This window comes from Molossus molossus, unplaced genomic scaffold (assembly GCF_014108415.1).
Source record: "Molossus molossus isolate mMolMol1 unplaced genomic scaffold, mMolMol1.p scaffold_m16_p_12, whole genome shotgun sequence".
In the NCBI taxonomy this organism is placed as follows: Eukaryota; Metazoa; Chordata; class Mammalia; order Chiroptera; family Molossidae; genus Molossus; species Molossus molossus.
This window is the reverse complement of record NW_023425347.1, coordinates 76063696-76133703: the sequence shown is the minus strand read 5'-3', so window position 1 is coordinate 76133703 and position 70008 is coordinate 76063696. Positions and strand designations below refer to the sequence as shown.

The window sequence follows — 70008 nt, the reverse complement described above, 5'->3', positions numbered from 1 at the left end:
TGTGACATCTGTGCAGGGAAATAGCTCCTGGTCCCTGGTTAAAGATAGCCTCCTGGAGGCCCAAGCGGCTCAGAAGAGTGAGGCATCAGGGAGAGGCCAGGTGTCTGGCAGGAGACAGCATGAAGGAGAAGAGGAAAGTGAATATACTGTTGGCTGATAAGCCTGCCAGCAGAGCTGAGGCTGAGGAGCCCTCTCAGGCAGTGGGGCCTGTCGCCTGTTTTCTTCCAGGTACAGTAGGAACACACACCCTGTCAGAGGGCCAAGGCTATGCCTACCACCCGAGCTGCCCCTTGACAGAGACACATGGAGGGAACACTTTTTGTCAGTACTAGTGGTTGGGTCTCCTAACCTCACCCCAGCTCCTGGAATTCTGGCCATTTCCCAGACCCCACTCTCTGCTCAAGCTGGACTAGATACTTATCCTTCTCCCTGCTGGTCCAGAGAGGGGCAGAGGCTGCCCATGGTCACACAGGATCAGAACTCCTGCTGACCTGGAGGATTCCTAGAAGGGAGTAGCTTTCTGGGCTGTAAGGATGGTTTCCATGGAAACAGAAGGCTGAGCGATGGTGATGAGTAAAAATATCCTTAACATGGTAGGGCAGGGGGTGGGAGAGTAGAATAAATGGGCAATAAGTGGCGTAGGCAGGGCCTTGTTCTGAGTTTATATGACATGTCATACGAATGAAGAAAGGTACTTCCCTTCCAGTTATCATGTCAACCTCTACCACCTGCTCAGAGCTTTAGGGTCAGGCCTCCCACCTCTGGGACCCCTTTGCCAGACTCCCCATATTCTCCCTCCCCAGTTTGACTTACCTTCATCAATGGCTTCTTGAACTTTTTCTGCATCAGCCGACAAGTAGAGGTTGGTGTGATAGGCCTTGAGGTAGCAGATAGGGCTATTCCCACCTGTCATGCAGAACCTCTCGATGAACAGGTCTGGGAGGAGGTAGAGAATACCCAGATGATGCTTGGATCAACCCTTAAGGTCTCACAGTGGTCCCTCTGTGTTTAACAGACACCATCTTGGTTCTGAGTGGTGGTGGGGGAGGCAGCAGAGCGATTCTCTGAGTGATTTTAGGCCAGCGGTGCCCCTCTCTGAGCCATTCCATCCTTTATCCGTGAAATGAGGATGATCACATCTCTGGAGTGACTGCCTGGCTCGCAGTAACATCCTCTTGTCGGAATCACAGTACTACACAAGGTGGGTCCCTGGCCATGAGTGGCCCTCTTGGCCATATCTGATTGGATAGGGACAGACACCTGACCCAAGCTGGGCCAATCAGATTCTCTTGCAGCCTGGGCTGATAGTCCCATAGTACCCATGCTGGCACAGGTTGTAAAATATTTGCTGGTTGGTAAACCGCTGCGGCTCTGAGCCCATTAAGTTAGCTCAACACTACCCTACCACTCACGCAGGGCAATCTGCGATGGAAGGGGTAATGCCAGGCACAGCAGGGGACCTTCTGGACGGGCTCCAGTACTATAGGTGCCATCTGTCCTGATTACTAAGTGCCTACATCACAGGTGGTTCAATATTTTGAATATCATTCTTACTCTCAGCAACTTAAAATTAAGATTAATAAAATGCCAACTGGCCCAGCCAGTGTGGCTCAGTGGTTGAGCGTCAACCCCCGCAGCCACTGGTTCTATGCAGGAGGTGGCCAATCAGTGTTCTCTCTCATCGATGTTTCTATCTCTCTCTCTCTCTCTCCTTTTCTCTCTCTCTAAAATCAATAAAGAAAAAAAAAGCCAACTGGACTCTCTTAGTGGCTTAATACAAGAACTTGTAAACCTATAAATTTGGTCATGTTCAGGAAGGAGGGAGAAAGAAAGAACAAATTAAAGAAACAGACTTGCTGAGAGAAGCAGATAAGGTCTCATGGGGCACAGATTGAGAAAGAGCCCAGGAGAGATTTCCAGTTCTTAGATGTAGGCTTTTATAGGCCCAATTTTGCTTCTTGTCCTGTGGTTCTAAGAGACACTCCTGTAACCTAATCAAAGATTCTTTTGAGGGTTGGGCGGGAACTGGGTGGAGAGAGACAATGGGGCGGGGGTCGGCAGGACATCTGTAATACTCTCAACAATAAAGATTAAAAATACAGCCCGGCCAGTGCGGCTCACTGGTTGAGCATCGCTCCATGCACCAAGAGGTCACTGGTTCGATTAGCAGTCAGGGCACATGCCCAGGTTGTGGGCCCAATCCCCAGTCGGGGGCATGCAGGAGGCGGCCAATCGATGTTCTCTCTCATCGATGTTTCTCTCTCTTTCTCCCTCTCCCTTCCTCTCTCTCGAAAATCAATCAATAAATAAAATGTAAAAGCAGCTTTTATTTTATTTTTTTTGGTACATGCCCCTAGCGGAAATCGAACCCGGGACTCTCTGGTCTATAGGCCAACACTCCAACCGCTGAGCCAAACCAGTCAGGGCTAAAAGCAGCTTTTTTTTTTTTTTTTTTATCCTCACCCGAGGACATTTTTTGTTCAGATAGAGTAGGAGGGAGAGAGAGAGAGAGAAACATCGATGTGAAAGGGACACATCGAGTGGCTGCCACCCGCACGACCAACCAGGGCCGGGGACAAACTGCAACCAAGGTACATGCCCTTAGCGGGAACCGAACCCGGGTCTCTCGGGACCGCAGGCTGATGCTCTAACCGCTGAGCCAAACCAGTCAGGGCTAAAAGCAGCTTTTTAAAGAACATAATTTAGCCCTGGCTGGTATGGTTCAGCTGTAAGAGCATCGCACGGACCAAAGGGTTCGATTCCAGCCAAGGGCATGTACCTCGGTTGCGGTCCGTCCCCAGGCCCTGGTCGGGGTCATGCGGGAGGCAACCAGTCGATGTACCTTTCTCACATTGATATTTCTCTCTCTCCTTCTCTCTCCCTCCCTCCTTCCCACTCTATCCGATGATACATGTAAAAATATCCTTGGGCCCTGGCCGGTTTGGCTCAGCGTTTAGAGAGTCAGCCTGCGGTCCAGAGAGACCCGGGTTCAGTTCCCGCTAAGGGCACGTACCTCGGTTGCAGTTTGTCCCCGGCCCTGGTTGGGTCGTGTGGGTGGCAACCACTCGATGTGTCCCTTTCACGTCGATGTCTCTCTCTCTCTCTCTCTCTCTTTCTCCCCCTCCCACTCTATCTGAACAAAATATCAAAAAATGTCCTCGGGTGAGGATAAAAAAAAAATCCTTGGGTGAGGATTAAAAAAATATATATATATTAAAAAACAATCACCAACAAGAAGTACAAAGATACCAATCCAAGAGAAAAGTGAATCTTCCTCATCAGAGTTTTCAACATAATATATTTTGCCTCCTTCCTCAGCTCATACCAAGTTAAGTTTTACCCCATTTTCCCAAATGCTCACCAATAATAGCAACTAAATCAGAAGGTTTTGAAAAAATTTTTTTCCCTTTATTGATTTTAGAGAAAGGAAGGGAGAAGGAGAGAGATAGAAACATCAATGAGAGAGAACATCGATTGGCCGCCTCCTGCATGCCCCCCACTGGGGATTGGGCCCACAACCTGGGCATGTGTCCTGACCGGGAATCAAACCAGTGACCTCTTGGTTCATGGGTTGACGCTCAACCACTGAGCCACACCGGCCGGACTAAATCAGAAGTTTTTTTTTTGTTTTTTTTTAATCCTCGCCCGAGGACATTTTTCCATTTTTTGTTCAGATAGAGTGGGAAGGAGAGAGAGGGAGAGAGAGAGAGAAACATCGACGTGAAAGGGACACATCGAGTGGCTGCCACCCGCACAACCCAACCAGGGATGGGGACAAACTGCAAGCGAGGTACATGCCCTTAGTGGGAACCGAACCCAGGACTCTCTGGACCGCAGGCCGACACTCTAACCGCTGAGCCAGACCAGCCAGGGCTAAATCAGAAGTTTTTAAGATAAATTTTAACCCAATACAAAAATATATATTCTTTTCAACTTCAAGGAGCTCTTTAGGGTCTATTATTTTCAATTAAGAATTTGAATTAAGCCACAAAGCCCCATTCACTCTGATGACTGCACTGCAGATAGGGAAACTGAGGCATGGAGGCAGCAAGTGCCCTGCCAGACCACACAGGGAGCAGGGCCTGTGCGGTGCTGTGCTGGAGCTGGCTTATACTGGCTTGCAAGAACTGAATGTTAAACATCCTGGGATTTTTTTCTTGAGTCACTTAGATTATTCAACTGCTGGCAGCTTGAAATCAGTCATGATGGGAATGTGTGCACCTGAAAATGACAATACTACCATTGTTTTTATTTTGTTTTTAAGGGCCAGTTTACCAGCACACCACTGGGTTTGGGGTCGTAGTTGGTACACCCTTACCCTGCAGAGGTGTGGCCCCATCTCCAGGTATCTGGTAGGGGTGTCCCATGGCCAAACTCCTCATGCTCACCATAGTGATTGATGCTGTTGATGAGACGGACACCCACTTGAGCGTGGTTGTTGGTTACAAGGACGATGTCAAAGATGTCCTCACTGTCAGGGTACAGTTCCCGAAGCCGCCTGTTCACAGCCTCCAGAGCCTGGATGGGAGAGGGGGCCCTCTAGCTCAGACCCCCAGGATGAATACCTGGAGTTGGTAGCCAGGAATGGGGAGGACAGGTGAGCTGGAATCCAATGGGAGAGGAAAGGGGAGGTCAGGGGCCAGAATTCCGGCGAGATCAGTGGACACGGACTTTCTCCTCCTAATCCCTGCCATCGCTGACTATTGCTAGGGCTGCCTCACGGAAAGCATGAGCAGAGCCTGAAATCCAGCCCGTGTTCCACTCACCAAGCTGGTTGGTCACCTGGTGCGGGGCTGCATTAGTCCAGGGGTGGCCGCTTCTTCCCACAATGGCTCTGTCCCTAGCCAAGCCATAGCTCTGTGGTATAGCATCTTCTCAGAGAGTCCTATTTCCTCATTCAAACACCCATGGAAAGTGCTTTTTTCTAACCCTCACAAAGGCACTATATGGCTAGTGGCAGACTGCTCCTCACCTTCACGAAGGGGAAGGCCGGCCCCGGGCTGAACGGTTCATTCTCATGCTCCAGTTGGTAGCGCACGTACTCCTCCACGCCCTGCTCCATGTAGATCCGCTGCTCCTCGTCCATGCGGAACAAAGCCCGGGAGGACACAGCGATGGTGACCGCATTCTCGGGCTTGGGCTGCAGAGGTGCAGGAGAAGGGCCATCACTCACACTCCCCTGAGGTGGGTCTCAGATGCCAGCCCCTCTGGGTGTGAGGGCAGGGGGAAGACCCAGGCCCAGCCTCTGCCCTAGGAAGCTTAGTCTTGGGCAGGGACTGAGGGAGATGATGCTGCCCACCAAGAAGCAGGGACATGCCCTCGGGGAGTTTGCACTCTGGCCAGCCATCTTGACACAGCAGAAAAATGAATACACTATGTGGAACCAGAGTATGGCCAATGTTCAAGATGGTCTCCAGACGGTTTCCACTATAAAATGAGAGCTACATGCTCATCTAGGAGGAAATGGTTCTTAGAAACATGACAATTATATAAGAAAATTGATCTCCAGTCCAGATCTTTCTCCAGCTTCAGACTCATGTATCTAACTATCCCAGTTGACTAACAGACGCTCAAACTCAGCCTGCCCAAGGCTAAATTCCCTCCACTCTCTCCACCCCTAAACCTGGGCTCCCTCCTTCCTCATCTCACTGCTCAGCACCACCATGCACTCGTCATCTAAACCAGAATTCAGAAAGTCAATACAAGGCTTCCCTCTTCCCCAACTCCCCTCCCCCACCAATCAGTCACCAACACCTGTCAGCTCCACTAGACTCCATCCACTTCTTCTGTCTTCCCTCCCACAGTCCAGTCCACCAACATCTCTCATCTCCTCCAGTCTGTCATCCATGTTGTCATGGGATTTTCTCAAGTTCAGATCTGATCATGTCCCCCTCCCCTTCAGTGGTTCCCACTCTTCTCAGGCTCCAGTTGGTAGTCTTTAGTATGCAGTAGGAAGCTCTTCACAACAGACCCCCTACCTTGCATTCCACTCTCACCTTCCCGTGGTGATCCCCGTTTGCCCAAGCTGACTTTTCTCATGTGTGAGTACACCTTCCATTCTTTCTCTGAGCCTTTGCACATGCTGTTCCTCTTCCTGATCTACTCTTTCCCTGACTCTTTATCCAGCGAACTTCCACACAACTGTTGGGTCTCAAACTACATGTCACCTCTAGGAAGCCTTCCTTTGCTCCTAGTCACGGGTTTGCTATTTCTTTCCTATTTCCTTTAGTAAAATTTAACACTAAACTACAATTGCTTAGTTAATTATTTATATTTCTAGACAGAGTTCCAGAGAGAAAGCAGGGACCAGGCCTAAGTTCTGAGAGAGCTGGAACTATGTCTATCTTGTTCATTGATTGTATCTCGAGTGCTTAGAAGTGTATCTAGCCCTGGCCGGTTTGGTTCAGCGGTTAGAGCGTCAGCCTGCGGTCCTGAGAGAGCCGGGTTCGGTTCCCGCTAAGGGCACGTACCTCGGTTGCAGTTTGTCCCCAGCCCTGGTCGGTTGTGCAGGTGGCAGCCACTCGATGTGTTCCTTTCACATCGATGTTTCTCTCTCTCTCTCTGTTCCTCTCTCTCCCTCCCACTCTACCTGAACAAAAAATGGAAAAATGTCCTCGGGTGAGGAAAAAAAAAAAAAGAAGTGTATCTAGCACATAGTAGGTGTTCAGTACATTTTTAATGCCGCTGAACTTTTAACTAACATAGTTCAATGAGAAACAGTATTTGCCCTGACAAATTTAACATGAATGAGAAACTTTAGTGCAGTGCCCTAATCTGTTCAGATTGCTTGATACGTAGTAGGTACTCAAAGAGTATTCTTTTTAGTTGATGCAAATTTGGCAAACATTTACTAGTTCTTCGTGCCAGGCCCTGGGCTCTGCCTGGGGGTAGTCCTGGTAGAGACTTGGCTGCTGTCCTCAGAGCTCACAGGCTGGTAGGGGAGAAAGTCAGGTAAACGAGATGCAAACAGGACTGAAATGAGAGACAGAACACAGGTGAAAGCAAACTCTTGATGACAGGCTCAGAAGTCATGGGAGAGGAGGAGCAGGATGGAGGAAGGCATGAGGAGATATGCACATACACAGTCATCCACAAAGGTGAGCGGAGCCCAGGGCCTGGGGGTGTGAGTCCAGAAGAGGAGGAAGGTGCTAGATTGCAGAGGGCCCTCTCAGGCCCCAGGAGAACTGAGACAGGGGTGCGCCATCACAGCAGCAGGTGGGCCCTTGATAATCCCTTGGGAGGGTCAGGATGTGGGTTCCTTTACAGATGAGGGGCTCAAGTTAGGGACTCAAAGGGATCCCGCCTTTGGGCCTGCTCCTGATAGCCCTGTGGGCCACGCACTGGCCCCGCTGCTTCTCTCTGGAGTCAAGCCTGGTTCCAATCAGTTGACAACATTGAGTGATTACCATGTGACAGGCACTGTGCTGGGGACATGGCAGGAAACAAGACAGGTGTGATCCCTGACCCATAGAGTTTATGATCTGTCCCCAAGGCAGAGATGCGTGCCGTCGTTTAGAAGAACACTGTCCAATAGAACGTTCTGTAATAATAGAAATGTCCAGAGCTGTCTGTGTGGCTACGGAGTAACTGGAAATGTGGCTAGGGAGACTGAGAAACGGAATTTTTAATTGTATTTAATTTGTTGTTGTTGTTGTTATTAATCCTCACCCGAGGATATTTTTTCCACTGATTTTTAGAGAGGGTGGGAGGGAGGAAGGGGGAAGAGAGAGAGAGACATCGATTGGTTGCCTCCTGCATGTTCCCCAGCTGGGGCTGGGGATGGAACCTGCAACCCAGGTACATGCCCTTGACTGGGAATCGCACCCGAGACCCTTCGGTGCACAAGCTGACATTCTAACCACTGAGAAACACTGGCCAGGGCAATTGTATTTCATTTTAATCAATTTGAATTTAAGTAGCTGTGACTAGCAAGTGGCTAGTGAGGCTTTAAAACTTCAGAACACGAATGGAAGACCAAAGAGTTCCTTAAGCTCGTGAGGCCAGTCTCAGTTTGCACTTGACTTTTACTCCAACCAAGGCGCTGTGTGTGGCCAGCGGGCCAGCCTAGGGCAGCGGCAGGACACGCGCCCTTTCCTCTGTGGCCAGTTGCTGGCCACCACCATGTACCTGTGTGTCCACAGACTGGGTATGCCCAACGCCCCCAGAAGCTGTGAGCCTTCATGGAAAGAAGGTAAAGTTAAAAGACCTAGAGAAAAAGAATGATAGAGGGATGGCCAGGGATGGTAAGGTGGGGTTGAGGAAGTAGGGAAACCCACTCTCATAAACCCAGGAAGCCTCCTGGCCTTCAGGACAGGGACTGAGCTTGTCCCGCCCCTGGGCTTACTGCCCTAGGGACGGGGCCCATCCTCCCTTCAAGGACAGAGAATCAGCTGCCCTCCAAGCCCCTTCAGGCAGGTTCCCAAGCCACCACTCCAGCCCAGGCAGCCAGCCAAGGTCTCACTCTTCACTTTCTGTCCCACAGTCCCTGCCAGACTGCCATGTTCTGGATCCCCTCTGGCTGACCTGTCCAGACCCCATCCCAGCCCACCTTGAGCCACTGCAAGAAAACTATCCAGCTGCCTTGACCCTAGGGGTCTCATTTCCTTCTTTTAAAGATGGGGATAGAGGCTCAGAGGGACAGAAAATGACTCGAGGTCACATGGCAAACAAGACAGAGCCAGGATAAGATCCCAGGTCTCTGGCCTCTAGCCTGGCCTCTGTCCACACAGCCCCCCCCCCCCAATATGCCCCTCCTCAATGATTCCCAGAAGACCTGACCCCTGCTACTTCACACACTTCCCTGGGATACTCCCCAACACAGTGCTTCCTTTCCGGATTTGGAAGAAATGGTGAGGCACAGTGCCCTCACGCCGGGGAGTCTAAGGGCAGGGCTCTCTTTACCCTCACAGTGGAGGTCCCACGGGCAGGGCCGTGCCTCTGCTCAGCCTGCTGACACTGTACAAGTGAGGTGGAGTCGAAGGGTCTAGAGGGCCAGCGTTCCTGTGGGAAATGCGGACCCCGGCTGGAGGAGATGAGCGGCCCAGCCGGGCTCCAGGTGGAGCTGAAGGAACAGGTGAAAGGGACTGGCCTGAGTTGGGGAGGAGCAAGCGCTTAGAGACCCTCCTGAACCTAGCTGCAGGAGGCGGCCACCCTGCCATGTGTTGTCAGGTGAACCTGGGGACAGTTCCTCTAGAAATCAGAAAGAAGTCCAGATTTCAGAGTGGGAACTAGGTCAAAAAGACCCTTACCCTAGGCCAGGAACTCAGCCTGAGAACACTGGCCTCCAGGGAGCCAGGGTCCTGCCATCTCTCTCTACCTTCCACCCGGGCTTGGGGCCAGGCTGGTGTCCCTCTCTGGCTTGGGGGCTGGGCATGGGGTGGGGAGACAATGGAGGGTAGCCCAGCCTGTCTGAGGAGCTCTCATTTAGGCTGATATGATTCTGCCTGTTGGGACCAAGATAGGAACATGGCCAAAAGCAGTTATTTCTAGAAGGACTTAGAGGGAGCAGGGCTGCTGGAGGAGAGAGAGAGAGAGAGGTCTGCACTCAAGAAGTCCTGTCACCCATGAGGTGAGGACCTCCTGTGGATCTCAGGGCTTACATATTCCACTCAGGGTCCTGGGAATGAGAATAAGCTCTGGCCAGGCCCTGATGGGGCCCATGAGGCCTAAAGCCCCCAAAATAGCCTGTGGGAGGAGGGGCCAGGAAGCCACCAAGCGCCTTGTGTCTCAGAGAACTGTGAGGGTCAGGGGCTGACAGAGAGGTCATGACTGACAGCTGGGCCTGAGTTCATGGGCTACTTGGTGCTTGGGGAGGAAATGAATCGGTGAGCTCCACTCACCATCCTAGTCCACAACGTCCTTCCCCAGGCCATGACAGCTTGCTCCTCAGACAGGGACCCGCCTCCTCACTAGTCTGCCGGCTGCCAGATGCACCCTCTGCAATCTATCCACCACTCTGCCCTGGGTTACCTTTCTAAAATGAAAATGGAACCAAGTCAATTCCTTGCTGAAAAATCCCTCATAGCTCCATAATGGTTTTCATGTTTTCTGAAAAAATAAGTTGATCTTTTAGTCAAATAAACTCTTGGGGGAAACCCCAATATGTAAACCAGATATTACCATATTGTATTGATATAAATTTATTTTACAAATTCAAATGCATTACACAAACAAAGTACTTATTATGACCTCAACCAATGAAAACAACACAGTTATTTGGGTGATAAGAAATTTGAAACTGGGAGTTAGGATGCCAGTAAAGACTTAAGCGTCATCATCTAGTCACTTTGTTTCTGCAGTGGTTGGTTTTGCACAGTATTGAGAAAGCCCTGATTCACACCAGTAAGTGGTTGCAAATGTCTGATTTTGTTTTAAACTACAAGCCTCAAGAGACTCAGCAATAATTGTCAGCAATCTCAAGACACTCTTCTATTACACAGATCACAGGAAAAGCTTTATTCTGAAGTTTGATAATCATCATCATCATCATTATCATCATCAACCTGCAGCATAAATCAATATGTTGGTGGTCTCCAAGGTGCTAAAACATCCACACAGCACATTTGAGTGAGTTGAGTTTTATTATACCTTTTTTTAAATCCTCACCTGAGGACATTTTTGCATTTATCTTCAGATAGAGCGGAAGGGAGAGAGGGAAGAAGAGAAAGAGAAACATCGATGTGAAAGACATCAAATGGTCGCCATCCACACGACCCCAATCGGGCTGGGGAGGAACTGCAACCAAGGTATGTGCCCTTAGTGGGAACTGAACCCAGGACTCGGGTTCACCGGCTGACGCTCTAACCACTGAGCCAAACCGGCCAGGGCTATACTTTTTTTTTAGCGAGAAAGTCACTATCTTTACTTTTTTTTCTTTATTGGCTTTAGAGAGAGAGAGAGATAGAAACATCAATGAGAGAGAACATTGACTGGCCACATCCCCCCACTGAGGATTGGGCCCACCACCTGGGCATGTGCCCTGACCAGAAATCAATCCGGCAACCTCTTGGTGTATTGGTCAATGCTCACCAATGAGCCACACAGGGCCATTTTTTTTCTCTCTCTTTTTTTTTATCCTCACCAGAGGACATTTTTCCATTTTTTGTTCAGATAAAGTGGGAGGGAGAGAGAGAGAGAGAGGTACACATCTAGTGGCTGCCACCCGCACAACCCAACCAGGGCCAGGGACAAACTGCAACGGAGGTTCATGCCCTTAGTGGGAACCGAACCCGGGTCTCTCTGTACAGCAGGCTGACGCTCTAACCGCTGAGCCAAACCAGCCAAGGCACTGGGCCATTTATAATTGTTTAAAACATACTTTGAAGAAAAAAGAAAATTAATTGGATTCACAAGTGCGCAGACTCCCTGAAACATGGGGGTCCATGGAACCTAGTTGGTTTTTTAAAAATATGTTTTTATTGATTTTTTTTTAGAGAGAGAGCTAGAAACAGCAATTTGAGAGAGAAACATTGATCTGTGCACAGCCACAACCCAGGCATGTACCCTGACCAGGAATCAAACCAGGACCTCTTAGTCCATGGGACGGCACTCAAACCACTGAGCCACTCTGGCTGGGCCATGGAACCTAGTTTGGTGAAAACACCTAATCTCACTGAATAAGGTCCAGGCTCCTTAACATGGCACTCAAGGCCTTCGGTGGGTCTCTGGCCCTCCAGCTCTTCTCCCAAAGATCCTGCATTCTCCCACTCAGTTGCCATCTCCGTGCCTTTTACCCATCCTGTTTCTCTCTCTGCATGAGAAAAACCACCTACTCAGGCTTTAAGATCAGCTCAAAGGCCACCTCTACAAAGTCTAAGTTAGTGGACAGTCTCTGCTTCCACTTGTGGGGTCTTTCACCTGAGCACTCACCACCTGCGGGGTCTCCTTCAGTGCAGTGTGAGCTCCTGAGGCAGGGACTTGGTCTAACTCATCTCTCAGTCCCCGTCGCTGAAGGGGCCCAGCGGTTCTGCAGGAAATGACTGTTGACAGGTGGACCTCCTGGGGTAGGGTCTTTGGAGGGAAGCAGCAGGACACTTTAAGGCCATGCAGGAGCTCTTTGAAGGATATTCTGAGCCAGCCTCTATTCTCAGTCCCCTCCGAAAGCCCTGAGATCTGGGAAGTGGGAGTGAGCAAGGCCAAGGGGCCAACCTGGGCATCAAGAACTTATCGGGTGGGAAGAGGACCTTTCTCCTCTGCGTGAGTCCTGGAGGGCTGAGACCACCACGGGAGTAGCAGGGATGTTAATGCCCACTGCGAGGAGAGCACAGCCCGGAGCTGGGGCGCAGAGTCTAGCGTTGGGAGCCCAGAACCAGGGACTCAGAACCCTGAGCGCAGCCTTAGGACTCGGGGAGCACAGCGCCCCAGCCCAGGGCTCAGGGCCCTGAGCCAGACCCCAAACGCAAACGCATAGTTTCGAGTGGGAAGCTCTGTACCCAGATGGCAGAAACCGCAGAGCACAGCAAGGAGCCGTGTTCCGAGTCCGGTTACTGGGGCCCGCGTCGCTTCCGCAGGCGCCACTGACCCGCTTTGCCAACAAGTGCTGCCGGTGCGCCCCGGGCAGCCTGCACCGAGAGGTGCTGAGCCCCGGGACCTCGAGCTGGGCCCCGATGGCAGCATGGGGGAGGGGGATCCTGGCGTGGAACCCGAGCCCCGGGCAAAAACAGAGCAGGGCTCCCAAAATAAACCCGAGCCCGCGCCAACGGCCTAGTGCTTTCTGGTGCTGAGGAGCTGCGTCCTCGCCCGGAGGGGCGCCACGGGTCCCTCTCCAGGGGGCTTACGACCCCTCCCCCGGTGACCTTTCCCCTTCCCTCCCTCCACACCCGTGCCCTGTGTTTACCGATTTGGGTTTCTTCTTGGGCGTGAGGTTGTCGTAGAAAGTCTTGGCTTCCTCCCAGCGCGGGGCCGCGGCGGTCTCTGCCCCCGGGCCGGGCTCGCGGGGCTCCCGGGGCTCTCCAGCGTCCATGCTCCGGCTGTGAGCCGGCCGGGCCGGAGCCGGCGACGGCGGAGACGCGGAGCTCGCAGGCCTGGGCTGCGGGAGCGAGGCGCGTCCCGGGCGCGAGAGGGGGGCGGGCAGCGGCCGGGAGTGTGGGAGAGTGGCCGTGCGAGCCCGCGGGAGGGCGGGGTGGGGCGGGGGTGCCAAAGCCGCCCGAGTGTTTCTGCTGTACGTGTGGCGGAGGACAGCTGAGCTCTCCTTCCCCGCCCGCCCCATCCGTAGTGAATGGGCTGGGGGTGGGGGCTGGCCTCTCTGGCTCTCAGGTGGAGGGCGCCTGAAGCGGGGCTTGCGGTCTGCTGCAGATTCGGGATTGGGAGGAGAGGGCAGGTCTAACAACTTTTCTTCCAGGATGGTGAATCTCAAAGAGAAAATGAAAAACTAGCTGCGCCCCGCCCCCAGCTAACCCTGGGGCCCTGAGCGGCGTCCCCTTCCCTCAAACCCTAGTCCATTCCGCGGAGAGGAAGGAGGAGGTGGATGGACAGCTCCGTCTACCAGCAGGAGCCCACTTCTAGCCGGGCCCAGGCTGGCAGCTCTCCTACAAAGGCAGAAGGGCTCTCCAAGTCCGTGTGGAGACTAGGCTCTCCTGTGCTTAGCAGGGGACCGAGACCTGAGAGACTCCCAGGAATTCTCTCTCCAGACCCGAGTTCTTGCTGGGCCCTCGATAGCCAGCAGGGGGGGCGCACTCCTAGGTCCCACCAGCCAACCTTGGGATGATTAGTTACAGGCTGCGAAGTGGCTGGAGGGAGGGAGGGTAGAAGAGGAGACTCAAAATCAAAGACTTTTGGACCATCATCCTAAAGTTTCAGGGCATTGCCCCCCCCAACCCTTGGAGGAAGAGCTCGTAATGCAGACACTAATGCCACCCACCCCAAGGCATGGGCCAGGAAACAGAGAAGGGGCATCTCTGTGTGAGCCTAGAAGTGTGCACAGGTGGGTGGGAGCAGCAGAAGAAAATATTGGCTTAGCCTGGTGTCAGCCTTGTTGGGGGTACAAATGAAGGAATCTGGACAGACAATAAAAAGTTTTAGGATTGGGGGAGTATATTTCCACTTGTTTTTCTCAAGGCTTAGTAGATTGTTTCCTTAGATGACCCCAAACTCTCTCCCATCCTGCCTGCCCTTTGGCAATGTGACTTTGACACTTCTTCCATCCAGAGGCAGAGTTGAATCTGAGTTGACCCACTGTCTGGCTGTAGAAGTGATGTTATAAAGTTTCCAAGCTTAAGCCTTAAGAGTCATTGCAGATTCCATTTTTGCCCTCTTGGAGGCCAGCTACTAGGTAAAGCAACTTGCTGGAAAGTCCACACTGTGAGGCAGAGTGGCCCTGGAGGAAAAGTAGCAAGCAGAGAACAGTAGTTTCCCCTGCCACAGTCGGCATCAATCGCCAGACATATGAATGCGGCCATCTTGGCTGTTCCAGCCCCAGCTCAGCTCCAGTGGGATGCTGCTGGATGAGTGACCCCAGCCATGAAGCAGGAAAACCTCCCAGCTGAGCCCAGCAAATCCACAGAATCATGAAAAAATAAATTGTCGTTGTTTTAGGCACTAAAATTTGGAGTAGCTTGTTACACAGCAATAAATAAGGACACTCTAGGAAGAGGTCAATTATCCTCAGAAGCCTCATGGAGGGGGAGGAGGAAGTCACTTAGGAAGTACCTGTAGGGTGTTTACTTGGGTGGGAGTGAGCACCTGATGCAAAAGTGAGCCATCCCCATGCTGTCCAGCGAACTTTGACCTGTGTGGCCTGGGTTGAAAAGTTGATCTGAGCCAGATTCCTCGTTTTCAGGAATTTGGAATTGGGAACCGGAGACTGGAAAATCAACCACAAGTGTGGAAGCTGAGGATGCTGTGAAATAGATTGGCTTCCAAGAGACCTAGATGAGTCTCAGCAAGCTGCAATTATGTGCAACATAAAAACTAAGAGGGGGTAGAAACTCTGCAAGCAGAATGAGCCAATCAGCAGATGAAGATGGGAGAAGATGTGCGGAAGGGAGTAGAGAACCCACAAAAGAGGAACCTTACTGCCCTGAGAGGGAGCTGACTCTGGTCCTGACAGTTTCCCAAGTCTCAGGTGAAGCCCTAGCTATAGTGCCCATCTCTATATTTCCATGAGATTCTCCACATCACTCCAACAAATGCCCCCCCCCCAAAAGTAGGTGGCTACTGGTTGTTTTTGTTGTTTTTTTCACTAGCCCACCCTCTTATTCCAGTAACTGGTCCTGCCTCCCTGCCTCCCTGCCTCCCTGCCTCCCTGGTCATAGGAGTAGGTGTGTGACCTCGACCTAGCCAACTGTAGAGCCCTATTTCCTTGGACACAGTGATTAAGCCAAAGATGAGCATGTGACCCCAACTGGGCCACTCTCCTCTCGTACTCTTATGCAGGGACGCTGGGAGATTTGGCTCTTTCTTCTTTGGGGTTGTTAATTTGGGACAATGTGATCTGGGAACCCATCTTACCCTAAGGCAGGTGAAAGAGCATGGGAGACCCCTTCTGGAGAGGACAGTGAGGTCACACACAGAGAAGTGAGCGGGGGTGGAAAGAGGGTGCAGCGCTGAGCCTCTGGATCCAGCAGAGCCTGAACTTCCCAATTACATGAGGCACTACACTTCCTTTTTTGCTTGAGCTTGTCTGAATTGGTTTTGTTCACTTGCAACACAAAGCCTCAACAAATCCAGTCGCCTTTACTTGGGGACTTACACATGTGCCCAGCTGAGCTGACAGGGAACCACATGGGAAGCTGTATGATAACCATGACGGACTGCTGTGTACACATGAGGAGCCAACTGTTTGAGGTTTGGGAGGGCTTCTCAGAGGAGATCACTGAGACGGGAGGATGACTGGGTGGCCAAGAGAGGGGCAATGGCTTGTGTACAGGTGCAGAAGCCTAAGAGATTCCTTAGGGAAATGGGGGACAATTCAGGGTGCTTCAAATGCAGGGTGAAGGAGAGGAAGGTGGAGGAAGAACAGGCTTTTGAAGTCAGCAGGTGAAAGGTCATGCAGGGCCTTGGGGGACTTTTTAAGGAGTTTATGATACTGAGAGCAGGGGGAGACTTTTGAATAGCTGACATAGTCAATTGTACACTTTGGGGAGATCACTTCGGTTTCTTTGGGGCAGAGAGCAAGCCTGAAAGCAGGAGGTGGACTAACCTGGGTTAGGGATGATGAGGGCCTAAGGAGATGGTAACCCAGGGCCTATGCACTCCAAGATAGGCAGGAGACAGGACTCCCCATCCCCCCAGTGTGGCTTCAGCTGGGAATAGCAGCCCCAAGTTCTCAGACTTCTGAGTCACCTCCTTAGGTTCATGGTTGCCCTGAGGCCAGGTCAGCCTCTTTCCTCCATCCTAATTGCTTCCTGCCAAGGAAGCTGGCCCCCTCCCAGCGTCCTTGAGAAAGCCCTTGTAAAAGTAATTGAGCGTTTCAGGAGGAAGCAGGCACCGGCAGCTGCCACTGCCCCCAACCCCAGGCAGGGAACAGTGCATCTCTGACTACTGAGGGTCTTCTGAGAGGAACATTTTCCACCAACTCCCATCCCCAACCCCTCCTATATCTGGGTCAGTGTAGGGGACCTCAGGGCTCTGGGCTGGGCTCCTACGAATGGTGTAACACACAGGTTACGCACTACACGATCTGAGCAGCAGGGCTCAGGGCTCCGCTTGTCAAGCTGTGCATCCTGGCTGTGTTTGTTCAGAAGTAGGGGTATATTTTTCTAATTAGCCCAAAGGTACCATTCATTGGTCTGGCTGCATACTTACGAAAATGATTCCACTCAGAGGGGGCCCCTTTTCCTAGTTAGTACACAGTGTACCACATGGACCATTGTAATCCTGGCTCACGACCTTTGTCCCCAACTGCCCACTATCTAGTCATTTGTGCTTTTATGATGCCTTCCCCTGGACAGAGGGAGAAGCTAAGCCTGACCATCTGCTGCCACTAACTCCCTTCCGGGCAAACTGGTCTGCCCACAGACCCATATATCAGCATCTGGTCTAGCCATAGATCACTGCACCAAGGGGTCCCACCAAAAGCTAAGCTGAACTAATCAGATTCTCTTGCATGAGAACTGGAACTAAGAGACACGGAGGGGCTTTGTCATTGCAGGTGAGTCTTTTTTTTTAATCCTCACCCGAGGACATATTTCTATTTATCTTCAGATAGAGTGTGAGGGAGAGAGAGAGAAACATCGATGTGAGAGAGACACATCAATTGGTTGCCTTCTGCATGACCCCGACCAGGGCCAGGGACTGAACTGCAACTGAGGTACGTTCCCCTGACTGGAATCAAACTTGTGACTCTGGTCTTCGGGCTGATGCTCTAACCACTGAGCCAAACCAGCCAGGGCTGCTGGTGAGTCTTGAGACAGAGTTAGGATGCAGCCACTTTGTGCCGGGAAACCACAGAAGACCGGAGCAAAACCAAGGAAAAGAGCACAGGTGTAAATATTGCCCAGTGGATGAGTCTGTGAAGCCCAGAGAAAAGAGAGGCTCATTCTTAGTTCTAGTTCACGTAAGACCCAGTCGTTGATTTTGCATCTTTAGGGTCCCTTATAATCTGCTCACCCCTTTCTCTGAACTATCGAGTGGGTCTCTGTTCCATGGAACCAAAGTCCTTGCTAGAACAAGGACCTCAGTCCCAAGGAGGTGCTGAGGTCCCCCCACTGAGTGAGCCCCATCTCTCCCCTCACCCAAGCCCTACCCCTGCTTAGAGAAGAGCAGGGATCCTCATCACAGTCACACCTTTTATTCACTGTCAGTGAAAAAAACACACCACACAGCACAGGGCTGAACAGTGAGGACAGTCACTGTGGGCACATCCAGGAGCAGCACAGCTGTAGGGGACAGGGGTCACAGTAGTGAATGAGTTGGGAGGCCCCCCTGTGCCACCCATCTCCCCACCCCCACCCCAGGCCTCAACACTTCCAGAGCCTCCACAAAGCAGGAAGGGTCAGACACCCTGGGAGGCCTGGTCCTGCCCCCACATTCTGGCAAAGGTAAAAGAAAACCCTGAAAATTTCAGGAAAAAAAAATCCCATGTTTTTCTGAGGCTTTTCAATTGCAATATTTGAATTTTTTTTTTCAAGACTGATGAATAAAACACGTAGGAAATATATTCTTGCCCCCACAGTGATCTCTAAAGTCAGCACAAAGCCTCACCCAGGGTGGATATTCAGGAAGTATTTGTTGCTTTAGTACATTTTTGTGTAAAAATATTTACAGTGTCAGCTTACTACCTTGCCTAGAAACCCCAGCTTATTCTCTTTCTTTCCCCTCTCCTCCTCCTCCTCCTCCTCCTCCTCTTCTTCTTCCTCTCTCTCTCTCTCTCTCTCTCTCTCTCTCTCTGTAGCAGAATGAATATCTACCTCTAGAGACTCTGCCATTGTCAGGAAAAGATAAAGTGCCTTTGCTTATGGGCTTACTTTTTCTTAATTTTTTATCTAAGGTAAGTTATGTAATCCTGACTACAGCTCAAAGGGCTGAAGTGGTCATCTGAAGTAGCCCTTGCTGATGCTTTTTAGAGATAAGAGGGAGCTCATCAATTAGACCAAAGGTTGAATGAGGACAGAATACATTTAGAAGACAGATCTGGAATCTTGCAATTCAGAGTTGCTGCAAGAAGATACAGAACTTCAAAGGAGACTTTGCACATATCAATGTTTCAACTGTGTATTTTTGAATCTATGTGAGTCATACTTTGATCTCTGCTAACCTTGTGCTCTGTGACAAGTCCCTCTCAGGGGGACAGAGATGGGAGGACTGCCTCTCTTCTCACAGTAGGGCCAGTGCTCTACCACAGGAGCTCCCAAGCACTGTCCTTGGGACATCAGGAGCATGCGGGAGCAAGGCCTGGTCCACCTGTGGCTCCTCTCATTGGCAAGATGGTGGTCCTGGTCCCTGGCCTGGCATTATGTATTCAATAGTATTGGGCTGTATGAAAATTTTTGACCTGACCAGCAAATATCAGCCAGGGGTACGTGTCCAAAAGCTTGGAGTGATCAAACATGCTCTCATAGGTAGGACTTGCCTATCAGCTGGGAAAAAACCACAGTTCTCTTAGGGAGGAAGATGATGGTGAAGACAGTGCAAGATGCTTCCAGGTTTCTGAGCCAGAGGCCTCCTAGGACGGAACTGACTTGTAGCAGAGCTGCCCAGAAACAGAAAACAAGATGCTTGAAAATGTGGGCACTTCAACCAAATTCCTATTTCTTTTTGGAAGACCACAGCCTCAGAAACTTCTTAGCAGGAAGCTTGTGAAAGACCAAAACCAACTTAGCTTGCCCCACAGTCAACCTCTGTACAACTCACAGTCAAATAAATGAGCAGGGGAGAGACTCTTAAGAGAAGAAACCTGCTTAGAACCTTGGATTCAAGTCTTGGCACTGTGCCACCTCCTGACTGTGCTTTTGCACAAGAGACTCCTGTTCTCTGTGCCTCAGTCTCCAAGTCCGGAGAAAGAAAAGGAAAATCCTCACTTCCTTAGGTGGTGAGTGTAGAATGAGATGAGGCAGATGGCAAGCCTTTGAAAGCCATGAAGTTCTGGGTGATTGGGAGTTGGGTTAGATTCAATGTTTGGGGAATAGGAACCCCACTTTGTAAAAAGCCTTCCATTGGAAGTGTCAGCTGAGCCAGGCTATTGAGTATCTGTATCTGTGGTGCTGACTGACAGCACAAGACACACCTAATGGCCAGCTCCTGAGAGCAATGGAGCATCCTTTGAGGCGTTACTGGATAAAAGCCTATTGGTTACTGCCTGAGGATGTGAATTCCCCAGCCTTACCACATGGCTGGTCATAGGCAGCATAGAAAGAGGGTGGCAACCCAGTGTCTTTGCTACCTCCAAGAGCAGCAAGAAGGAAGGTCCAGAGGAGTTTGGGACCCAAGGTCCGCATCCCCAAGAGCTTCCACCTGCAGAGAGGGAGGACAGGTGAACACTCAGAAGTAAAATACATACCACATTGCTTTCCTGCTGATACAATCCGCACCCCCCAACTCAGCAACCATTCCCTGTTCCCACCCTGGGCTGACAGCACCTGTGTACTAGACTGTTTTCACCAAGGGTTCAAGAGGAAATCAACTGCCACTGCACATCAAAACTAATTTCTGATCACAAGTAGCGGAGAAAGTAAAGTGAACGACTTGAAGAAGCAAGGTGAACGTTCTAGCAGTCAAAGCATGCAGCTGTATAGCTCATGGATCCAATATCAGAAAGCAGACATAAGAAAGCAAAGCCAGTGCACTTAGAAGATGATGAATTACCTGCCAGATTTAGGATTTGGGGTTAGGGAAGGCTTTTCAAATGGAGCATGCCCAGCACATTTGTAGGCATTTGGTCCATAAATACAGGCTGGCAGCCTAAACAGTGGCCAGGTGGTCCTCTTCTTCTAGCTCGTTCTGCTTCTGGAGCAGTGAGAGAACAAGTCCGTCCTTGAGACTGGAGCAAATCCAGAAAGGAACTACCGCGATGTGGGAAGTACATGGCCTCACTCCCAGCAAACCTTGTTTTTGTGTTTCCGAGGATAGCACCTAACCAGCAAAAGTATACAACAGAGTTGCTCACTGAATTGAAAAACATCAGCAAAAAGGAAGCAGCAGAAACTGCAGATGGTGTCAGCTCAGGATTTAGCCTGATAAGAAAAAGTGTTTTCTGGTGAGTTTGGTAGTATTTTCCCTTTTTTCTCATGAAAATTAACATTTCTATATTTATTTGATCAATTTACAAGAAATCGAATAATATAAAGTATGTTTTAATACCCTAAACTAATAAAATGACTTTAGCTCCTTTTAAGGGTACTAAAAAAATAAGTATTACATAAATTTAAATTTTTCTCAAAACTCCCACTCACAGGGTTCCTAGACTTCCAAACACTTCTCATTTATCCTTCTGCAGTTCTGCGTAGAACTGAGTGGAAAGAGTTAATAGCTTCTCTCAAACTAACCAGCCTTACTGCACCCTCCGCTCAGCTCTGCTCGACGTCCCCATCTGAGACTGACCGCTGGGAGTCTGCCTCGCCACTCTATGAGCTTCCAGAGGGCACGGAATGTGTCTTGCAGACTACCATATTCTTAGCACCTAGAGGTGCCCGACATCGAACAGCTGCTCAATAAATGTTAGCTGAAGAAAGGACTGAATGAACGCTCCAAAGACAGGGGCCAGAGGGGCCAGGGAGAGTCGAGGGTCAGGGCAGAGACCACTTTTAAGGGATCTGGGTCCTCAACAAAGGACAGACCCAATTTGGCCCTTTAACTGGGGTATGTGGGACCACATCCTATATAGTATAATCCCAAGAACAGACTTCCAAAGCAGAACCCCAACCTCCTTCCTTAACCCTGCTTGTAGGGGCAAAAGCCAACTCCCCTATGCCCAGTGAATGTTAAGTGTGGGCCAAGACTGGGGGTGGCACGAGACCACAGGATACCTGAGGATCTTTTTTCCAGGGTGAGGTGGTCCCTCAAAGATCTTGATTGAGGAAAGCAAGGGCTTGGGCACTGGGGTGAGTAGGCCAGAGAGTGAGGCTAGAGTACCCCCTTCCAGGGAGGTGAGGGCCAGCCAGAGAGATCATGGGATTGGGAGGTGGCCACGCTCCTCCTGGCCAGGGGCCCTGCCCCTCACCAGCCTTTGCTCTCTACTTCTGCATGTCACACTGCAGCAGTAGCACAATGGATGGGTCACTCTTGGCCGCCTCCTTGAACTCCTCCAGAGTAATCTGGTCATCCTTATCCTGGTCCATCTTCTTGAAGATCTTGTCCACACGCTGCTGGGGCGTGAGCCCATCCTGGTTCATGCGCATCATGATCACGGTGCCCACCATCTTGTAGATAGCCTGGTGAGGCACAGGGGGCAGGGAGGATTGGGGGTGAATGAAAGGGGTCTGCGAGTGGGCAGGGAGAACACTGAGAAACGGTGAGGATGTTGGAAGGTGATGTATGGTCATTAAGACAGGATGTTTAATGAACATCTCACACAAACACGTCTAAAACCCTGCTCTTCTCCAACCGGCTCCTCCCCAGGCATTTCGTCTCAGGAAACAGCAAATTCATTCTTCTAGTTGTTCACACCAAACATTTTGACACCATTCTTGACTCTCCTTCTCTCACACCCACATCCAATCCTTCAGCAGCCCTGATTTTGCCAAAAATCCCATATCCAACCACTTCCACTGACTGTTCCTCGGTGGCTGTCACCTCCATCAGCTCGTGACTGGGCTGCTGTGGAAGTCTCCTAACTAGTCTCCCTGCTTCTGATGGTCTCCCACCCCCCTTAGTCTATTCTCCACCCAGATAAGAGAGGGCGCTTATTAGCTTCCCATCTAACTCATAATAAGTCTCTACCCGAGACTATGAGATGCTAAGTGACTGGGCTCCTGGCTGCCTATCTGACCCCCTTCCTATCACTCTCCTCTGGCTCACTTCTCTCTACCACCCTGGCCTCTTGACCACTCCTTGAACATGGCAAACAGAATCTAACCTCAGGGTCTTTGCATTTACTGTTACCTGTGCATAGAACACTTGTCCCCAGACATCTACGAGGCTAGCTCCCTCACCTTATCCAGGTTGCTGCTCACATTTCACCTCATAAAACGGCTTTCCTTCCATTGCTCCCTCTCCCCTTTCCTTTGCTTATCTTCTTCCCAACACTTACTGTCTGACTTAGCATAGGGTTTTTGTCGTTGTTGTTTTAAAGATTTCCCTCTAGAAAAAAACGTCCCCCGAAAGCAGGAACTCTGAACAGTGCCTGGCCCGTGGCAGGCACGGGATACATACTTGTGGAAAGAATAACTAGCTAAGAGAACTTAGGCCCTGGATCTGAATCATGAACCACCGCTTGCTACGTTTCTGACAGTACCTACCCGGTACTGTCCCATCACCAAGCGCCCAACCCATCTAGTTAGCCACTGACTCCTGGGAGGCGGGATCTGGGCAGGGGTGCGGTGGGAGCAGCAAGGACGCCCCGAGGCCCAGAGGAGCGCGGCTGGAGCGGGCGGCGCCAGCGAAGGGCCTGGCCCCGAAGACCGGGCGCGCCACCCAGCACATGCCGGCCTCTCGGACCCGCCCCAGCGCACCTCGATGATCTCCAGCATCTCCAGGCGTGTGATGCGCCCGTCGCCGTCCAGGTCGTACATCTCAAAGGCCCAGTTGAGTTTCTGCTCGAAGCTGCCTCGGGAAGTGACCGAAAGGGCGCAGATGAACTCCCGGAAGTCGATGGTGCCGTCGCCGTTCTTGTCGAAGGTGCGGAAAGCGTGCTGCGCAAACTTGGAGGCGTCGCCGTAGGGGAAGAACTGAGGCGGGGACGCAGGGCGTTGAGGCGCCGGGACAGCCTGGCCTCCCGTCCGGCCCACCCACTGGGGTTGCCTGGCCCCGCCCCTGGGGTACCTGGCTCCGCCCCGCCCCGCCCATTCGGCCCCGCCCCGCCCGCTTGGCCCGCCCCCTGGGTGTCTGGCCCCGCCCCGCCCGTTCGGCCCGCCCCGGTGGTGCCTGGCTCCGCCCCTAGGGTGCCCCGTCCACACACCCAGACCCGCACACCTTGATGTAGAGCTGCTGGAACTCCTCCAGGTTGAGGATGCCGCTGGGGCAGTCCTTCAGGAAGCCCTTGTACCACTGCTTCAGCTCCTGCTCGCTGAACTCGGTGTTCTGAACCAGGTCCTCCAGCACCTCTGGGGCCAGCTTGCTGTTGGTCTTCCCCATGGCGGGGCCTGGGGGATAGGCGCAAGGCCCTCACCTCAGTCGCGGTCCTCCAAGTCCCGTAGAGCAGGGTTCACTTTCTCTGTAACAGCCCCCACCCTCCTTCCACAGCAGGGCGGGTATCCCTCCTCTCACCAGCACCCTCAACAAGCCCGTCTTCCTACAGCTGGGCTCTACCCTTCACCACATCCCTTCTCATCGGAGCTCCTATCTCCCCAATCCGCCCCTCCCCCCAACACAGGGGCGGTCCCTTCCCCTCATTCCCCTCCCCCATAAAAGGGCCTCCATAGTAGGCCACTCCTCTCTCCTCATGCAGGTTTCCTCCCTTGGCACCCAGGACCTCTTAGCCTTTCAGGTCTCAGCTGTCCTCCTTTTCACTGACTGTGCTGCATGCCACAATCTTCATCCTCTCCTCTCCTGTTTACACCTTCCATAGCTCCCCACACCCACAGAATAGAGTCTTAATTCTCTCCTTGCTGGTCAGAGCTTTCACACTCAGCCCCACCTGCCTCTGCAGGCTTCCCTCCTACCAGGGACCCAAGGCAGGTTCCTCCTGTGTCCTCCCTGGCACCGTCTCCCAAGTTCTTCAAGGCCTTCCAGGCCATCCCAACAGGAAGCTTCTCTCCCTATTTCTTCTGTACAGATAGAAGTCCTAGGTGGTAGCATTGATGACCCTGATTATATTCTGCTCTTCATTAGTTCATTCATTCCCTGAGCATTTGTTGAGGCTGACTATATGCTAGGCTCTGTGCTAGCTAGTCATGGGGATAAAGTAGACACGAGCCAACTTTCAATAACTCATAATTAGGTCAAAGAGATAGGTGACTGATTGTAGAGGGTCTTCAATCCATGCCAAGGAGTTCAGCCTTTACCCGAAGGGGACAGAAGCTCCTGGGACTTTAAAGCAATGGCTAGGAAGATAGCGTTCATTCCACAACCTTTACAGAATGCTTACAATGCGGCAAGTCCTGAACTAGGTGCTGGGGACCCAGGGAGAAGGAATGTGTTTTAGAATTTTTCCTTTGGCTACAGTGTGCAAGATAACCTGGGTGGAGGGAGAGCAGAGGGGCTTGCTGCATGGTTCAGGTGAGAGATGATGGCACTAGGGTAAAGGTTGTGAGAAGATGAGGATGGAGTGGGCATTGGCAGGACTTGGTGACTGAATGGAGGGAGGGTGAGAGGGACGGAGGAATTTAGGCAGATGCTCAGATTTGGCTTTGAGTGGATGGAAGTTGTGTTGCTGAGAAACAAGTTTGGGGCGGATGTTGAGTCAGTCCTCAGCTGGAACATGAGACCCTCAGATAGCCTGTGCCAGAAGTGTTTGCAGATGGGGTACAGTCTTCGGCAGGAAGCTTGGCCAGAGTGATGCTTCACCAGGCCCTGAAGGCTAGGTGGACACTCCTGTCTGAACTCCATGGGAGGCATGTCCCTCCAGAGCTTGAGTTTCCCAGGACATTGCCTGGGAGGTGACTTTGACCTGCCTGGAGTCTTTGGAAGGGCACCAGACTCCAACCCCAGCATAGCCTGTCATGAAAATACTCTGGAAAAGGAAGCCCTCAGGCCAGAAGAAGGAATGCCACTGTTACAGCCCACCCCAGGCAAGTGTGGCTTCTAATCTTTGCTGCTGGGAGTGCCATAAACATGCAGCGATGATCTGTTCCATGCCCCCTCCCTTGCTGCCTGACCTCAGGTTAGATACAGGATATCTCTAGGCCTCAGATTCCCCCCATGGACCATGAGGAAGATCAAAGAGCAGTTGGGGTCACTACATCCCCCCCTACCAAACCACCCTCAGAGGATGAGGAGTCCCATATGTCCCCAGAAGAAGACAGAGAGGGGGGTGCATGCCATCTTCAGGAACCTGGAACTGTGGAGTTCAAAATAGCTGCACGGGGCAAAAGTCCAGGACGTTTCTGGAACACCATGGGCAGGAGGAGGCAGGCTTCAAACCCAGCTGCCCCCTCAAGTCTAAAGCACACTGAAGACTCAGGGTATAGTCTAGGAAGCCAGAGAACCCAGATGTGGGTGTCTGATGGGGGAAGCAGAGCCTCTTCCGCCGTCTCCTATAGAATGTGCCTCTCTGTCTGTGTCAGGTGCAGGGTGTGGGTGGGAGTATGTCAATGTATGAGACTGCAAATCTGTCAGAGCGCACAGTCTCTGTGTGTGTCATGGAGTCTGTGTGGCTCTCACCTTCTGCCCCTTTTCTCTCCCCCAACTCTATGTCTCCTGATGCCATACCTGTTCCTGACCCCCATTTGGTCCCAGGCCCACTAAGGACTATGTCTCCTCCTTCATTTCTCCTTATTCCTTCTACTGCTCTTAGATTAGCAGGCCAAAGCTTGTGGTGCCCTTTAAGATGATCCCCTTATGTTAGTGAAAACCCAGAGAGAGGAGAAAACTAGCTCAGAGTTATGCAGCAGGTCAATGGAAGAACCCAGATAAGCACCTAAGCTGAATCCATGCTTCTGCCTGAACCGCTCCCTCCAAATCATGGCTACTCTTGTCCAGTACAGGCCTTCCCCACTCCTGCCTGCCTTTTGCAAAAACCATCGCTCTGATCTCCCTCTTAGCCTCAGTGGGACCATCTTGCTGAGCTCCAGGTCACGGTGTCTGACACTCCGGAAATATCTACCCCTTGGGGTAGCTCACCAGCATCTCTAACCAAGCACATCTACAACCAGATTTGTCTTCAGCCTGTGGCTGTTCTCTGTCCATCACCTCTTCCTTCTTAGTTACCATCTTAGTTAACTTTAGTTTCCCCCTCTCCCTTCTCCCTAGGTCCAACTTGCCACCAAGTCTTATTATTCCTTCTTTTGAAGTGTTCCTGGAACTTTCACTGTGTCCTCTCTCTCCCCATAGTCCGGCAAGGGGCTCAGCTGAGGGGGCTGAAATCCAGCTCAGGCATTGCTTGGCAAGCTATGTCTGTGGGCTCAACTGCCTCAGAGGAAGTGCCTTTCTTCTAATTTCTCTTTTCAGAGGGAACGTCTTTTCTGATTTTGCCCAGAAGTACAATAGAGACTAGAGATGGCCATGCCTACAGGCCCCCTCAAACTCCAGAATCCCCTAGAATCTGGTGTCAAGGTGCCCACCTGTCTAGCCTCACCTCCCACTGCTCCCCTGATAACTATATACTCCTTTCAAGCCAAGCTTCTCACAGCCAGAACCTACCTCACCTATTGCTTAGCTGTTTTCCTCTCCCCTAATATTCTTCCTTCTCTTCTGGACTCACGCAGTTATAATCAGTCAGCAGGCCTGGCTGAATCTCACTGCCTATGATCAACCTCTCCCCACCAGGAAGTGGACAGTCCGCAGCATGGGGGCAGCATTTTGGGCATAAGTAGACCCCGTGAGGCTGTGGAGTTGAGCCCCACGAGTACGTAGACCTCAGAGCTTCTGACCCTCTAAAATTTTAGAATGGAACCTGATTTGGGAGACCTTTGCATTAAACCCTTTCCTCAACCAGAAAAAGTTCTTCAGGCCTTTTTGCTCAACGTCAAGGAGCTTATTCCCTCCCAGTATAACCCAGTCCACTTTGGAGAAGCTTAGAGAGTGAGAGAAGTGCTTTTCCCATTGCTCTTAAGTTTTCCCTCTTGTAACTGCCCCACATGGGTCTGCTCTGTCCCTCTGTGGCTGCACCCAACTGCCCTGCAGAGACCTAGGGGCAGTGCCTGGAACCCAGCAATGTTCAGTGAACGTCCCTTGGTGGATTACATGAGAGGGGCAGAAACCTCTTTTTCCTCCATAGAATGGCCGGAGACTGTTTATCTGTGTTCTCCTGCCATTGCACCAACTTCAGAGACAATGGAAGCCAGACCCAGTGAAAGGAAGGGTTCACCCAAGGTAAAGTGGAGCCCATCAGCAGCAAGGCAAAGGCCAGAATGCACTGGGGACATGTTCTGTTGGCACTGCAGCCCTGCTAATCTTGCACAGACTCCTATGCCTACCTCTTGCGGGCTGCCCTCCAGTTGTGAAGGAGCTGGCATAGGGCCATACACAAAGCCGCTGCCCTCTGTGCCCAGAGACTTCTTCCAGAGGGCAGAGCTCAGGGTTGTGGGCTTCAGATGGGGAGGTGGAGTGAGGGTGGGAGGGACCAAGGGATTCAATAATCCCACACCCTCACCCAGCTTCAGAGAAGCTGGTGCTGAGACGGTTGCCATGGTGACAACAGCTCCCTGGTCAGGAGATTTTTCTCTTTCCTCTCCTTCCTTTGCTCTTCTCCAAGCAGCAGCCATAGTAGCAGCAGCCAGGTTTTCTCCCTCTCCTTGTTAATGAGAGGCAGGGGATGATAAACAAAGGGTAGGCCGTGTTGACCCCCTCTACCTTTGAGCTGTCCATGCCATGTGGCTGCTGGTCTAGGAGGGACTCTTAACAGTGAAGAAGGGGCCTAGGCCTGGGTGAGAAGAAATGTCCCTTCATTGAGGACTAAAGCACCCCCTCTCTGAAACATCCTCATGGTTCAGGGATAGAAGGAAAGGGTTCTGTTTTCTCATAATCAGCTGTAGAACCAGAGTGTGTCACTGTCGGAAGGCCATTCAAGATCATCTCATCCAGGCCACCCTCAGTCCCGACCCCTTCCCCATTTCAAGAAGGATCACAGACGGAAGTGACTTGGCCAAAGTCAGATAGCACTGAGGAAAAAGCAAGATCTGAACCCAGCTCTTCTGCCCTCCAGGCTCAGGGCATCTTAGGGAAAGGAGCAACACAGTCCACATGGAGCTTTGGCACAGTCCCTGCAGAGCAGCAGGAAGATAGGAACTCAGAGGGAGTGACTGGGCACAAGATGGCCAGAAAGAGTACAGAATAGAAAGATACTTGAAAGGAAGAATGAGAGGACTTGGTGCTTTGGCTGCAAGGGATGAGGGGAATGGAGAAGGTTGGGACCTTGGCAGCAGTGACTATAGGTATGGGTGGTCTGCTGGGGGGTGGAGTCCCTGGTTCATCCTCCAACCAGGATGAAAGAGGCCATACATGGGGCCTCTGCCTAGCACTGAGATCTTAGTGAGGGGGTGCTGTTGAGAGAGTGTTGTGAGGAGGAGAAGTGAGGAAGGGGGGCTGAGTTTTTTGAGGGGTTGGGGAAAGATGAGCTGCTGGGTGATGTGGATGGAAGCTCTCTGTGGAGATGAGAGGTTGCCATGAGACTGGGTGGACTACCTATCTCCAAAGGAGGGAGGTTGACTGGTGCCTCCTCTAGTACCAGCAACACTGCACCCCCAGGTGTGTGTGTGTGTGTGTGTTGGGGGCCAGAGCAGTGGTTGTTTCTACCTGAACTGGGGATGGGAAACAACTCTGCCTCCTTTCCTGGGACCCATGGGGCCTGGACTTGGGTGGAGGTCCCGCCTCCAGATGCTGCCCCCTATGGCAGAACCTGGGGTCAAGGAAATGAATCAGAGAGGGCAGGAGATGAGGATGGGAATGGACAGTGGAAGGGGAGGGGTCAAGGGCCTCCGCCCAGACCCTCCCGCATTACCTGAGGCCGCTCGCCGGGTCGTTAGATGGCTCCGAGCTTCCGCTGGCCTCGGACACCGAGATTGGCTCTCGGGTTGGCAGTCAGGTTCTCCGAGGTCCGCGCCGGAGCCGCCTCCCAGCTCTTGTATCACTATGTGTCTCTCGGAGGCGACACTATTTGCATAAGCCCCACCTCACCCCCGGCAGATTTGGCGTTGATTGGCTCCGCTGGGGCGAAGTGGCAGGCGGGGTTTCAGGTGGGGACCCGGTGGGCAGTGAGGCCCTGCTGCAGGAGCGCGCCCCGCCCCCCGCGCTGACCTTCCCGGAGTATCCAGGAAGGAAGAGAGCAGGACCCCCATCTGTACCCCGCCCTGAGGCTCAGACCCCAGGCCACAACCTGGGTTGAAAAGTGTCGACGATTGAAGTGGATTCGCAAAAACAACCGCACGGTTGCTATAGAAACGGGAGAGCCACAGCCGAGTCTCTAACTCTTCCCTTCCTGGGCCCCAGAGGGGGTGGGGATGGAAAAGGGGATGAGTCACAATATGTGACCCCCTCTGCATCCCACCCGAATTTGGAGGAAGGCCCCGAGGAGCTGTGTAGGGGAGGGAAGAGACCGGGTGGTCTGCAGCTCACGCCTTCGCATCACCCCTCCGACACACCCACGCACCTCACGCCGCGGAACGGAAGGAGAGTGGGTGGGCGCGGAGAGCGCAGTGCGAATGGCGAAGTACCCAGCCTCCCTCTGGCCCCACACTAGTCGTGGGCTCCCTAAAGCCCCTGATTACAAGCCCTGCCCAGACAGCCTTCCTATTTCTCACGGAACCTTCCCCACAAGACCTCTCGGAATCTCCCCCAGAAGGACCCCTCTGCCTATCCCAAAGATTCCCCCCATTCCCCACCCTTCCGTCTTCCCGTCCCGTAGTCAGAGCCGGTCCCCAGCCGCCGCCAGTCTCCGGCCTCGGATGTTGACACAAACCCGAGGCGGTTTACACTGAGAGGGTCTGGAAGGTTTCAGGGCCCCGGGAACACCTCCCCGCGCTTGCGGGTCTCCCCTAAGCCTGGCCGGGACCGCCCTCGCTGCACTGGCAGCTGAGAACTCCCGATCCAAGGCTGGGGGAAAGAACCCTTTTATTCTAAATTGGGGGCAAAAGGGGAGCAGATAGCCTCCGGCTGGGCCACGTGCAGAGAAAAGATTTCTAAGTATCTGTCAAAAATGGGGTGGGGCGTGTGGGGATTGGTCCAATGGAAGAGAGGATGCTGAAGAGCCTCAAGGAAAGAGGTGGGGCTTCTGCCGAAACCCCCAAAGTTGAGGTGGATGGGCTATAGGGGGCTTGAGGAGCTGCAGACCAAGGGTGGAAGCGAAGTTTCTTTGGCTGCTCCCAGAAACTCCATCTAGGCTCCCTGGGAAGCAACCAGTGGATATCTCTGGCTCTGCCTTTGTCTCTCTTTGTCCCTCTGTCTATCCCTCTTTCTCTCTCTCTCCTCATTCCTCCTTGAACACGTTTTGCTGTCCCATTCTCCCGGCTGCAGCTATGTCTTCTCTCTGAGGTCCTAGCAGCAAGAGAGCACTAGCTGGGGCTCTGATTAGCAGGCACATCCTTGGACCCTTTGATCTGGTGGCTCACGAGAGACAGGTGTTTGAAAGCTCTGACTCTCACTTCCTGAGCACCCTCTCTGCTCTGGGCCCTGGAGACCCATAGGTGGGCCAGCACTCACTCCCGCCCACAGAAAACAAAGGCCTGAGGAAATGGGGAGAAGCACCAGGGGATGCTGAAAGTGGTATCTGAAACCCCATGGGTCCCCTTTTTGCCAGTGACACCACACTTAATCATGGGCAAGATCCTTCTCTCTCTGGGCCTCCCAGTCTGTAAAATGTGGAAGCTGGTACAGGAGTCCCAAAGAAGTAGGGGAAGAATTTCAACTAGCAGGGTGAAGAAAGACAGTCAGCTGGAACAGAATTATGTGGGCATGAATCTGATCGCTCCACTACACTTGTGAGCTCCTTAACAATAGCTAACATAATTGAGAATGTCCTTTATGTCAGGCATTATCCTAACACTTTATATGTATCACTTCATTTGTTCCTCTTAAGAACTATGAAGCAGGTACTATTATTACTCCCATTTGACAGGTGAGGAAATTGAAGCTCAGACCAGTTAAGTGACTAGCCCAGGTTCACAGAGCTGGTAAAGCTCAGAGCTGGGATTTGAACCCAAGCAGTCTGGCTCCGGAGCCTATACATACTCCTAGCCAATACATATTCTGCCTCTCTATAAGATCCTTTAAGTCCTTATGGGGAGGGACCTTGGATTGGAATATTCTTTCTTTTTTTAAAATTTTTTATTTTTTTATCCTCACCTGAGGACATTTTTCCATTTTTTTGTTCAGATAGAGTGGGAGGAAAAGGAAGGGAGGGAGAGGAAGGGGGGGAGAGAAACGGGAGGGAGAGGAAGGAGGGGAGAGAAACATCAATGTGAAAGGGACACATCGAGTGGCTGCCTCCCGCATGACCCAACCAGGGCCGGGGACAAACTGCAACCAAGGTATGCGCCCTTGGGAACCGAACCCGGGTCTCTCCCGACCGCAGGCTGACGCTCTAACCACTGAGCAAAACCTGCCAGGGCAGGAATAGTCTTTCTGATTCCCCAAGGCATTAGAAAGGCAAAGCCCAGCCTCCCAGGAGCAACTTCTCTGTCTTGGGCCAACAAGACATGGGATTCCCAACAGCTGCAGTAGAGCTGACAGTAGAGAACACAAGGAGAAGTGCTCCTGAACTGTAAGAGTGCTAGTGTGTGGCTTCTCCTGACATCCCCACCCAGGCCCTGGAATCTAGCATGGGATCCAGGAATCCCAGGTAAGCAGGGAAGGAAGAATGCAAAGGGAAGTTGTTGAGGCAGGATATAATGGTCCTGCTCTGGCTCTTTAAACTAGGCAGGACCACCCATGCAGCCTCACCCATGAATCATCTCAGGGCCTGTGGCTGTTTCTGAACTGCCAGTTATAACTCATCTTCACCTGCTCATAATACTTGAGACCCTGATCTTGATCCTGCCTCTGCTTTTTAGGTTTGATGTTTACAACAATAACAGTTGACATTGACTGAGTTGCTTCACTATGTACCAGACTCTCTGCCAAGTCTTTCATCTGCATCAACTCAGTGCCAGAGATGACCTCTGCCAGAGGTGATATTAAAAATATCTATCCATCCTGGCTGGTTTGGCGCAGCAGTTAGAGTGTCACCCCTTGGACCAATGAGTCATGGGTTCAATTCCAGTCAAGGGCACATAGCTTGGTTGCGGTTCATCCTGGGCCCTTGTTGGGGTCGTGTGGGAGGCAACCAATCAATGTGTCCCTCTCACGTCGATGTTTCTGTCTCTCTCCCTCTCTCTCCCCCCACTCTATCTGAAGATAAATAGGAAAAAATATCTTCAGGTGAGGATTACAAACACACACACACACACACACACACACACACACAAAACAACCCTCTTCAGGCATGAGCATTACCGGATGCCCAGCCTCAGGGCTAGATCAAGGACTTAGTATGTCTCTGTTCTGCCAAGAGTTAACACTTTGGTTACCGGATCAAGGGGAGCAGGCAGGAGAAAAGCTAGGGAAGTAGGGGCCCATGGGCTACTACTAACTATTTACTAGTCAATTTGGAAGTATTTTGATGTTTTAACACAGTTCAGCTGTACAAGTGCACAGGACCTGAATTTCAGCCCTGGTATCACTATTTTATTTCATAGCAGCGGATGGAGTCTCAGAGAGGTTTGACAACTTGCCCATTGTAACACAACCAGTTAGCAACAGAGTTAGCATGCCAACCTGGGTCTGACTCCAGAGCCCACACTCTTAACCACTGGGAAGGGGCAGTGTCCAGAACAGAGCTGAGGTTTTCACTTTTCTGCAGCTAAAGGCTGAGCCAGAGGAATGAGGTTTAAGTTCTGGAGCTTTGCTGTGGCCTTGTTGTTGTTATCAGGCGTGGAGGTTTGGCAACACCTGTTCCACGTTGTTGAAGGAACGGGCCCTGCAGAGTGAGAGCAGAGCAGGCTGCATGGAATAAGGAACAGCATGGTTGTGTGGGTGGACCTAAAAAGGGGCCAGAAGGGAATTGAGCCCAGCAGGGCTTTCGGTGAGGGCAGAGGTCTGCAGTCAGTGGCCACTTCAATTTGCTTCGCCAAAGTGCTAGCATTCCTCCTCTTGTTGGTCGCAAACAGTGCCTTTATGATGGATAATGCCTTCCTGACTCCCTCCCTGGGTTTCCTCAGCCTTAGCTCCTGCAGCCTGGTGACAGCTGGAATTTCTCTGGGTCTTAGATAGTTCACAGTCTTCCTTGTGTCTGGGAGAAAGTGAGATCACCAGCTTTGGGCTCCTTCCCTCTTTCCTATTGGCTAAGCAGGTCCCCCCCCCCCAATAGAAATCTGTCTATTATCTTTTGTTTGTTTGTTTGTTTGTTTGGTTGGTTGGTTGGTTAATACATGGTGGCTAAAAAATGATACGGAGAAAGTGCACCATAATTCCTCCCTTGAGCATTACCTGCAGGGGACCTTGTGTTTTTGCCTGCCTTCATTCTCCTATAGCTGAAGCCCTATAGAATAGTGGGTTAAGTGCACAGACTCAAGCCAGGCTGCCTGAGTTTGTATCTCAGCTCATCTCTTACCAACTGTGTGATCACAGGCAAGTTACTTTACCTCTGTGTGTCTCAATTTCATCATCTGCAAAATAGGGGTAATAATAACAGTCCCTTTTTCATAGGGCTACTCTGAGGATTAAAATGAGTTAACATATGCAAAGTGCTTAGAACAGATTTTGTTTGGGGCAGTTACCCAGCCTGGATTGTGTACAGTCTTGTGGGACTATCAATTTGGGTGTCCTGCCTTCCCATAGACAAGGGTTGGTCATGAGACTTAAGTAAGGCTAAATGGACTTCTTCCTCTTTCATTCTCTCTTTCTTTCCAAAGCTAATCTGAATCCTGAGTAAAGTGGCCTGGGGATAGTAGATGGTTAGTGCTAGCTTATGAGAGGACAGTGCTCTGATGATGCCACTGTCCATCATTCCCACTATCTGAATGCCCAGGGACCACTCAGGTACATGTCCTTTCCAAGACCTGCTTCTTCTGTGTTTCCTTTGGTTGTGTGAGCCACTGCACATCCCTCATGTCAAATTTCTTTTCTTTCTTTCTTTCTCTTCTAAGTTATCTAGAGCTGATTTCTGTTTGCTTGCAGAAAACATGTATGAGTTTGACATATTTTTCTATCATTTATGACTCTTGGTTACAAGTGACAGAAAATCTAGCCCACAATGGGTTAAGCAAAAAAACAAAAACAAAAAAGGATGTAGTGACTCAGTAAAAGAAAACCCCAGGAGTAGATTGGACTTTAGGGATGGCTTGAATCAGGAGCTTAAACAATGTGATTGATATGTGACCTCTTTCCAGGTCTTTGTTCTCCTGAGCAGGCTTCATTCTTGGGATCCACATAATGGCAAGTTATCTGCCAACATCTTTAGGCCAACAGACTCTCAGGTTAGAGTCCCACAGAAAAGAAGAGAGCTTCTCTTCCCCAGCACAGTCAGTCAACATCCTGAGCTGGTTCTCATTGGCCTGATTTGGGATCCATGCTAAGCTCAGAATCAATCACTACTGACAAAGGGATGCAGTGAGCGCTCTGACTGGCCAGGGCTGAGTCACTTACCTACCCCTAGAACTGAGAGGTAAGAATGTGTACCCAGAGTACGGAAGGTGGGTCTTTCTACCAAGGACTACATACAAGCTATACTTTCCAGGGTGCAGGCAGGAAACAGATGGCACTCAGAGAACTGAAGATAGGTGGGTGAGAGAACTATTTACACAGATATGGGTAGGGTTGAGAGAAATTAACAAGGTATGGTCAAACACCATGGGGCTAGCACCAGTGGAGACAAGGCCTCAAGGAGCAAGGGAAAGGAGTAGAGCTGTTGTAGGAGAGAGCCTTCCAGTGGGAGCCCTGGACTTTGGTAAGGGAACACAGCCACTGCCAACACAGCCTGGTACAGAGACTGAAGGTGGGTGCACTAAGTACCTTGGCCTCCTTCTACAAACCCAGCTGGAAGCCAGAAGACGAAGAAACCCAGCTGGTGCAGTTCACAAGTCAGCCTCATGGGGGCAGCACAGAGAGGGCAGAAAGTGGAGGTAAGCGGAGAACAAACCTAATAGGAACAGATAATGTCTATATCTACATACCTATAGTTATATCTGTTCCAAAGAGCTACTCTGAATATCTATCTATCTATCTATCTATCTATCTATCTATCTATCTATCTATCCATCCATCCATCCATCTAGATATATACACCCACATTACATATATGTATATAAAAAATCAGTCTATTATCTATCCAAGTGCACAGACTTTCAAGTTAGACAGCCCTTGGACAAGTTATTTAACCTCTCTGCAATTCAGTTTTCTAGTCTGTCAATGGGAATAATAAAAAGAACCACTTGAGCCCTGGCCGGTTTGGCTCCGCAGTTGGAGCGTCAGCCTGCGGACCAGAGAGTCCCGGGTTCAGTTCCCGCTAGGGGCAAGTACCAAAAAAAAGAACTACTTGCTATATGTGGATTCGACAGGGATAAGGAGCTTAGCAGAGTGCCTGACACAGGTAGCACTATAGTCACATAAATATATAAATCATGATTAGGGTGCTATGTTAGTTGGGACAAAGGCTAAGCTACTGTAACAAATAGATACAAACATAAAATAACTCGAATGTAATAGAAGCCTATTTCTCATTTATGTACAGTCCAGGGTCAGTGTCAGGTTGCTGGGTGGCTCTCCTTCTCACAAAGATTTGGGACTGAGGCTCCCTCTACCTTGTGATTCTACCATCCCCTGGGGTCTCCAGCCAGTGAAAGGGAGAGAGTGGAGGAAGCTAGAAGTGGTTCGCATCACTTTCTTCCACTTTCCAGGGAAAACAAAAATCACTCAGTTTTTTAAAAGAGGGAATTCAATACAAGAGACTGGACACAAGTGTGAGATGGGTTAGAAAAACAAAACACAGGGAGGTTGCCCGGCCGGTGTGGCTCAATGGTTGAGTGTCGACCCATGCACCAAGAGGTCGCTGGTTCAATTCCTGGTCAGGGCACATGCCCAGGTTGTGGGCCCGATCCCCCAGTTAGGGGCATGCAGGGGGCGGCCACTTGATGTTCTCTCTCATCGATGTTTCTCTCTCTCTCTCTCCCTCTCCCTTCCCCTTTCTCTAAAAATTAATGGAAAAACAAAACAAAACCAAGGGAGGTTACCCAGATATTTCTAACTGGAGGATGCCACTACCATCCCTAGGCAGGAATCCAGGAGCCTGTATTCACCCATTGTTTCTGCTCCTACCATGTCTGGAAAAATGAAAAAAAGGCTTCTCCCTTAGCCTTCCAAAGTCCCACCAGTGCCTCTCGCTGGCAAAACCTAATGGAAAGCCAGTTGACAAAGAAATCTGAGAACAGCTTCCAGCCCCTTACTATACAGAGGACAACACAATAGGATGAGAATAAAGTTGAGAGCAAGCAGGTAAGTGACTGGTCCTGTAAATTCAGAGTACTGAAGGTTGTATTTTCAGCCCCTTTCTGCAGTGTTTGCTGAGAGGGGCTGAGCTTCAGAACTAGCCCAGTCTCTACCCTCCTGCTAGATTTCTATAAAGAGGATAGAGACAGGAGGAATACCATGACTGTAAAAGGAGACACACTATCTTCACCCTCATTACTTCTTGGTGTGTTCAAATGGTTCCCTTCCCCAGACCCCAAAGAATTAACTCATGAAGTTTTGGGGGATCCTCGGGAAGGGGAATCTGACTCCTCTTTCCCAGTTCCATCTCGGCTGACCACCAGGTATGCTGATCTGCCTTGGTGCTGCAATAGCAGAGGTAGGACAAGGTAGGAGGAAGTACAGGGAGAGAAGATGTGACAGTGCCAGCTGGAGAGAGGGTGAAGATTGTGTCCTTGGTGGTCAGTTCCCGAGAGCTGCAGGAGATAGATCCTACAGTCCAGCGCTGACCAATAGAACTTTTTACAATGATTGAAATGTTCTATATCCAGGCTACCCCATAGGGTAGTTACTAGTCACTTGTGGCTACTGAGCACTTGAAATGTGGCTAGCGTGCACAAAGGACTGAATTTTAAATGTTCATTCATTTTAATTTAGATAATCGCCTGTAACTTGTGCTTATTAGATTGGACGGCACAGGTATACCCTGGAGTTGGGGCTGAAGAGGCTAGATAAGACTGGGAGCTGTCGGCTTGTTGGGACCATCCGAGGAACATGACATGCTGCCAACTGGGGATTAGCAACAACAAAAATGTAATTGTGTTACAAGAGACCATGGATGTCTAAGAGAATGGCTTGGGATCAGGTATCTCACCAGCAGGGCCTGTAGGGCCCTAACTGCTGGCTCTGAGTCAACAGGCAATGAATTGATTCGTATGGCAAGGCTGAAATTCAACCAGAACATATCAAAACAATCATACCAATTATTAAAACATTTAAATATTCTCATATCAGTTGGTAAATAGCCATTTCCCCGAGTGCTTCCAGCCACCCCAGGACTTCTGATCCATCAAATGGACCGACCACTGCCCTCTACCTCTGGCCTGGCACAGCAGGGAGCTTTCAGAACCCTGCTCCAGGGATTGGCTGGCAACTGTTCTGATGGGTTGGTGTCTATGACATTCTGGTTGTTAAATATTTGGAACATCACCCCTGATGCTGGACACTAAATGCATAGCAACCGATGTGTGGTTACTTGTGCAGGGGAGCTTGGGTATGACCCCTAGGAAGAGCCTGCCCCAACTCTCCGTGGGCAGCCACATGGAGAACCTGTTTTTTCCTTTCTCTCCTCTTCGAAGCCCACACAGAGAAGCAATCACAAGGATGGGGTGAGTGTGTAGGAGCTCCCTCTCTGCCCCCAGCCTCTGGAGCCTTAAGTCTGCCCTTCACGAGGTAGGGACCAGGAAAGAGCTTTTGAGTCAAATGTGAAACTGAAACTTTAATTAATTGAATTTCAAGGAATAATAGTGGTTGAAATGATGGGCTCTGATTGGGGCAGAGATGAGTGGGAAGATGAATGGGTCAACTCGCTAGATCTAGGTGCTGATCTCCTTATTGATCTCCTATCTCCAGTGCTAATCCTTGGCACAGCTCCCCCTTCACCCTGGCCCTGGGATGCTCAGCCACTGAGCTCGGGCGCGCGCACACACACACACACACACACACACACACACACACCCTGGCATGCCTAGCAGCTCTTAAAACTTCCAAGGGACTTTGGGAATACAGAAGCAGAATAAGGCATACAGGGGCCAGCCCAGCCACGAGAGGACGTGAGCTGCCGTGGAGGCCTCAGCACCTTGGTCTTTGCTTGTGGAAAACCCCTGGCTCAAGTTGTGCCAATCAGATGTGTCTCCTGGAAATTCAGAATTTGGAGTGGAGAGGCACAGAGATCTCAGTGTCATTAGAGCAGACGCACCTTGATGGAAGGGTTCTAGGAAGAAAGTCCTATGATCTCCTGCAGTGGGGGGCCTGCCCTTCAGTGACAATTTCTTGGCTGTTCAACCGTGTCCTGGAATCCATGAGCTACCCCACGACCCTTCTAATGTTTATCCCCTGCTCTCCCCACCTACCCTACCCCTTTCTTCCTTACGTTAGCCAGAGCTGGCTTCTTTGGCTTGCAGCCGAAGGACTCAACTAATAAGCCATTTAAGTGCAGGCAGGAGGTGCAGTGAGAGACAGGTGACAGCAGAGGGAGCGGTGGTCACACTTTAAAGGACCTTTGAGTGACCCCAAAATTTCTGGAGGCCTTTGAAGGGAAGATGGGTAGAGGAGCCACATAGTGGGGAGAAGACTCTTCCTTGCAATATTTTATCCTAGCAAGGGCAGGAAGTACACACAAGATGAGATAAAAAGTCAGGGCCTTTGTTCCAATCATAGCTACATCATTCACTTCACTCACTCAGGCAAATCACCTTATTGGTCTTATTTACAAATGGTTTTCTCATTTGTAAAACTGGGATAAAACTAGACCCTACCTTACAATATTATTGTGAAGATTAAATGCAACAGTGCCTCTTAAGTGCTTAGAACACTGTCTGGGTGCTTATACTGTTCATATGTTTTAGCTGTTATTATTGCTCTCATTTCACTGAGCACACAACCAAAGAGCCAGAGATGAATGGGGCCAGAAAATGAGAAATGACAACAAAGGAGGACCACTAGACAGTGGTCACAGACTTTAGATGCTTCCAGAGAACAGGGATGTTGTCAGAGAGCCCTTGGTGAGGAGGAGGAGGGGAAGGGAAGGACAAAAGATTCTGAAGGCAAAGGTGGTGTTACAATCTGAAAAAGGGAAATGGGGGCACCTTCTCCTTTGAGGTGATAGGAAATTAGGAAAAACACTGGAGCCCTGGCCGGTTTGGCTCAGCGGTTAGAGCATCTGCCTGCGGTCCTGAGAGACCCCGGTTCGGTTCCCGCTAAGGGCGCGTACCTCGGTTGCAGTTTGTCCCCGGCCCTGGTTGGGTCGTGTGGGTAGCAACCACTCGATGTGTCGCTTTCACGTCGATGTTTCTCTCTCTCTCTCTCCCTCCCACTCTATCTGAACAAAATATCAAAAAATGTCCTCGGGTGAGGATAAAAATAGTTTTAAAAAAAGAAAAACACTGGAAAACTTGGGGGCAGACATGGAAGTCCAAAGGCTCCCTCCTAATTGCCGGGTCAAGAGAGGGGAGGGGGGAGGACTCGGCTCTCTCTGTCTTCACAGCCCGGGGCCTCCTTTTTCATTAAAGTCCTGCATCAGTCTTCTTTCAACTTTCATCATTCATTCAATACATATGTATTGGATGCCTATTAAGTTCTGAGCTCTGGGGATACAAATATGAACAAGATTACATTAGCCTGGGTTCTCAAGAGAAACAGAACCAAAAGAAGATACATATCTATATATAGATAGAGATATTTATTATAAGGAATGGCTCTTGCAATCATGGAGGGTGAGAAATTCCAAGATTTGCAATCAACAAGCTGGGAATGCAGGAAAGCTGATAGTGTAAATTCCTGTCCCTGTCCCCGTCCAAGTCCAGTCCAAGACCAATGTCCCAACTCAGAGATAGGCAGAATGAGCAAATTCTCTCTGTTTTTTTGTTCTATTCAGGCCTTAATGGATTGGATAAGATCTTCCCACACTGGGAGGGCAATTTGCTTTACTGAGTTCCCTGATTCAGATGCTAATCTCACCAGAAACATCTTCACAATCTCACCCAGAAGAATGTTCTGAGCACCCCATGGCCCAGTCACGTTGACACACAAAATTAACCATCATAAAGACCAACATGGCAGCTCCTTTCATGGAGATTATAGTAAAAAAGGGGCAACAAATGCAAAAAGTAACCGAATAACTATTTAATTGCGTGTTGTTGTAATATGCTGTGAGAGAAATGAACAGGGTGCTGTGGTCAAACAAGGGGTGATGATTCAATGACAGATTGGCAGTGTGAGGGAGCACCTCCAAGATGACATCTAGAGGACCGGGAGTGGCCAGCCAGGTGAAAGAAGACAAAGGGTGGTCTAGGCTGAGGGATGGCATGGGCAGAGACCCTGAGGTGAGGCAGCGCAGCTCACCACGTGAGCTCAGAGAGAAGTGAGTTCGCCCAGAGAAAGACTGGCCAGGACCATCACTCAGGCTTCTGGGTGGAGAGAGTGTTGGAGGGCCTGAGAGTGGAGGCTGGTGGGACAGCTGGAGAGGTGGGGGGATGGAGGTCTGGACTAGAGTGCTGCTGGAGAGGGCTGAGCAGTTAAGAGCCTGCAGTTCTGCTCTCACAGCCTCCCACACCTATGACATAAGGGTGATTGGGAGCCTGACCCCCATTCTGAATATCAGGGGCATCCGGGTGCTGGGTGGAAAGGTGCCTGTGCTTTCAGGTGCTGGAGAGGGGGAACCCTGACAGTAGCCAGCCCATGGAAAAGGAGCACTAAACTTTCTCCTGTAGACAACAGGTAGATAGACTGAGTTCTGGGGTCAATTCCAGATTCAAGTTCCAGCTCCTACTGTCTTAGCAACTTTCAAATATGCAATCCAGTACTATTAACTATAGTCATCATGCATGATCCTTTCCCTTCTCCATCTGTCCCCTGACTTGAAAGGACTTCATGGCCTAGAAGGAGGCAAAACCCTAAGGTGGAAGAAATCTGGGTTTCTGAATGACTCTATAGAGCAAAACCCTTACCAACCTGCATCGAACTATGACATGAATGAGAAATAACTTTCTATTAAGTTAAGCCAGCCATTTACATTTTGAAGTTGTTACAGCAGCTAATGTTAATTGCCCTAACTAATAACCATCTCTGGTCATTAATGTAGTTACAAATGACTAGAGATTTTCACCTGGTAAGATCTGAAGTTGCAAACATCCATGGTGATTCTTCTCGGTATCACAACTGTTACATAAGCCCTTTTATAGTTACTATGTCAAGGGTTGGTCTTGTAGCTCCTATTACCTACAGTGTGTTGGATGGAATTTTGATGATCTCATATGCCTTTCTTGACTAGTGGTCATAACTCATAATGTCATTTTATTGACATTTTGTTAGAAAAAAAGAACTCTAGCCTGGCCAGTGTGGCCCAGTGGTTGAGCATCGACCCATGCACCAAGAGGTCACCGGTTTGATTCCTAGTCAGGGCACATGCCCAGGTTGTGGGCCTGATCCCCAGTGGGGGGCATGTAGGAGGCAGCCAATCAATATTCTCTCTCATCAATGTTTCCATCTCTCTCTCCCACTCCTTTCCTCTCTCTATAAAATTAATAAAGAAAAAAAATTTAAAAGAAAAAATAACTCCATTGTCTTTCTATCACCAAGTTTACAAACCACTGATATCTCAGACTCTCTCTCCTGCCTCCATGAAAAGGAAGAGTGTTCATCTCCTACGTAAAAGGTCCAGGGTACAAAAGTCATCCACTTTGCCAAATCCAATAGCAATTTCATATTGTTTTCCTTCTTAGTCCTTTTAACAACTCTGTTCAGCATATCCACAATGCATATACTACCTGCCATTAGTCACTTAGTAGCTGTCTCAGTTTATCAGATCATCTGCCTCAGTGCCACAGTGTTTGTGTTCAAATAACCCTTATTTTACTTAATAATGGCCCCAAAGTGCAAGAGTTGTGATGCTGGCAATCTGGATATGTCAAGGAGAGGTGGGAAGTGCTTCTTTTAAGTGGAAAGGTGTGTATGTATAGGAGAAACAAACCGTATATACAGGGTTTACAGTGTTTTGTATGGAAAAAGACATTCAGGTTATGATTATAATAATACAAGAATAAACTCTGTGTTTTGTGTACTCGCAACTGTAAACCTAACTTTGCCCACCCCTGGATAAGGTTCAGTACTATCCTTGTTTCCATGCATCCATTGGGCATCTTGGGACGTATTCCTAGCAGATAAGGGGGGAACTGCTGTAGTTGCTTCCTATAATTGCTGCCTCCAAGATACCTTACTCTTCTTGCCTTGGCAGTTAACCAGTCGATTATACCTAGGTAACCATTCTTTTTTTATTTTTATTTTTTTCTTTAATGATTTGAGAGAGAGAAAAAGGAAGAGGGAGAGAGAGATAGAAACATCAATGAGAGAGAACACTGATTGGCCACCCCCTGCATGTTCCCCACTAGGGATAGGGCCCACAACCTGGGCATGTGCCCTGACTGGGAATTGAACCAGCGACCTCTTGGTGCATGGGTTGATGCTCAACCACTGAGCCACATAGGCCAGGCTAGGTTACAATTCATTAGATTAAATTCTCTCTGCTCAAATAACTAACGTGGTTTCTATCTCCTGATAGAACCCTTCTTGATACACAAACCTTAGTTTGTTTTATTTATTTATTTATTTATTTATTTTGGTACATGCCCCTAGCGGGAACCGAACCAGAGTCTCTCTGGTCTGCAGGCCAACACTCCAACCACTGAGCCAAACTGGCCAGGGCAACCTTAGTGTCCTTTAAACAGACAATGCCTGACATCTAGGTACTCAAAAAAAATTTTTTGAATTAATAGCAATAACACTTATGAGGCTTTGTTCTAATCGCCCTACATATGTCATCTCATTTTATTATGAAAATAATCTTATGAGATAGAAACTATTAACTTAAATAAAAGAAAAAATAAGTATGCATACGCAGTGAATGTTAACCTGGATGTACTACCAGGTACGGCAAGGACACTTGATTCAACACAGAAGTCAGGACATGTGGGATTGGGTCTTCAGATTAAAGTTTAGCAAATGACTCGGGCAATTAGCTCAAGCATGTGGGGGGGGTTACCTTTTTTAAAATTTTTTTCTTTATTGGTTTTGAGAGAGAGAGGAAGGGAGAGGGAGAGAAAGAGAGAAAAATCGATTGGCTGCCTCCTGCATGCCCCCCACTGGGGACCAGACCCACAACCTGGGCATGTCCCCTGACCAGGAATGGAACCAGCGACCTCTTGGTGTATGGGTCGACGCTCAACCACTAAGCCACACAGTCCAGGTGGGGGTTTACTTTTAAGTAGGTAATAATGTACAAGGGAAAACAGGCCCCGTGAAGTCTGACTCCCAGGCCAAAGACAAGGGTGGGCTTCTATCGTGAAAAGGCACAATTTCATTAGGAGAGATGATTGGCTGGTTTAAACAAGTCTTTTGCTGGTCAGTACAGGATTGTTTGGTTTGTAATGGAGCTAAGTCCCATTCCATTTGGAACTTTATTGACTCAATAAGTCCATTAGGTTGAATCCAAATAGTATGGTGGAAGCACAGCTCACAAATATAATGAGTTCATTATCAGGCAGGCTGAGTTGTATTTTTGTTTTGTTTTTACTAGTTCTGATTAGCTCTCCAAGAAACAGTTACTTTAGTGCCTTCTTCTTGGACCCTGACCGAGTTCTTTCTTGCACTTTATTAGCGACATAGGCTGAGTCATGCAGTAAGTAAGTCTATCTGCATATGCTCAAGACTCAAGGAAAATTTCCTTTATCATTTTTTTTTATCCTCACCCGAGGACATTTTTCCACTTTTTGTTCAGATAGAGTGGGAGGGGGAGAGAGAGAGAGAAACATCGACGTGAAAGGGACACCTCGAGTGGTTGCCACCCGCACAACCCAGCCAGGGCCAGGGACAAACTGCAACCGAGGCACGTGCCCTTACCGGGAACTGAACCTGGGTCTCTCTGGACTGCAGGCCGATGCTCCAACCGCTGAGCCAAACCGGCTCCTTTATCATTTTTACTGATGAGGAACCTGAGCCACAGAGCAATTCAGTAACCTTCCCTTGGTCACACAACTGGTAGGTGACAGAGCCAGACTTTGGTAGGCATGGTAGGTCACTTACTGTTTATGAAAATCAATTTCCTGATGCCATTCTGCCCTACAGGTACTCGTGCGGGCCATGCCTTCCTGGTCAAGCAGGTTGGCTTTAGAGTTGGTACATTTAATCACTTTGCTATAGTTCTTTTATGGGAAAAATTGGGGGGAGGGGGAGAAAGAGAGACAGAATATAGTGTTAAGATCGAGGTTAAAATCCCAGATCTGCCTTGTACTACCGTGAACTAAGCAAATTACTTAGCTTTTCCAAGACTCAGTTTCATCATCTGTAAAGTGTGAAAACAATACATGGGCACTCCTTTAATCTATTTTAGGTTATGGTTTTTAAAATGGCATGCCAGCCCTGGCCAGTGTGGATCAGTGGGTAAAGCAAGGGCCCCATGCACCAATAGGTTGAAAGTTTCATTTCCAGTCAAGGGCAGGTACCTGGGTTGCAGGTTTGATCCCACCCAGACTGTGCCCTGGTGACATCGATGCTTTCTCTCTCTCTCTCTCTCTCTCTCTCTTTCTCTCCCCCCTCCTCCTCTCTCCCCCCTCCCTTTCTCCCTCTCTCCCCCACCCTTTTTGCTCTCCAGTCCACTCTCTAAAAATCAATGGAAAAAATATCTTTGAATGAAGATTAACCAAAAAAAAAATATATATATATATATTTTTTATCCTCACCTGAGGACATTTTCCAGTGGGAGGGAGGGAGGGAGAGGAGAGGAGAGAGAAGAGAGAGAGAGAGAGAGAGAGAGAGAGAGAGAGAGAGAGAGAGAGAGAGAAAGAGAAAGAAAAACATCACCGTGAAAGAGACACATCGAGTGGCTGCCACCCGCACGACCAACCAGGGCAGGGGACAAACTGCAACCGAGGTACGTGCCCTTAGCGGGAACCGAACCCGGGTATCTCTGGACCGCAGGCTGACGCTCTAACCGCGGAGCAAAACCGGCCAGGGCCCAAATATATTTTTTAAATTAAAAAATAAATAAATAAAGGCCTGCCAATTTATGATCCAAGACTGCCCCCTAGAGTTAAAATTAAAATATGAACTCCATAACTAAGCTGGATACAAGCCCCAAAGCCTTTTTCTTCCCAAACTGTCCAACAAATAAACCAGTAGTTTCTGCAAATCAAATGACCCAATAACTGCTGGTCTTTAGTGTCTCCAATGTCTTTGAATTACAAGATCAGGCTTCCTCAAAGGGAACCTGGAAGGCTTGGTCCAGTTGGTTACCACAGGGCCAAATGACACAAACGAATTGATTCCCAGGAAAGGCAAGTTACCCACCACTAACAATAGCAACACACACACACACACACACACACACACACACAATACAAAGCCCAGATAGCTTTACAAATGAGTTTCCCACATTTCAAAGAAACAAATCATCCCCTATATTACACAAACTACTTCAAATAACCAGAAAAAAAAGAAGAAGAAAAAAACTAATCAATTTATCTTATTAGGCTAAGAGAGGTTCACCATCCTTTGTCTTAAACATTTTGGGGTTTGGTTGTTTAGAAATATTATGCAATGTGTAAGCTGCATATAACACGCCCCGCCCAATGTGGACCTGCCACACAATCAAATATGTTAATATTTCTACAGCAAAGCATACTGAGTGAAATAAATAAAAACTAAAAATAGCCTCACATCTGTTTAGATGAGGTTTTGCTGCCAAATTAGTTTGCTTAAAACATACCTCCCCACCACCAGAAAAACCCTATTGCTAGTTTTTAGAACTTTTTGAATTCTGGAATTGCACATAAGAATTGTGGACTTATTAACCAATGCCAAACCAACCTGGGATGCTAATGTGAGAAAAGGAAATTTACTTCGAACTCATGAGGATATTTGCAAAAATCCTAAAATAAAATTCTAGCAAATAGAATCCAGAAGTGAATTAAAAATTACACCATGACCACTGGAACGGAAGGTGCAGTACACGGCTGTGATTATGGGTTCAAGTTGGCAACCAGACCCATGAAACGCAAATGATTTATGCAGGAGATAAGGCAGATGCAGTATTTTCATCTTGCTGGGAGGCCCAGCAGCTGTCCAAATACACAGGTTCTTTTGTCACTCACTCACAGGACATGTACAGCTACAACTGGGAAAGCATAGGTGTTTGGGGGTCCCCTTGACTCACAGAAGCTGTGGCTTCTATTTCGCATAAATATTTTATATGATGCTGGTTGCGTAGGCCCACATCCTATGTGCTCCTCTCAACCTATGCACACAACAAAGAAAGCATACATAATATCCCCCTCATTTATCTTAACTTGACAGTTTTCAAGGAAACAGTATTGAGGAAGACCAAGGTCAGCGTCAGGCAGGTATGCATCATCCAGGCGTGATATTAATTTCCCCTTGACTCACTAAAGGAAATTGTAACATGAGTTAATCTATCACTGTGATTTGCCAGTTAACTGGTAAAGGAGAAAAATCACATGATCCTGTCAAAAATGCAGAAATATAAAACTAAAGTGGGTTCATTATAAAAATTAGAAAATTAAGAATAGGAGGGAGAATTAAAATTCATTCAAGGCTATCTAACTCAAAGCCAACCTTTATACTTAAAATGAAAGTTTGAAAGTGTTTCCATTAAGTCAGGAACAAGGTAAGATTGCTCTCTATCCACTACTGTTCACCATTGTTCAAGTGCCTGGCCAATGTTAGTAAGAGAAATAAATAAGAAGTATAAGAATTAGAAACAACAGTGTCTGTATTTGCAGGTTATATTACTGTCAATTTTGAAAAATCCAAGGAAATCTAGAGGACAACTATTTGAACTAATAATAGAGTTTGGCAGAACCACTAGGTACAAGGTCAACATATAAAAACCAACAGTTTACTATATACAGAAATAAGAAACTAGAAGATACCATAGGTGAAAAGATACCATTCTCAATGTCAATAAAAACTGTATGATATCTAGGAATATATCTTATAAAAGATGTATTAGACCTTACTAAGGAAAATACAAAATATTTTTAAATTATAAAAAGAATATAAAAGAATAAATGAAGAGGTATGACATGTTTATGGATGGGAATACTCACTGTCATGAAGATGTCACTTCTCCCTTAAAATAAGCCTACAGATTCAATTCATTCCCATATAAACTTATCAGGATTTTTTGTGTAAGTAGCTAAGTGGATTCTAAAGTTCATATGAAAGAGTAAATGTCCAAGAATATTCAAGATAATTCTGAAAAAAGAAAAAAATACCAGATATAAAGATTTATTATTGAACTATAGAAATTAAATAGGGTAGAATTATTTTGATCCGTTTAAAGGGGTAGAGAGCCCAGATACAGACCAAACATATTGGAGACTTGATATATGGCAGGAAAAGCACAATCAATCCTATGGGAGGAGTGGGGAGATTGGACTGTGCTATAGGAACAGTAGGTTCCCCATTTGGAGAATCTCTATAAAACGAGAGGAAACAACCTAACTGGGGAAAAGGCTTTAATGATAAGTACAAGCACATCTCAGGATAGGAAAAACAACATGGCCATGCTCAACATCGTTAATAGTCAGGTAAATACAAATCAAAACCATGATGAGATACCTGGCTAACAAGTGGTGGTGAGGATGTAAGGTAGCGGCCCATCATAGATTGCTGGTGGGAATGTACAATGGTACAATTGCTTTAGAGATCAGCAAAATTGCCCTTTATTGTCCCATTTTTACAGATGAGGTACCTGAGCCACAGAGCAACAAAATAATATGCCCTTGGTCATAAGCTGGTAAGTGATAGAGCCAAACTTAGAGGCAGCGCCTCAAGAAATTGAACATAGAGTTTATTACATGACCCAGCAATTCTATTCCTAGTTTATACCCAAGAGAATAACTGAACACTAGTACATGGATGTTATAGTCCATCAACTGATGAGTCAATAAATAAAATGTGGTATATTCATATAATAGATTATTATGCAGCAATAAAAAGAAATGAAGTCTGATCCATGCTGCAACATGGAGGACCCTTGAAAGAATGATGCTAAGTGAAAGAAGCCAATCACAAAAGACCACATATTGTATGATTCCATTTATGTGAAATGTCCAAAATAGGCAAATTCATGAAGACAGAAGGTAGATTAGTGGTTGCCAGGGGCTGGGGAGAATAGCTACTGGGGAGAGGCTGCTAACAGGCATGGGGCTTCTTTTTGGGGTGATGAAAATGTTCTAGAATTGGATAGCAGTGATAGTTGCACAACTTTGTGAATATACATTTTAAGCTGGCAAATTTTTAATTTTGATGAAGTCTAATTTACCTATTTTTTCTTTTGTTGCTTGTGCTTTTGGTGTCTTATTTTTATTTTTAAAAAAACACCCCCCGCAAAGAAAACATTGCCAAATCCAAGGGACAATTTTAAAGTTTAATATTTTACTGTATATTGTCCCACTGTTTGCAAATATTTTTGTCTTACTAATCTCATCTAAAACTTCGCTCCAGAAATAAAAGATAACTCAGGGAAAAATTACATACAACCATATACTTTTTAAAAAATTCTAAATCCTCATCTGAGGATAGTTTTTTCCATTTATCTTCAGGTAGAGCAGAAGGGAGAGAGAGAGAGAAACATCCATCTGAGAGAGACACATCAATTGGTTGCCTCCTGCACGACCGTGTTTGGGTCAGGGGCCAAACCACAACCGAGATACGTGCCCTTGACCAGAATCATGCCCTTGACTGGAATCAAACCCTCGACTCTTTGGTCCACAGGCCAACACTTTAACTGCTGAGCCAAACTGGCCAGGGCCAACCATATTCCTTAAAAAAAAAAAAAATATATATATATATATATATATATATATATATATAATACACACACACACATACACATATACACACACACATCATATATGTGTGTGTGTGTATATATACATACACACACACACACCATTCAAATGCAGGAATCTGTAGTAACAGAAGGGCTAGACACAAACTGTGCCCAAAGTGAGTTTAAAGGAGCTCAAACCATTCTGAACCATCAGGAACTTACTCTCCAAATATTTGTCTGTAGCTGAATCCAAGTGTGCTGGGAACTGACTGCATAAAGAGTCTAAAATTAACTTTTATATGGAATATAATATTTATTAAGGATAAGTGATAAAAATGTGCTAATTTGAACCATATTCAAGAATAGTCACAGGACTTGTTTCAACTTAGATCATCGAAAGCATTGAAGGTTTTTTTTTTCAGGAGGAATATTTTGTAACTCATATTGTTCAGAGTCCCTGAGCACGATAATGATAAAACATGACCAATTTTCTAGTTGTCTTATTATTATTTGAAAATTCTCTTACAGACAACACACCCCTTTATTGTTTGCACCCATAATAGACTGCTTATTCTTCCCTGACCTTGATATGTCAAGACTTCGCTTGGAAAAAGTGCTTCTCAAAGTGCACCTCTCCAGCCAGCAGCTTCAATCTCACTAGTTCCCAGATCCACCGTGGACCTACCAAATCAGCAATTCTGAAAGTGGAGCCCAGAAATCTGTGTTTTAACAAGCCCCCCAGATGATTCTGATGGCTGCTCAAATTTAGAACCATTGCCTGAGAATCTGGAAACTGCCATACCTAGGACTGGAGTCTAGGGCATTGGTGAACCCACTGCTCTGAGATGATAGAGTAAGGCAGGAAAAGTGACCACCAACCCTAGGTTCTGGCAAACCTGGACATCAGTTTCTCTGGTTACCATTGAAGAAAAGTGCCTCTGGCTAGCAGAGGGAATGTCTTAGCTTCTAGTCCTTCAAACAGTCTCCATGGTACAAACACTGAATCAAAGGAAGGAAGACTCCTGGAGACCATGGTTGCTGAGAGGACACTTGGCTTGTCCTTTTCTGTAGGGGTTCCCACTGCTGTGCAGCACTTTGTACCTGCTCATGCTCCTCCTTGGACTATTGCTCCACATAAATGCACCTCCAGTGGTGGCAGCCCATGTCCTGTGATTCAGTCTCTGCAAAAGAGGTCCAGCCACCCAGTGTGCTATTAATAGAATTTTCCATTTCAACATTATTTGAAAGAAGCTTTTCTCTGCTTTATTTATCAGATAGTAAAACACCACTAAATGCCAAGGAATTGTGTAGTGTGAGCTGGAGTTACAAACTGACATGATTTCTGCTCTCAAAATGTTCCTTCTCTAGTAGGAGAGAAGTGGAATTTTAAAAGTAGATACATGTCTGGCTGATGTGGCTCAGTAGTTGAGCATCGACCCATGTGCCAAGAGGTCACCGGTTTGCTTCCCAGTCAGGACACATGCTGGGGTTCCGGGCCCGATCCCCAGTGGGGGGCATGCAGGAGGTGGCCAACTGATGTTCTCTCTCATCAATGTTTCTATCTCTCTCTCCCTCTCACTTCTCCTCTCTCTCTCAATAAAGGGAAAAATTTTTTTTTAATAAAAGTAGATACAAATTGTACTAAGTGTGATCATGACGTCTAACTGCTCCCTTTGTTAGCCCATGTGCCCTACTCTACCGTCTAACTGCTCCCTTTGTTAGCCCATGTGCCCTACTCTACCACTCATTTCATCTGAAAGTCTCTAAAGATGGGATTTCCAAAACTTAATGGATTTCAAAAAAAGATATGAATTCTTTCCATAGCCTTCAGGGACCTGCTTTTAGGCTTGAGATCATCACTGACCTCAAAGAAGCATCTGGACATTGACATTTAGGAACATCTAATGTTTGTAGAATGTTTTATGAGAGAGGTGGTGTGGTTATAATAACTATAATACTATAATACTCTGATATGCATGCCCTTTGGCCCAGTCACTTAAGAAATCCCTCCAAAAGGGATAATGTAGTCTTTAGAAAAGAGCTATGCCACTAGTTACTACAGCTTTGTATATTGAATGAACAAATTCAATACTCAGTTACTGTTTTTGCTAATGTGAGCAAATTATTTGAACTCATTGGGTGTCATGGATCAAATGGGATGATAATCTGTACCTGAAAAAGTTTGCGAGGACTAAATGTGGAACCGCTACCTAGCGCTAGGCGTGACACAGAACAGGTGTGTTTTGCATGTGTTCATTTCACCTCCTCTTTCTAATCATATTGCATTTTATTATATATATATATGAATGTATACATATGAGAATGCGTGTGCTTTTTTATATTCCAACCACTTCCCTCTCAGTGAACTGAATTTGCTCCAACACTGTTACTTCTCCTTCCCCTCCCCTGGCATTATGCATGGCAACATTCAGGTATTGAATGGTTGAACTGTCCCAAACTCAACCAGGTTAGGACCGGAGGGAGAAAGCCACCATCAACTCTTCCTTAGTCTACTGCATTAACCTCCTGATTTCCACAGTTCCACCCAATCCATTCCGGGCAGTGGTCAGAGACAACACATTTTAGAACATAAACGTGACCGTGAACTCCCCGTTACAACCTTTGGTAGCTTCTTAAGCCTCCCAAATCCTCACATGGCTTACAGGGCCCTGCACGGTGTGGCTTCTACCCACCTTTCCCGCCAGATGTCAGGTCCCCCACCTTCTGGCCTTTCAGTTCTTGAGTGTGCAGAAGCTGTCTCCTCTCCCTGAAATCTTTTGCCCTGCTTCCTCCTCTCTCTGGCTCCCCTTCCTTCCGGTTTCAGCTTACTTGTGACTTCAGGGAGGTCATAACCCACTGTTCTATCTAAAACAGGTGGCCCCATAATTTTCTACCACATGTGTCAATCTGTGATTTATGTATTAGCTGGATTATTCCAAGAGTTCACACGCTTTTTTCCTAAAGAGCCAAGCGGTAAATATTTTAGGCCCCGTGTGTGGGCCATAGGTCTCCCGTCCGTGCAGTGTGAAGCAATCACAGACAAGACTTACAGGGATGAGCATGACTGTGTTCCCATAAAACGTTATTTATGGACACTGAAAATTGAATATCACACTTTTTCACGTGTCACGAGCTATTCTAGTTTTAATATTTTTCTCAACTATTTAAGAATGTAAACCAGTCCTAGCTAGTAGGTTGTCCAAACCCGGGCCGCCAGGCTTGGCCCGCAGGCCCTAGCTGATTTGTAATCGTTTACTATCTGCGCACCCGGACTTAGACCCGGGATTGTTTCCGGCAGCACTCAGCACCGCAGCGCCCCGACCCAGAGGCTTCTCCCACCCGATGGCTCCTCCGCGCCAGACGCATCCTCGCCGGGATGGGCGGGGTCTGCGAGCGCCGGGGCGCGGGGGCGGGGCCGGGCTGGGGGCGGGGCGAGCGGAGGGGCGGGGCGAGCGCCGGTTTCCGGAGGGAGAGCGCGGGAGCAAGATGGCCACTACCAAGCGTGTGCTGTACGTGGGTGAGCAGGCGCGGGCGCCGAGTGGGGTCTCGGCGAACCCGATCCGAGTGGTTTCCGGGTGTGGGGCCGGACGCGGAGGGCGGCGAGTAGCTGTTTAGGCAGGATCTGTGGCGGTATTGCTTTGCTTCAGGTCTTAGCCCGAGATCTTTCCGGCTCCTTTCCAAGCCCACTAAGCTCTAACAGGTTCCCCTTTACCTGCTGGGTCCGCAGGATTGGTAGAAGAATATTAAGGGCCTCCAGATCCTGTGCCCATTCATTTTACATTCGCTTGTAACGATGGCTCAGCCCTGGCCCCTGCCCCAAAGGAAGGGGTCTTCAGACTAGCCAGGGAGAAGGAGAATAACTTCAGTAGCACAGTTGGATGAGCTCTTTGGTGGGGACGACATCGATGACATGGGCCTGGGTGCGGGGAGAAATGACCCCTCCATCCGGAGAGGTGAGAGTAAACTTTCAGGATGTGGTGACACCGGAGCTGATGCTTCGGATATAGCCAGGTAGCCAAAATAGGGGCAAGTGTATTTACTGAAAGGGAGCAGCAAGAGCAAAAGCCCAAAGGTGTGAAATAGCCTTACACTTGTGAGCAAGGGAGTCATTTTCTGGGAATTCAGAGAATTGGGGAAGCAGATGGGGGACTGCTGAAGAGGTGGGCAGGGCTCCAGTTATGAAGAGCCTGCTAAGGAGTTTGTACTTTATCCTGAGGACAGTAGGAAACCTTTGAAGGAATTCAAGCAGGGAAGTGATGGGTTAAAATCTGCACTTTTCCAGGATCGTTCCAGTTGACTCTGGAGGGGAGGGAGATCAGTTAAGAAGCTATTGCGGTACTCCTAGTGCTAGATGACGGTCTGCAAGAAGGGTGAAGAGAGCAGTGTGTTTCACAAGTATGAAAGTGAGAGCAGATGAGAGGGATGCTTATGTACCCAAAGGACTGGATGGAACGACCCTTCCCCTTAGCTATAGGATGCTAACTGGCTGCAGGGACTGCTCAAGAGAATAAAGGACAGTGGCTCAGAATGCCCTTGGCTTCTTTGCAGGTGGGCTGGCAGAGGAGGTGGATGACAAAGTTCTTCATGCTGCTTTTATTCCTTTTGGAGACATCACAGATATTCAGATTCCTCTGGATTATGAAACAGGTGAGTCCTTTTAGTGTCTCTTATGGTCAGAATACTCCTACTAGTGAAAAAAAAAACTTGAAAAAATTTTAAAGTCCTATTACAGTGTATTATGTGGTTGTATGGAGGAAAGTTCTGGAGGGTGCCTCAGTAGGGCAGCATGACAGTGATCTTGATGCAGAAGGAATGTTTGAGGCTTGTGGCTGTGAACTGTAACATAACTCTGCAGAGACCCATCTTTTGAATTTGAGATAAAACTATTTTCAGTATCCCAGTAGGAAGATAGATTTTGAGCTACATGGGGCTGTCGTTTCAAACTATCTACTGGGTACTCCACCACACCTGCTCCCTTGGCAGCTGTGCTATTAAACAGGGCAGCAGGAGAGCCTCGCCCTAACAATGGGGCCTTGGCCTCTGTACACCTGGGTAAGCTTTCCTTTAATAGATATCACAGTTACAGTTCAGTTTTCTATTTTACCTTTGTTGTCATTGTAAAGATTGGAGTTTTAGGCTCAGCTCTATCATTGACCCTGCATGGTTGTTAGAAAAGTCTTTAAATTCTTGGTACCTTGGATCTTTATCTGTCAAAAACAATAAGGCTATATGGGTTCTCTAAAGTAAGTTGGTTAATTAAATGAACCTTGCTGTGCTTGGCCTTTCTAGGTAGATCAATATTTTCCTGAGGATAAAGAATGAGTATCCTTATCCAGGTTTTAGAATTCATCCTTGGTGTGCACTTGATGCTCAAAATGTATATTTGTAATGAATAGGTTAAATGGCTTCATTTTTCTAGTCGCCTTGCATGCAAAGGTTAAGGTTTTAATTTGGCTTTGGTAGAATTGAATGCTTGTTTTAAAGATTAAAAGTATAGTTCAGCCCTGGCCGGTTTGGCTCAGCGGTTAGAGCATCGGCCTGCGGTCCGGAGAAACCCGGGTTTGGTTTCCGCTAAGGGCAGGTACTTCGGTTGCAGTTTGTCCCTGGCCCTGGTTGGTCGTGTGGGTGGCAGCCACTCGATGTGTCCCTTCACGTCGATGTTTCTCTCTCTCTCCCTTCCTCTCTCTCCCTCCCACAATATCTGTACAAAAAATGGAAAAATATCCTCGGGTGAGGGAAAAAAAAGTGTAGTTCATTATTTAGCTATGTTCACTAAAAAACAACGATTAATAGAGCTTGGAATGTTGTTTAAACCAGGAAGAATAAAAGAATGAGATTTCTTTCTTCTGAAATAGGGACTGGGTAGAATTTCTTTATTTTATTTTATTTTATTTTTTCTTTATTGATTTTAGAGAGAGAGGAAAGGAGCAGGAGAGAGAGATGGAAACATTGATGAGAGAGAACATTGATTGGCCACCTCCTGCATGCCCTCTACTGGGGATTTGGCCCACAACCTGGGCATGTGCCCTGACTGGGAATCGAACCAGTGACCTCATGGTGCATGGGTCAACAATCAACCACTGAGTCACACCGGCAGGGTGGGACTAGGTAGAATTTCTAATGTCTGGATATGGCTTGGGACTGGTTTCACTTTCCTTGTGACCATCTGCTTCTTTCCATTGCCCTAAATGGTAATTGCTTGTTTTTGTTTTTCCTTTTTTCAGAAAAGCACCGAGGATTTGCTTTTGTTGAATTTGAGTTGGCAGAGGTGAGAAAATTCTGTTACTGTGTTTCATCTTTGGCTTGTGTTAGTATTATTATTGATTACAAAGGGAGCCGGTCTCCATTCGGTTATGTTTCTGGGCCTCATGATGCTTCCAGAGGAAAAACTTGCCTCACGTAATCAAATTGTAGACTGTGGTTAACACCGCAGACCAGCCAGGTTCTGCCCCTCTTCTGCAGGGCTCCTGTAGCCCCACTCATTGAGCGGTCTTTTTTTTTTTTTAATCCTCACCCGAGGATATTTTTTTTTACATTTATCTTCAGACAGAGTGGAAGGGAGAGAGAGAGAGGGAGAAAGAAACATTGATGTGAGAGAGACACATTGACTGGCTGCCACCCTTACTACCACAACCGGGGCCGGGGACGAACCGCAACCGAGGCACGTGCCCTTGGCCGGAATTGAACCCGGGACTCCCTGGTCCACAGGGCGATGCCCTAACTGCTGAGCCAAACTGGCCAGGGCTCATTGAGCGGTCTTGCTGGCTGCCCTGGTGATTACTTCTTATGCCTTCCACTAGATGGCAAATTGCTATACCACCAGCTCTAAAGTCAGCCAGTAAGCATTCTTTGTTAGACACACACGAAACCTAGGCAGGAATGATAGAGGTGACTTTTTCCTGTCTTGATATTTTGTGGGGGATTTATTTTTGTTTTTGTTTTTTACACTGGGTATATGTTTGGATACCAGAAGAAGCTAAACTTGTACTTTGCTTTTTCTTGGCAGGATGCTGCAGCAGCTATCGACAACATGGTATGGCCAGGAATCTTCATTCTTACTGAAGTTGGTTTTGGTGGTGCAGAGGGGTCCTTGTTCCTATACTGGTTTGCCGAACCTCCAAAGATACAAGGTTGCATCAGGAAGTAAAAATTGTTGTGTGAAAATATTCACTGTAAATTAATCACTTATAAGATTAATCCTTGCTCAAACATCCTTTCCCATTTAAAATAATATAAATACTAATTATCCTTATAGGCCGATCTTTCACCAACTTCCCCGTGTCTAGGATAATAAATTGCAAACACTATGCAAACTGATTGCACAGTGAAATTGCATATTTTGCTAGTGTAGCTCAGTGGTTGAGCATCGACCCATGCACCAAGAGGTCGCCGGTTCACTTCCTAGTCAGAGCACATGCCCAGGTTGTGGGCCTGATCCCCAGTGGGTGGCATGCAGGAGGCAGCCAATCAATGTTCTCTCTCGTTGATGTTTCTATCTCTCTCTTCCTCTCCCTTCTTCTCTCTCTAATATCAATAAAGGGAGGGGGGGTAACAATCACCATTTTTTTTTTTTTTAAATTGCATGTTTTGCAAAAGAGTTAGGATTTCATGAAGATTAGACCAGTTAACAATTGATAAGAGAAATCCAGTAAGGATATTGACAGGGTGTGTTACTGATGCAAATGATTTGAATGTCCTAGAGAGGTCCTTGGGGAAAATGATGAAGCTCTTGAGTATTTGTGTCCTCTTTGAGATCCCTGTGTTTTTAATATCAGATATAAAGTGCAAAGATGTCTATCATACTGTTGATAGAATTTTGTTGGAAAAAAATGCTGCAAATTAATCAGCACCCGCTACATATTTGTTCTACAAATTCTTGCAAAGTTAAACCTGAATTTGAACTATAAGAAATTCATTTTCATTTTTAGTTTCATCACAGTCAAGACCCAGACAAACCTTTTTTCCTTTACTTTTTACCGTGAAAATTTTCTTTGCTGCTCTAAATGGATTCACATTAAGTGACCTTTCCTGGTACCAATTATCTTTGGGTAATAAGGTTCTCCTTTATTCCTGGTCTTTGTTACCCACTCACTAAACATATTCCTCAGCTCTCAGATCATTTAGCACCATTTCAAAACTGATGTTGACCTTTGAAGGTGAATTCGGGTACTTGGAAACTACACTTACCCTTGTAACTCTGAACCCGGAGTTCTATTGGTATCACAGTTCTTTGCTGGCCTTGAAAGAAAGGGTGAGACGGTCTAGGAGGCAACTCCCTGCAGCCCACGGGCTGCCCTGGTGGGTGCAGAGCTCGCTGTGAGGGGCTCAGGATCAAAGGAGAACAAATCAGGAGCATGTCTCAGATGTATCAGAAGCAAATGGAAAAGCTGTCTGATTCTCTTTTAACCTCACAGAGTTTAAGCAGCTGAATTTTCAATCTTTTCAGAATGAATCTGAACTCTTTGGACGGACAATTCGTGTCAATTTGGCCAAACCAATGAGGATTAAGGAAGGCTCTTCCAGACCAGGTGAATGGGGGCCACCCCGATTCCCCATCATGCCCTCTGGTGTGGCCTTAGGTGCATTTTTATCCCTATCACATGGAAGTAGGTGCTGAGTGCCGCTCCTGGTGAACAGGAGTAGAGGATGGTTCACGTTGACGAAAGGCACACATCACATTTGTGGGGAATAAAGAGTTTGAGCTTCTCTTTCCCTGGCCGGTTTGGCTCAGCAGTTAGAGCGTAGGCCTGTGGTCCAGAGAGACCCGGATTCAGTTCCCGCTAGGGGCACGTACCTCGGTTGCAGTTTGTCCCCGGCCCTGGTTAGGTCGTGCGGGTGGCAGCCACTCGATGTGTCCCTTTCACGTCGATGTTTCTCTCTGTCTCTCTCTCTCCCTCCCACTCTGTCTGAATAAAAAAATGGAAAAATGTCCTCGAGTGAGGATAAAAAAAAAAAAGAGTTTGAGCTTCTCAGGGTGATTGTTTCCATTATAGAGAAACCCTGCCTGATCTCTTATCTTTCCCAGTGTTCTCGTTCCTGAGGTGTTCTTCCAAGGGCTAGAACTGGCAAGACTATACCTTTCCCTTTGACAAAACTTTTTCACTTAGCGCACTGAGAGGGGGACCTCAGGGCTGACATTCCCAGTGGGAACTTTCCTCACGCTTGAGAGGTCCCCAGGCGGAATCCTGTGGCTGAGAGGGCGAAGCGTGTGTCCACTGTGCCGACCCAAGCAGCTCCTTAGCCGTGGGCTGAGAGCGTGAATCTCTTAACATTTGTTTGATTCTTTCCCTTCAGTTTGGTCAGATGATGACTGGTTGAAGAAGTTCTCTGGGAAGACTCTGGAAGAGAATAAAGAGGAAGAGGGGTCAGAGCCTCCCAAAGCGGAAATGCAGGAGGTGAGCTCCCAGGCGGGCGCTTCCGTGGGAGGCTTCTTTTAGTTCTATGGAAATTTGAAAATATATACACACACACAAGCAGAGAGAGTGAAAAATGAACTCCTAGTACTTTGGTGAAGGCAGTATTAAGTGAACTAAAGAGAGCCGCTTTCAGCCTCTCATCCTTGTACTCTGGGTAATGAACGAGTCGCCTCTCAGCTCAGTTGGGGTACTGATTTGTGATTGGCGGCTGACGAGGTGGAGGCCCCCATGAGGAAGGGTAGTGACTGCTCCTCGTCACCTCCCCTGATCAGCCTCCCTCCTTCGCTGAAGCGTTTGAAGCAGGGTATTCAGGACAGGGAGGTGGTACCATCCCTGCAGTCTGCACAGGTTTGAGGCTCGTCCTCAGAGAACCCCGCCTGGACCCTTTCTCCTGGTTCTCAGCATACCTCTCCCCTGAGCACTGCCTCTCAGGCTTCTTCCCTCCCCTGTGAATGTTGCTTCTTGGCTCGTGGCATTGCTCTCTTCTTTCAGCCCAAATAGTAGCAGTCAGTCTGAGTTTTCGCAGCCCGTCCTGTGCTATCGTCTTTCTAGTGTTGAGCGTCAGATAATTGTGCTGCGAGTCTCACAGGCAGCTTCGGTTTCCTAGAACAGGGGCTCTCCCTCTAATGCTGTTCTCCTTCCTGTATTTTCAAGATTGTTCATTTGCCACCATCCTTCCACAGGTGGATACAGAGCAGAGCTTATGAATGGCCCTCAGTCTGTGGAATAACCCGAGATCATCTAGGCTCCTCTAAAATAGAAACAATATATCATCACATTCTGCTAGTTTTTCTCTTCAGTCTTCCTTAAATTCTCCCTCCCTGATTGTTCCCTTGTCCTAATCTCATTTGGATAATTACAATAGTTCCCTAGCTGGTCTTCTGGCTGGAGTCTTGCTCTTCTCCAGTCTTTTCTAAAGACAGCTAGAATGATCTTTTTAAAGCACAGGACCGCCCGGCCAGTGTGGCTCAGTGGATTGAGCATTGTCCCAGGGACTGAGAGATCCCAGTTGGATTCCAAGTCAGGGCACATGCCAGGGTTGAGGGCTTGATCCCCAGCAGGGAGCGTGCAGGAGGCAGCCGATTGATGTTTCTCACATCAGTGTTTCTCCCTTCCTCTCTAAAAAATAAGTAAAAACATTTAAATAAATAAAGTACAAGACAAATCATCTGACTCTCCTGCTGAGAACTTTTCTCTGTCTCCCCATCACCTGTCCCACAGAATAAAGGCCAAGAGAAACTCTCCAAGTTCTTGACCCTGCCCACCTCACCAGTCTCTGTTCCATCTCTCCACATTGCATTCCCCACTTTATGCTCTTGGTAAAACCAGGCTTTGTATTTTCCTCTATGTCTTTGCTTTTGTACAGACTACTTGAGTGCGTATTGCCTTTCCCTTTCTAGGCAGCAAACTGAGGATAGGGTCCTTGTATTATGCATCTTGTTAATAAAAATGTCAGGTGAGACCTGGCCAGTGTGGCTCGGGTGGAGCATTGACCCATGCACCAAGAAGTCGCCGGTTTGAGTCCTGGTCAGGGCACGTGCCCAGGTTGTGGGCCAAATCCTCAGTAGGGGCATGCAGGAGGCAACCAATCAATGTTCTCTCTCATTGATGTTTCTCTCTCTCTCCCTCTCCCTCTTTCTCTCTAAAATCAATAAAGAAAGAAAGAGAAAAAAATGTCATGTGAGGTCATGTGATTAAGAGCATGGACTGGCTGGGTTGTGTGAGTGGTTTAGGTTTGAATTCCAGCTTTACCACCTACTACCTGATCTTGGGCAAGTTACTGAACTTCATTGTGCCTCAGTGTCCCCATCTATAAAATGGGGGTAGTAGTGCTCCTGACCTCAAGAGTGGTTATGAGGATTAAATGAGCTAATGTACGTAAGAGGTTTAGAATAGTGTTCTGTACATGGCAAGGCTGTGTGTGTATTTGCTGCTGCTGCTGTTAGCAGCAATGGTAGTAATGGTGTCCTCAGGACGTTTGTTAAACTGAACCACCCTTATGAACCTTTGACTTTTCTCTTTAGAACAAATGTGATAGCTGTATTAAATGTCTCCTCGTCCTCTGCTTAGCTTTGTCTACTTGGGGATAAGGCAAGGCCCCCCTCAACCTCTTCCACTGTCTTCTGAGCACCTAGGCCCAAGCCAGAAGGCCGCCCTCCTGGCTTCCATTGTAGCCAGCCTTTGGATACACATGGCTAAGCACAGAAGGAGGGGACAGTGCTACATACATGGGTCCGTTTAACCGGAGTGAGTGGGGGGGGCTTGCGCTGGGGTTTGCAGGTGCTGAGAGTTGTGTTGGGCCAGAACAGTGTTACCCTGTGACTGCAGGGAGGACGAGTGTGATGAGATGCCGTGCCTGCAGGTGGAGCTCGAGTTACATGGTGCTGTGGTCTCCTGGCACTGATGTCCAGCTGGGTGCTATGGCCGTGGCCTCTGCCTTCTGCAGCCCCATCAGGGCCACGGCCTCCCCTGTCGTCACCTCGCTCCAGCCGGCTCCCCGCGGTTGGGTTCTGGGCGTGTATTCAGGAGAAGACTCGCTGTCCTACTCGGGGAGTCAGGAGTTCTCTCTAACCTAGCGATTTCTTCTGCGCCTAGGGAGAGCCCACTGCCAAAAAGGCCCGGTCCAATCCTCAGGTGTACATGGACATCAAGATTGGGAACAAGCCAGCCGGCCGCATCCAGATGCTCCTGCGCTCGGACGTGGTTCCCATGACGGCAGGTGAGCGGGCTCCGGTCAGGACTGCCAGGAAGCTGCTGGCTGAGCAGTGAGCCTCCCAAGTTTCCCCAGTACCTCAGTTCTGGTGCCTTTGACATTGTTTCTGATCTGAGTTGATTTGATCCTGAAATTTAATAACAGATCGTTAGAGTAGGCATTTTTTTAAGCTTTCTAAGTACTGGCTTACTATTTTTTAGTTATTTAAAAAATATATATAAGTAGCCCTGGTCAGTGTGGTTCGGTGGTTAGAGTGTCGGTCCAGGCACCAAAGGGTTTGGGGTTCTATTCCCAATCCTAGTCAGGGTGTGTGCAGGAGGCAGTCAGTCAATGTGTTGCTCTCACATTGATGTTTTTCTCTCTCTCTCTCCCTTCCTCTCTCTAAAAAAACCAATAAAAACATTTTTTAAAATCTTTAAAAAGAGAATAGAGTTTTCAGAGTCTAGATAGGGAGGTTTTGTTTGTTTGTTTTTTAACCCAAATACCTTTCCTTTCTCAACCCCAGAGAATTTCCGTTGCCTGTGCACCCATGAGAGGGGCTTTGGCTTCAAGGGGAGCAGCTTCCACCGCATCATCCCCCAGTTCATGTGCCAGGGTGGCGATTTCACCAACCACAATGGCACTGGGGGCAAGTCCATCTACGGGAAGAAGTTTGATGATGAGAACTTTATCCTCAAGCACACGGGACCAGGTGGGACCTGGTTAGTGGGTGGTGATGAGTGGGGCTGGGCCTGGGCAGGATGGAATGATGCTATGGTTCTCGCCAAAGGGTTGGGGTCTGGAGAGCCCAGCTAGTGAGCAGAGGAAGGGATTCAGCCTGGCCAGAGCCGAGTAAGCTTGCTTCCATTCGTACGCTTCCCCTCCCCCACCGGGTCCACACTGCCTACAGCCCAGCTTAGAGTCTGTGGTCTGCCATCATCAACTCCTCACTGCCTGAACCCCACAGCCCCCTTCTCTGTCAGACTTACCCAGTCTCAGTGGTTGGTCCCCCAACAATTAGATAAAAACACAGAATTGTACTGAGTGGTCCCACTTGAAGTTTATGGCTGCAGTCCTTCAGGGGCCCTGTGCAGACTTGCAGGGTTTCCTTGGTTAATGCTCAGTCCCAGAGATGACAGTTCCATGCCTTCCTTCACTCTCGAGCCTCCCCTTGGCCTCTGCCTCAGCTGTTTGGCTTCCTGCATCTGCACACATGCCCACTCTGACTTCCCTCTCGGTACAGGGGTGAGCTGTCATCTGCACACATGCCCACTCTGACTTCCCTCTCGGTACAGGGGTGAGCTGTCTCCCGCGGCCATCCCCTCTCCCCTACTTAGGACCTGGCTTCCGCAGTTTTCTTCCCCCACCTCGATGGTTTGTAGACTCCATGCCCAGCTCTAGAGCTGCCTATCAACATAAAACACGTGGTGTCAATCGACAGTCATCCTTTGAGCCCTGGCTGGGTGGCTCAGTTGGTGGGAGCATCATCCTATACACCAAAAAGTTGCAGGTTCAATTTCTGGTCAGGGCACATACCTAGGTTACGGGTTTGACCCCCATTCTGGGCACATACAGGAGGCAACCGATCAGTGTTTCAATGTTTAATGTTTCTCTCTCTCTCTCCCCCTCCTGCTCTCTCCCTTTTTTTCTCTCTAAAGATTATATCTTTGGGTGAGGATTGAAAAAATAAAATAACAACATAGGGCTTAAATGTATACTGGAATTTGGTTTTAGGTGCAGATATTGTAAACAGATCTTCCACCCACATCCACATCTGGCAGGACATGTGAGAATCTCAGAGGAGAAGAGACAGTTCTTCACTGGGTGGGATATTGCAGAACATCTAGCATTTCAGACCCCCACCCACTAATGCCAGTAGCACCCTATAATATTTCTGGTAATCAAAAACATTTACATTTCCAAAGGGCCTCTAGGAACAGGACCGACCCTTTTGAGAACCACTCACTGAGACAAACTTTCAGATATATCTACAAGTTACTTCTTCCCAGATTTCAGTCTCCAGGCCAGTCTCTCCCTGCCGCTCCCCTGAAGCCCCCCATGGCGTCACACACCCAACAGCCTTGCTCTTCTCCCCAAGCTCTTCCCCTTTCAGTCAGTGGCCCCACCATCCACCCGGCCAGTGAGTCAGGAACTGAGGACTCATCCCGGACCCCTGTCCTCCGTCACCACACGTCAGATCCATCTGTCTTCATCCCCTGTGGCCCAGCCGCTCTTCACCCTCCACCACCCAGGTCTTCCGAGCTCGCCTCCCTTTCCGCTCCCGCCTCTTCCCCCTCGGAGTCTAATCTCGAGGTGGTCAGAGCGGTCCTTCTCCATGGAACCCAAGCACTTCCTTCTGCGGACGCCCTCCCGGGCTGCCTCGCCTGCAGGGTCCGTCCAGCAGGGCTGACTGACGGCCTGGGCCCGGACCCTCCCCACCTCACGGGCCTGCTGCTGTGCTGCCTGTGTCCCCGCTGCCTGTGTCCCCACCTCATCGCTGTTCCTCACACCCCACAGCTCACTCCCCTCAGGGTCTCCGCGGGTGCTGCCTCCTCTCTGGAGCGTTCCTCCTCCTGTGTCCACAGGGTGCGCCCTCGCCTCCTCCAGGGTCACACGTGTCACCTCGTCCCAGGGCCTGCCCTCCCTCTCTCCCTACATGGCCTTTCCTGCCATCTCCTTCCCCTTTGGAGTCAGCTGCATTTTCCGTCACACACTTACCACCTGAAATTATGTTACACATTTATTTTTCTGCCTATTTAGTTTCTGTCTCCCTTCTGAGAATGTCAGCCTCGTGAGGGCAGGACACAGGCTCTGTGCACCACCGTGTCTGGATCTGTGACACACACACACACACGGCTATTTAAACAGGTGCTCACAGGGCTGGTCTGCCCTGGGCCAGACCCCCTGCCCCGCTCTGGCCTTGAGGGAGAATGGGGTACGGTCCCCACCCACAGGGAGCGCAGTGCGGAGGCCCAGCTGAGGGGGCGGCCTTCTCACCGCCAAGGACGAGCTGCAGCGCCTCGTGCTCCCCCTCAGCCCCGCTGACCTGGGCCTGTTAGACTGAACTCAGATGTCTCCTCCTCCGGGGAGCCTTCCATGATAGCATACCCACACACGTCTCTCACATATACACACACATGGCCCCTCATGTGACTGCCTCTGTGCATCCGTCCCTTGCACAGGTGTCTGTGTCACTGGGCTTGGCTGTGTCATCGCTGTCACAGCACAAGTCTCTTTTCCACTAGACTGAGCTCCACCAGAGCTGGGACCTGTGTCCCCAGGGCTCAACAGGGTCTGGTTACAAAGTAGACAGTAAGTATTTGTTGAGTGAATGAAAGGTTAAATCGGTACAAAATAATTGAAACAACCTTGCTTGCTGTTTCATTAACTGTCGTTTGAGTGGAAGATGGGCATCAGCACAGTCTGTCTGTCCCAGAGTCGGCCTGGCTGGAGGAGCCGGGAGTGCGGAGCTGACCTGTTCGTCCCCCACCCAGGCCTGCTCTCCATGGCTAACTCCGGCCCAAACACCAACGGCTCCCAGTTCTTTCTGACGTGTGACAAGACGGACTGGCTGGATGGCAAGCATGTGGTATTTGGGGAGATCACAGAAGGCCTGGATGTCTTGCGGCAGATTGAGGTGGGTGGGTGCACAGCCCGTGGACGGGGCCAGGTGCCCTGCGGCCTGGAGATGGGCTCAGCTGCTCCCGGAGGAGGCTGCCTCTGCTCAGGCTGGGGATGGGAGGTGGGTGGGTGTCCCTGAACCCCCCTTTAATCTTCACCCTCCCTCCTGGTTTCTTCTCTTTTCTGTTCCACCCGCAAAGGCCCAGGGCAGCAAGGACGGGAAGCCGAAGGAGAAGGTGATCATCTCCGACTGTGGGGAGTACGTGTGAGAGGCGTGTTCTCTGCACGGCCCCTGCGTGTCCAGGATTCGCAGCCCCGGGAGCCAGCACTTGTTAAATGTGTCTGTGTCGTGGCCCTTCACGGGGTCAGCTTGGAGCACTCCTCTCCCAGCATGGCCTGGGCTTCCTGTGGCTCTTTCCCAGGCATGGCCGTGGGCCCGGGAGCCCACACAGGTGCCACCCTCCCACGTGGATGGCTGTGCGTGGCCTTCCTAGGCCTTTGCTGCCAAGGCCCCTCCTGAGCCCACCAGTGTGGCTCCTGGGCGTTTCTTCCTGTAAAATAAATCCTAGTTCCTGTACTGCCGCCTCCAGCTGGTTCCTGGGAGTTGTCGGAGGCGCATCTGTGGCTGGGCTACCGCGCTTAGATGGCTGGCGAGGAGGGCACGGTGTCTTCCCTGTGGCTTTCCCTTCCTTTCTTGGGTATATTCCCTGAGGTGATGTATCTTCAAGCCAGATATTCTTGTCAGACCATTGTCAAGACAGAAAGCCAAAGACAGGGAACATTCCCATCTGTAGTTTTTGCTTCTGAACTGCAGCTGGCTCGTCGTCACCAGCAGGCATACTTAGGAGTCTCGGTGATTCATTTGTTCACTTTTACGCTGCAGAATTCTGAAAACGGTATGTACCATTCAGCGTGCCTTCTCCATGCCAGATACAATGCTATGTGTCAGGAGACAGGAGGTCAGCACACTACACGGGCCTAACCCAGCCTGCTACCTGTTTTAATGAATAAAATTTTATTGGAAAACAGCCACATCCATTTGTTTACTTGCTGTCTACGGCTGTTCCGCACTACAGCGGCATTGTTGAGTAATTGGTGACAAACAGTGGATGGTCCCAATATCAGTTCTCCAGAGAAACAGAAACCAATAGGACGTGTGTATATATGTATGTGGAGAGAGAGATTTATTTTAAGAAATGGCTCTGTGATTGTGGGAGCTGGTAAATCGGAAATCTACAGGGCAGACCAGCAGGCTGGAGACCTAGGGAAGAGTTGATGTTGCAGCCCAAGTTCAAAGGCCGTCTGGAAGCAGAATTCCTCCCCTCATGGGTGAGGCCTTTGCTGATAGGGCTTCTCTTGGGCCCACCAGTGTGGCTCCTGGACTTGTTCTGGTAAAATAAATTATAGTTTATTTTACCAGATACAATAAATCCCAGAAAAAACTGGTGACCTCAGTCTTCTCTCTTCAATTGATTATATGAGACCTACCCACATTATGGAGGGTAATCTGCTTTATTTCAGCTGTACTAATTTAAATGTTAATTACATCTGAAATACACCTTCCCAGTAGCATCTGGACTGGTATTTGACCAAAAACTGATACCATGACCTAACCAATTTGACACACAGCCTTGACCACAGTCCCAAAAATATTTACTACCTGAACCTTGACAGGGCTCACCCCATGCCCTGGCCGGTTTGGCTCAGCGGTTAGAGCTTCGGCCTGCGATCCAGAGAGACCCGGGTTCGGTTCCCGCTAAGGGCACATACCTCGGTTGCAGTTTGTCCCCGGCCCTGGTTGGGTCGTGCGGGAGGCAGCCACTTGATGTGTCCCTTTCACATCGATGTTTCTCTCTCTTCCTGTCTCTCCCTCCCACCCTATCTGAACAAAAAATGGAAAAAATGTCCTCCGGTGAAGATTAAAAAAACAGTTTGCTTGCCCCTGAATGAGACAAATGGTCCCACTCCCATGCTGAGCTCACAGTCTGGGTCCACGTGTGCAGCCACTGCTTGGAGCCAAGGTGGGCTGGCTTCTCTCCACCCCCCTTTCATGTTCTGGTTGGCCAGGTGGTTTTAAAGATCACCTGCGGAAGGCTCTGAGCAGGGACTGAGCCCTACAGCCATGCCATCAGAATCCACTGGGCTGAGATTTTTATATATTTTTAAAATATGTTTTTGATTTTTTTTTTTAGAGGGAGGGAAAGAGAGAAACATTGATTGGCTGCCCCCTGCACACCTCCTAATGGGGATTGAGCCAGCAACCCCGGCATGTGCCCTGACCAGGAATCAAACCAGGACCTCTCACTCTATGGGACAGCGTGCAATCCACTGAACCACACCGGCCATGCTGGGCCAGGGTTTTTAATCTTGAGGTATGGATGTGCCAGGAGGCAGGAAAGGCCTGCTGCCCCCTGGCCCTGTGATCCCAGGATAGCTCCTACTGAGGGATGGCATTCTGGCTCCCACATATCAGATGGACTCCCAGCCTACTGCTGAGCTCCCTCCGCTGCAATTGACCAGGTTTCTGTCTCCCTGTGGCTGGGATTGTACCACGTGGTTACCTCTGAGTTCCCAAAAGAGACCCTCCAAACAGAGGGCCCATCAGTGTACACCACAGTCACGGCAGGTGAGTCGCAGGTGTGGGTGAGCTTTAGTGAAGTGGGGATGGTGGCAGTAACTTCAGGGCTTTCACAAGAACCAAGAAAGGGTGTGAAGACTAGCACAGCCAGCCTCCCGAGAGAACTGACTGCTGTGGTGGTGACCCTGCCACTTTCTGCTCTTCCCTGATGGCCTAAGGAGGCTGAGACCAATTCCCCTAATTCTGAAAGCTTCGCAGGTTTGGAGTCATTGGGTGCCCCTGCCCCTCTCGGGGGTCTACGAGGTTGTCCACTGGTGTTACCTCACTGTCCACACTGGAACCCTCTACAGAGGTAAACCAAGGCTCGGGACATGACTACAAAGGTTAGCTGGGACAATGTGGCAGGGCTGGGACCAGAAGCTTGGCCAGTCTCCCATGCCCATCATAATGAAGCCCTGGGAGGTTTACTGGGCTCGAGGCTCAGTCTATGGCAGGGGGGCCCACGGACCAACTGCCAGGCAGGAGGAAGGCCTCAGAGCCTGGGGAGCAGTAACCTGGCTGCCAACTTCAGCAACACGGCTCAACACCAGCCCGTTGTTCAGGAGGGCTCTGGTCTGCGGGAAGTGGACCCCAGGGCTCTGGGGGCCTTTGCTGCAGCCTGAAGGTCTGCTTTTGTGGGACTGCTTGGCTCCCTGCCCATGTCCTTGTTGCTCCAGCACCAGGACTGAGGACATGGGGCTTGGTTTTGCCAATTCATTCCCTCACTAACTCCTTTGGGGTTGGGCCCTGTCCTTATGACCCTCCGACGGCTGCAGCAGGAAGACCCAGGGTTGCGGCCTGGAGCAGTGCTGTGACTGCTGGGCTCTCTCTCCAGCATATCTGCCTCCAGGTGTGCTGGTACGAGGCAGTCACGGCAGCCTCATGGCAGCCTCCGGGGGCGGGACTGTGGGACCTACTTCTTTAGTGGTGGAAACAGGAGTCTTATAGAGTTCAGGGGATAGAAACTAGAAAGCCATATTTTTAAAAAATATTTATTAACGGGGAAATTCTCACAATATAAGAAAGTGGGGAAAGCATATTTCAAAGTACTTTAATACAATACTTTGTAAAAATACCAATTTTGTAAAAATACCTATCTATAATATGTAAACATCTATATTTATATGTATATCCTAAGGGGGAAAAATGAGAATAAATTCACAAAATACTAAGTGTTTATCTGAGTCGTAGGTAGGACTATAGTGATTTGAATTGTATATATTTTTTTTCTTTTAGTTTTTATTTCAACTTCCCTCCAAAACTGCATTACTTTTGTAGTAAATGAAAAACACATCTATAAAAAGGGGGAAGGGGCGGGAAGAGATAAACCAAAGAACTTATGCATATGTGCACAACCAACGGACACTGACAATAGCTTGGGGGAGTAGGACGGGGGTGAGAGCAGGGAGGAGGGGTCGATGAGGGCAGAAAGGGGGGACAGCTGTAATACTTTCAACAATAAAGTTTTAAAAACGGGTGTGTGTGTCAAGTGCTTGCACAAGGCCTTTGCATAAGCAGGTAAACCTGGTCTGGACCATCCCATTCACCTTGTTCAGAGGCACCTGGTGGGTGTTGAGCGCCCCCTACATGACAGCGGGATCCCCGTGGCAGGGAACACAGCAAAGTTTCACAACCCTGGCAGGCCATTGCCAGCAAAATTGGGCACTTGCCTCGGACCTTCCAAGCAGGTGAAAATTCAAGTCCTGCCCTCAAGGGATTGCAGTATGTAGCTATTTTATGGAAGAGCCCAGTTCTGACGTAAATACACCATCACCCACAGGACACATTCTGGGAGATTTAGTGGACAAGCATGGAAGGGGCTCAAAAGTAGCAAATTCATTTGTGAAATATCAGCATGTACCAGTTGTTAAGCATTTGTAAGCCAGACATTGTCCTGTTTGTGTACATATCTGATACTAACAGCAGCCTTGAAGGAAAACACCCTGCTGTGCAGAGGAGGAAGAACCAGGATTCAAATACATTTGGCTCCCAAAATCTGTACTCTTGCTAGGCTTCTTCTTTCCTACCCCTTAGGGATTTTTCCAGAACCTTAGAACACTTGGTCTCAAGGCCAGGATTGCACTGCAAATACCAAGCCTGTCGTGTGTTTCTCCTTCGCCTGTTTTTCCACGTGTCCGCCCTTCCTGTCAACTGTCATTGATTTCTCATTGCTGTCAGGGGATCTGCACTGACCACCCTTATTTATCCTTCTGGTGTGACTAGATAAGCCCTGCCCTGAGCAAGAAAGGGGGAAATCATGGCATCTGTGCCGCGTCCCTGCCAGCCTGGGCCACCCACTGCAGCTGCCACGCTTGGCTCAGCAAATGGATAACTCAGGGAATAAAATGTATGAGCTTTGTGTCCACAATTATTTCACTGCTCAAGGCTTTTTCTGTTTGATTTCATT

General features: G+C 48.9%; 3 protein-coding genes across 5 annotated transcripts in view; 1 reads left to right on the top strand and 2 right to left on the bottom strand.

Moving 5' to 3' along the window:
• NT5C1A (5'-nucleotidase, cytosolic IA) overlaps positions 1–9971 on the bottom strand; it is a 14076-nt gene extending 4105 nt beyond the window's left edge. Inside the window, exons 1-4 of the mRNA XM_036256925.1 lie at positions 9840–9971; positions 4973–5140; positions 4389–4518; positions 814–936 (exon numbers count right to left, since the gene is read on the bottom strand). Of these exons, the coding sequence (XP_036112818.1) occupies positions 814–936; positions 4389–4518; positions 4973–5140; positions 9840–9872 (454 nt within the window). The 5' untranslated portion in view covers positions 9873–9971. The remainder of the gene's footprint in view (positions 1–813; positions 937–4388; positions 4519–4972; positions 5141–9839) is intronic.
• Positions 9972–20800: 10829 nt separating this feature from the next.
• HPCAL4 (hippocalcin like 4) lies at positions 20801–29252 on the bottom strand. The gene is made up of 4 exons (XM_036256586.1): positions 29132–29252; positions 23506–23675; positions 23046–23261; positions 20801–21806 (listed from the first exon to the last, which is right to left on the bottom strand). Exons 2-4 carry the CDS (start codon positions 23665–23667, stop codon positions 21609–21611), a joined length of 576 nt encoding a protein of 191 aa, XP_036112479.1. The 5' UTR covers positions 23668–23675; positions 29132–29252; the 3' UTR covers positions 20801–21608.
• Positions 29253–52723: 23471 nt separating this feature from the next.
• Positions 52724–65561, top strand: PPIE (peptidylprolyl isomerase E). Of its 3 annotated transcripts, none has more exons than XM_036256886.1 (10): positions 52724–52772; positions 53804–53902; positions 55480–55523; positions 56262–56288; positions 57702–57783; positions 58550–58650; positions 61267–61390; positions 61890–62075; positions 64858–65000; positions 65185–65561. In XM_036256886.1, exons 1-10 carry the CDS (start codon positions 52742–52744, stop codon positions 65251–65253), a joined length of 906 nt encoding a protein of 301 aa, XP_036112779.1. In that variant the 5' UTR covers positions 52724–52741; the 3' UTR covers positions 65254–65561. The 3 variants fall into 3 exon arrangements, with proteins under 3 accessions (XP_036112779.1, XP_036112780.1, XP_036112781.1); XM_036256887.1 differs by having other exon boundaries at positions 52736–52772; positions 64858–64952; XM_036256888.1 differs by lacking the exon at positions 65185–65561 and having other exon boundaries at positions 52736–52772; positions 64800–64894.
• Positions 65562–70008: the final 4447 nt, after the last annotated feature.

Coding starts and splice junctions, on each gene's coding strand:
- HPCAL4 (XM_036256586.1), bottom strand. CDS start 23,667: ATGGGGAAGACCAACAGCAAGCTGGCCCCAGAGGTGCTGGAGGACCTG. Junction 23,262..23,505: donor TCCAGCAGCTCTACATCAAG/GTGTGCGGGTCT, acceptor TCCCCGCCTCAG/TTCTTCCCCTACGGCGACGC. Junction 21,807..23,045: donor AGATGCTGGAGATCATCGAG/GTGCGCTGGGGC, acceptor GTGCCTCACCAG/GCTATCTACAAGATGGTGGG.
- PPIE (XM_036256886.1), top strand. CDS start 52,742: ATGGCCACTACCAAGCGTGTGCTGTACGTGG. Junction 56,289..57,701: donor CAGCAGCTATCGACAACATG/GTATGGCCAGGA, acceptor CAATCTTTTCAG/AATGAATCTGAACTCTTTGG. Junction 58,651..61,266: donor CCAAAGCGGAAATGCAGGAG/GTGAGCTCCCAG, acceptor TTCTGCGCCTAG/GGAGAGCCCACTGCCAAAAA.